The sequence below is a fragment of the Dipodomys spectabilis genome, unplaced genomic scaffold (genome assembly GCF_019054845.1).
Source record: "Dipodomys spectabilis isolate Male_0828 unplaced genomic scaffold, ASM1905484v1 ptg000023l, whole genome shotgun sequence".
Classification (NCBI taxonomy): domain Eukaryota; kingdom Metazoa; phylum Chordata; class Mammalia; order Rodentia; family Heteromyidae; genus Dipodomys; species Dipodomys spectabilis.
Window position 1 is genome coordinate 5464406 of NW_024870700.1, and position 69509 is coordinate 5533914.

The window sequence follows — 69509 nt, forward strand, 5'->3', positions numbered from 1 at the left end:
CTGGGTCGTAAGGGAGGTCAATCTTTAGCTTTCTAAGGACCCTCCAGACTGCTTTCCAAAGTGGTTGTATAAGTGTACATTCCCACCAGCAGTGTAATAGGGTTCCTCTTTCTCCACATCCCCTCCAGCATTTGTCGTTGGCTGATTTGTGGATGTGGGACATTCTGACTGGGGTAAGGTGGTATCTCAGGGTTGTCTTTATTTGCATTTCCTTCACCACCAGGGATGATGAACATTTCCTCATGTGTTTCTTTGCCATTTTTATTTCTTCATTTGAGAAGTCCCTCTTTAGTTCCCTTGCCCATTTAGTAATTGGTTTGTTAGGTTTGGGAGGGATTAGTTTCTTGAGTTCCCTGTATATACAGGATGTTAACCCCTTGTCTGATATATTGCTGGTAAATATTTTTTCCCAATTAGTTGGTTGTCTTTCTAGCTTAGTTGCGATAGATTTAGCTGTGCAGAAGCTTTTTATTTTAAGGTAGTCCCATTTGTCGAGTCTCTCTCCAACTTGTTGTGACCCTGGGACTCTGTTCAGGAAGTTCCTTCCTGTGCCTATTATTTCAAGTGTCTCTCCTACTCTGTCCTGCAGTAGTTTCAGAGATTCAGGTTTAATGTTAAGGTCTTTAATCCATTTTGAGTTGATGTTGGTGCATGGTGATAGGCTGGGGTCCACTTTTAGTTTTCTGCATGTGGCTGCCCAGTTTTCCCAGCACCAGCGGTTGAAGAGGCTGTGTTTCTTCCATTGTATGTCTTTGGCTCCTTTGTCGAATATCAGCTGGCTGTAGGCCTGTGGATTTATATCTGGATCTTCTATTCTGTTCCATTGGTCTTCGGGTCTGTTTTTGTGCCAGTACCATGCTGTCTTTGTGATTATAGCTCTGTAGTAGAGTTTGAAGTTCGGCATGGATAGCCCTCCCATATTGTCTTTATCCCCTAGAATTGTTTTGGCTATTCTAGGTCTTTTGTTGTTCCATATAAATTTTTGGACTGTTTTCTGTATTTCAGTGATATACGTCATTGGGATTTTAATAGGAATTGCATTGAATTTGTATATTAGTTTTGGAAGTATCACCATCTTTACTATATTAAGTCGGCCTATCCAGGAGCATGGGAGGTCTTTCCATTTCCTAGTGTCTTCTGCAATTTCTTTCTTTAACTTTTTATAGTTCTCATTAAATAGTTCTTTTACATCTTTGGTTAGGTTAATTCCTAAATATTTTATTTTTTGGGAGGTTATTGTGAATGGGGTTGCTCCCTTTATTTCCCTCTCTTCCTGTGCGTTATCAGTGTATAGGAAGGCAACTGATTTTTGTGGGTTTATTTTGTATCCTGCTATTTTGCCGAAGTGACTTATGATTTCTAAAAGTTTGGGGATGGAGTTTTTGGGATCGTGGAGGTATAGTATCATGTCGTCTGCAAAAAGGGATAGTTTCACTTCTTCTTTCCCTATGCGGATCCCTTTAATGTCTTTTTCTTGCCTTATTGCCCTGGCTAAGGGTTCTAGGACTATGTTGAAGAGGAGTGGAGACAGTGGACATCCTTGCCTTGTTCCTGTTTTTAGGAGGATTGGTTGTAGCTTTTCCCCATTAAGTATAATATTGGCTATTGGTCTGTCATAAATGGCTTTTATTGTTTTTAGAAATGTTCCTTCTATTCCTATTTTCTCCAGAGCTTTTAGCATGAATGAATGTTGAATTTTATCAAAGGCCTTTTCTGCATCTGTGGCGATAATCATGTGATTCTTGACCTTGGCTCTGTTGATATGCTGGATTACATTTATTGACTTACGTATGTTAAACCATCCCTGTGTCTCTGGGATGAAGCCTACCTGATCATAGTGTATTATTTTTTTTATGTGTTTCTGGATTCTGTTAGCTAGAATCTTGTTAAGGATCTTTGCATCTGTGTTCATCAAGGAGATTGGCCTGTAATTCTCCTTTTTGGTTGGGTCTTTGCCTGGTTTGGGGATGAGTGTGATATTGGCTTCGTAGAATGAGTTTGGGATAGCTCCCTCCTTCTCTGTTTCTCTGAAGAGCTTGAGGAGTATGGGTATTAGTTCTTCTTTAAAGGTCTTATAGAATTCTGCTGTGAATCCATCTGGTCCTGGGCTTTTTTTTGTTGGAAGACTTTTGATAGCTTCCTGTATCTCATTATAGGATATTGGCTTATTTAATTGGTTAACTTCCTCTTTGCTCAGTTTGGGTAACTTGTATTTCTCTAAAAATGCATCCATTTCCGCCAGATTTTCTTCCTTTAGAGAGTATAGCTTTTGAAAGTAGTCTGTTAGAATTGTTTGGATATCTTGGGTGCGTGTTGTGATGTTTCCCGTGGCATCCCTAATCCTATTAATATGGGTTTCCTCTCTTCTTTTTTTAATTAATCTTGCCAACGGGCCATCAATTTTGTTTATTTTTTCAAAGAACCAGCTTTTTGTTTGGTTTATTTTGGTTATGGTTTTCTGATTTTCTAATTGGTTAATCTCTGCTCTCAATTTGGTTATCTGGCTTCGTCTAGTAGCTTTGGGTCCCATTTTTTCTTGTTTTTCTAGCTGTTTTAGTTGCAACATGAGATTATTTACTTGGTCTGTCTCCATTCTCTTGATGTGGGCACTGAGGGCAATAAATTTGCCCCTCAGGACTGCTTTTGCTGTGTCCCACAAGTTTCTTTGTGAGGTGTTTTCATTTTCATTGAGTTCTAGGAAATGCTTTATTTCTTCTCTGATCTCTTCTGTTACCCAGGCCTTGTTAAGGAGTGTGCTGTTCAATTTCCATGTATTAGAGAAATTTCTGCGGTATGCTTTGTTATTGAGAGCTAGCTTGATTCCACTGTGGTCAGATAGGATACAGGGGATTATGTCGATCCCTTTGTATTTGCTTAAGTTCCTTGAATGAACTATGATATGGTCTATTTTGGAGAAAGTTCCATGAGCTGCTGAGAAGAATGTGTACTGTGTTGTTTTAGGGTGAAATACTCGGTAGATGTCAGTTAATTCCGCTTGAAGTATGGCCTCACTTAATTCGGTAGCTTCTTTACCAATCCTCTGGTTGGTAGACCTGTCCTTTGGTGAGAGTGGCGTGTTAAAGTCTCCTAGTATTATCGTATTGGGATCTATTTTATTCTGTAAGTTTGAGAGCATTTGTTTAACATATCTGGGTGCACCAATATTTGGGGCATATAAGTTGATGATGGTTATATCCTCCTCTTGGATTGTTCCCTTTATTAATATGTAGTGTCCGTCCTTGTCTTTCTGTACTGATTTTAATGAAAAGTTTATTTTGGGCTGACCCTTTTTATTGTAAAAAACCTAATATGTGTTTATAATTTAAAAATACACTGATTTGTTTATATTTATGATTAGCTTCAGTTTCAAGTCTGTTTTGAAAAACAAAAAACTCACTGAGGTTTTGTTAGCAAAGTGAGTCTCTTCCCATCGCTTAGTGCACTCCTTCCCTTCTCCACAGCTTAACGCGACTCTTTCCTAGGCAACACCAGGCCCATGTAGTAAAGGCAATCAATAGTCAACTTCAGCCCTCCTTTACCTTGGGATGGCACTTCTCTGGGGCAGCTACCACCACATAAGGCAGCAAGAGCCTCGTAAAGTGACCTTCAGGTCTGGGCAGTTGCAGGATCCTTATCTACCATTTGGATAGCAGCCATAAATCCTAGTCTGCCATAATGAAGCCCCTGACCCACACTCCACACTAGGGTCTCCCCCTCCTATCCCCTCCTAAACCCCCTAGGTTATATAGGTCACCCCAGACAATAGCTGGCGCTTCTTCTCATTCCTCCCTAGTGAGAAGGAGTCTTGCCGGCCCCCCTTTCCTAGCAATAAACGTTTCTTTGTTCTCTTTACCTGGATGTCTGCGTGGTTCTCTGGCAAAGTCCAATTAATCTTATTTAAGCTATCAGGCCTTAAAGTTAATGATCCAAGATAAAAAAGATTTCACATTTTTGAAGGAAAATGTAAATATTTTTACAGTTATGTTCTGGACTTGGTGTACAACCATTCTTTTAAGTTCCAGCACTTTAAGGAACACTATGGAGTGACTAAAATACTAATCTATTAAAAGAAGCCAAAGATCGGGCCATAACTGAGTCTTCTTTTCAATCTTACACTTGATAGTATAAACTAGCAATTCCCAACCCACTGAAGTTAGAGGATGGCATTGGAAAGTAACTTTTTTTTTTTTGGTGTCTGGTCGTGGGGCCTGAACTCTGGGTTTGGGCACTGTCCCTCAGCTCTTCAGCTCAAGGCTAGTGCTCTACCACTTGAGCCACAGCGCCACTTCAGGCTTTTTTCTTATGTGGTGCTGAGGAATCGAACCCAGGGCCTCAGGCATGCAAGGCAAGCGCTCTACCACTGAGCCACCTTCCCAGCCCCGGAAAGTAACTTTTCTGCTACACTCAGTCCGTATATGTTCAAGTTTCAAACTGTACATATGGGATAACGACATCGAATTGTTCTGCAACCAGTCATACCTACCCAGACTAACAGGAAAACAACAGCTCCTAAGCGGAATCAGGAGCTGGGGCGTGTGGCTGAGCGGCAGAACGCATGGCTGGCGCGGCTGAGGCCCTGGGGTCCACCCCCAGCACTGCAAGAAAACAAACTGGCAAAACCCAGAAGTCACTCTTCTCCATAAAGTGCGCTTAAGCTTCGTTGGAAAGCTCTTTCGTACGAAGGATACCTCAGTCCCTTTCTCGCTTAGTAGCACCTCTCTCCCTCCTCGGCCTTGGCGTCTACCACCCTGGGCCTGGGCCTCAGTTACCTGGGGGCCGGTTTCTGGGGAAGACAGGCAGAGGGAGGGCGAGAGAGGAGAGAGAGAAGACGGCCAATTTCTCCTCAACTCCGAGCCCCCTCTCGGGCCTCACCCCCTCCTCTCGGGGCCGAGACCGGAGAGGAAGTGGGAAGGCTCCCGCCGGCTCCTCACTCCAGCGCCCGCATGCCCCCGCCCTTCTCCCCAGCTCGGGCCTCCGGCGCGCCTCGTTCCCGCCCCTCGCCCCGCGAGAGGAGCGGGTGGCGCGGGAGAGCTCGTGGGGAAAGACCCGGCGCTGCAGAAGGCCTCAGCCCGGCCGCCGCATCCCCCGCAGCCGCGGTCCACCGCCGCCCAGCCGCCGGCGAACCAGGCCCTAAGGCACCGCCGGAGACCGCGGGGGCCGGAAGTGCGGGCGCGTCACTTCCGAGCGGTGTAGCGGCGGCCGCTTGGAAGATGGCTGCGCCCTGTGGCTCTGAGCTGCCCGCCAACTCGCCGCTAAAAATCCCTAAGATGGAGGTGCTCTCCCCGGCTTCCCCTGGCGGCTTGAGCGACGGGAATCCATCGCTGTCCGACCCTTCCACGCCTCGGGGCGCTTCCCCGCTCGGGCCAGGCAGTGCGGCAGGCTCGGGCGCAGCGGCGTCCGGGGGTCTCGGGCTGGGGCTGGGGGCCCGCAGCGCCGCCTCGGCCTCGGTCTCCTTCTCCCCTGGTGGCGGCAGCGGCGGAGGTGCGGCCGCGGCCGCCGCCGCCTGCCGGGGCATGTCGTGGACGCCGGCCGAGACGAACGCGCTCATCGCAGTGTGGGGCAACGAGCGGCTGGTGGAGGCGCGGTACCAGCAGCTGGAGGGAGCCGGCACGGTGTTCGGCAGCAAGGCCCCCGGGCCAGCCATGTACGAGCGCGTGTCCCGGGCCCTGGCCGAGCTGGGCTACGAACGGACCCCATCCCAGTGCCGGGAGCGCATCAAGGTAACCGGCCGCCCGGCCTGGGGCAGCGAACCGAGAGACAGAGAGAAGGCGGGGAAGCGGGCCTCGGGGGCGGGGGCCGGTCTGAGTGCAGGGCTCCCCTCCGGGGCCCGGTGGGCGATCTGCATCTCCTCTGCCTTATTTTTATTGCTTTCCTTTTCTCCCTGGGAAAGGGGCTTTTATTTTGTTTGTTTTTTTCTTTTTTCTTTTTCCTTCCCCCCCCCCCCCCCGAAGGCCGCCAGCCCGTAGGTTTCCTGAGTTTGAAGTTGGGCGTGCCTGCCGCCGCCCCCTTTTCTTGCCAATCGAGGTTGTTCCTGGCTCTGAAGTTGGTAGTTTCTCATTGTGCGTTGTGCGGCAGTCCCGGTGCCGCGGGCGCCTCTCTCCCTCACCTCCCTCCCGGGCGCTTCGCTTTGTTCCAGGACGGGGGGCGGGGGGGGGGAGCTCCCACCATGAAGCTAGTGGGGAAATTGAGGAAAGGCAGGAAGAAGGTCGGGGGCGGGGGTGGGGGTGGGGGTGATTGAGCCCCGCGTTTAGGCATTTTCAACAAATGGCGCGGTGGCGGAGCCATATGTCAAGCGCCTGGAGACCACTGGCCTTTATGTCAAGTCTCTTTTTGCTTCTGACTTGAGGATGTGAAGGGAGAGTAAGACTTGAGATGCTCTGGAGAATTAGAAAGGCTTGATTGTAACCAGATTGTGTAGTGTTTATCGTGGAGGTCGTGTGCACCTTTAAAGTTAGCCCGCCCCAGAGTTGTTCTGGAATTTGGATTGTCGATGCCTCCAGGCGTAGGTAGGTTTGAGAGGCTCTGCTGTTTCTGAGGAAGCCCCTTCTTGAGACCTAGTTTTCCCTGCTTCAGTTTACTGTGCCAGATGTGCTGACTAGTAAAACTCTTAACGTGCACCTGGCCATCCTTGTGTATCTGCATGTTTAAATGCAGAGGCTTAACGTGGGCTGGGCATTTTTATCACCAATCTGTTTATCCTTTGCTGTTTCTACTGACTTAGTCAATTCGTATTAGTATTTTGGGTGGATAAGGAGTTGTGTTTAGTTACGTTTTTTTCCCCTCATCCTAGTGTCTGCTAAAAGATTCTGGTAGGATTCTCCTAGTTTTCCCTGAAAATAGTTCTATTACTTAGTCATAGTGTGTGTGTATTTCTTTTCTGGTAGGGCTGGCACTTTTTCTGGGAACTCCTTGGTGGGGGAGGCCACTAAGAAAAGTCATAAGTAAGAATAATCACATTAAAGAACCACCATAAAACCCAGTAAGAACCATCATGAGTAAGGGCAATCACAATAAAGGAGGGACATTACACTAGAGCTCACAATGTCTTGGCTTCACTGGTGTTCACTTTGGAACTTTGTTTAAAATATTTGGTCCAGAAACCTATTAATTATTGCCCAAAGAATGTGCCATCCCTTACAAAATTAAATTAGCCATTTGCTATTATTATAACATTTAATGCTATTTGATGTCATACCTTTGAGGCTTACAGAGTCCCTCTTTTTTTTTTTTTTTAAACTAGACTGTTAATAAAGTATAGGAAAAGGCTGTCATTCTTTGACTCTTTTCTTTGTTCTAGTCAAGGTCATTAAGGCTGGATTTTAGGAAGAGTTTTTGCACTGACTTGGATAGCATCTGCCCATGAACTTGTCTTGAGTTTAGATGTGCGCCGTAGGTATTTGTAACTTTTCCAGTTTGCTGAATTTTTGTCCATAGAAATTTCCCAAAAGGGAAAGTGTGTTGTCAACATTTCACTAAATATAAATCTCTCCATAAAATTGTTTCTCAAACAACCAGGGAATATCTAGTTGGATTGCTTCATTGTCCAGTTATGAGAAGGAAACCTAAAGCAAAGAAAGGAGATTGAGCCTCTGAAGAATTTTAAAAAGAGGATCAGTTTACCTGTCTCCAGACAGGTAAGACCAAGTTGACATCAAACTCTTAGAATCTTTTTGCAGATGATGATGGGTTCTCTGATCCTTGGTAACAGTTAACTTAGAGGGTAGTTAACTGCTTTTTGTTGTTGTTGTTGTTGTTGTTGTTTTTGGTGTTTTTTTAATTAAATAAATGCTTTACTCTTTAACTTCAATCCAGGAATCCAAACTTCCTTGTTAATAATGTTGATCTCTCCTACTATAATTGTAAGTTGTTTAAGGACCGATTCTGGTCTCTTATTCATTGCTGTACTAGCATATAGTAGGCACTGAATAATTACTAAATTTATCAAGTAAAATCTAGAAAGGTAATTTTGGAAAGTTTTAATCTATAGCAGAGTTATCAAACTTTTACTAAGACACATACTTTGGAATCCAAAGTATTTGGTGAAATATTGCATAAATACTAAGCTGTTTCTCTTTAGGAGACTTGGTGTAAATGTGATCTTAAGGACAGAAGCAGATGTGATCACTGAAATCATAGCTTTACACAGTTATGTGGTGGATGTCCAAGTAATGCAGATTATGCTTAAGAAGAGAGAAATACAAACCTAAATTCTCAGAGGGTTTCAGATCCCTGAAAACGAATTCTTAGATACCAGTACCAGTTTCAGAATTGCCAATTTAGAATAATAATTCAGAACTCAATTTCACTTTATTGTATTGATAACTTCAGTAGTACATTTTGCTTAAGTTTTACAAAATAGGAGCAGATGAGTTCAGTAAGATGTAGCGATTACGTTTTATAGATCAGTGCAGCTCATTCACATGTGAACTGTGGGTTGGGGATGTAGCTCAATGGTTGAGCAAATGGTTTGCATGCCAGTGATCCTGAGTTCAGTCATCAGTTTGATAAAACAAAAACTTAACAAAATAACCTCAATTTCAGAGGCTCAATGACTCACTATCTGAGTCACTAACATTTCTGTTCCAATATATTTGGAATTCCAATGAAAAATTAATTTTCAAAAAGTCAGTAAATTTCTTCTTAGCTTGAAAAAAATAAGGTAAATAAAACCAGTTTTTTCATTTAGTTAGTTTCCAACATTTTGATGTAGCAACCTGCCTCTCATGTGAAGGCATCAGAGATTAAAGTCCTATCCTAGCCCCTACCTGATCACATTCCTAAATAATCTTAAAAAGCACATCCATACCTTCTTTGGTCTGCACCTGTTACCTCTAAAAAAAAAAAAAGATATTAGAATTGAAATAATAGCTCTAATTTTGTTACTTCAGTCCTTTTTGGGAGGGTCACTACTGGGCTTTGAACTCAGTGTCAGGTCCTGTGCTTACAAGGCAAGTTTTTTACTACTAAGCCACCCTCCAACTCTTTGGCTCTGGTTTTTTTTTTTTGTAGGACGTGGGGCTTGAATTCTGGGCCTGGGCACTGTCCCTCAGCTCTTCAGCTCAAGGCAAGCTCTCTACCACTTGAGCCACAGCGCCACTTCCGGTTTTCTGGTGGTTTATTGGAGATAGGAGTCTCACGGTCTCTCCTGCCCAGGCTGGCTTTGAACCGCGATCCTCAGAACTCAGCCTCCTGAGTAGCTAGGATTACAGGCGTGAGCCACCAGCGCCCAGCTGGCGCTGGTTATTTTTGAAATAAAGTTTTTCCCCAGTGTGAGCCCGGGTCATATTTGTCCTATTTTTCACTTCCTGCTACAGCCAGGATGACAGGTGTGTGCGTGTCCCTCCTCCCACTGCCTTCTGTTGAGGTGGATTTACAAATTTTTCTTCCTGAACTCTCCTGGAACTTCATTCCTCCCAATCTCAGCCTTTAGGATGACAATTCTGTGCCACCACACCCAGCTATTGGTTGGGAAGAGATTAAAAAATCCCTCCTGGCTGGCCTTGAACTAAAATCCTCTCAATTCCAGTCTTCCAAGGGAATTACAAGTATGAGACATTTGCCCCTGACTTTATAGTTCTTTTACTACTGTTCAGATGACTTTCTTTAAAAAAAAAATTTAATTGAAGTCAGATATGAAAATGTACTTATTGTTGTAAAGAATTTCATTTTGATGTGTGTCATGATATGGGTATTTGTTCTTTTAAAAGGGATGTGTTTGAGGCTGCCTTGCTACACAGATTGTTTATTCTGAAGTTTTGTTGCTTTTCTGTTTGCTGGAAGAAAATTTGCTGACAATTCTAGCTTAATTTGAGAGTGAGATAAAGCTGGAAAAATGTTTTTTCTTGTTCTTACATGATTTTTTTTTCTTTTCTATAGATTTTTTTTCATGTGCCCATTCTCCAAATACATATCTGAATGGTTACTACATGCAAGGCTGTCTCCTATATGTTAGAATGAATTTTAAAAACTATTAATATGAAGTTCCTCTACTTCAGATGATTACACTCCAGCCAAAGCTAGTATACATAAAGAGTTAAAAAGCTGATAAAACAACAGAGCAAACTATAGTGTGCAAGGAATACTTGATTAAGTGTCTTGTGACTAAAACAGACTATAAATATGGTGACTTCAAAGAGGGGAGCAATCTGATCACCATCCGTTCTGTAGTAATTGAAATATCTATCTGGACTTGCAATTCATGAAAATATTCACTTCTGAGCCAGATGTTACATTCACACTTCCGTCAGTTAATCTGATGCACTGCAAACTCATTCTCAAATCCCATACTTTTGGGTGTTCTCCAAAAATTCGCCTCATTAGATTTGGCTTTATGTCTGAAACAGATGTGTACGTATAGTTCTGTGTCAAGATTAAATCCAAGGTGATTGCCTTTGCTGGATCAGTACTCATTAGTTGTTTCTTAGATTTAAAAGTAATCAAGAAGTCTTCTACCTAGCAAACAAAATGGTTAATTTTGTGTGTGTATCCATGTGCTAATACGGAGACTTGAACTCAGGGCCTCAAGCTTTTGCCTAGCATAACACAGTTCATAGGGGCATTTGTTAGATTTATTCATTACCATTGGGATATGTTTTGTACTTCACAATAATAACGTATTTGATCTTTCATTTTAATTATCAGATTAGTTTTTGTTTGTGAGAACCTATAAAGCAGAGTTTATGTGGAACCAAAAGAAACTTTTGTATTTTAATAGAGTGCTCTATTTGCAGACAAGACTTTCCATCTGCATTATCATTGAAAGATTCTTAAGAAATGTAGTAAGCCATAGTTCAGAAGAAAGATTAGTCGGATTGTTTGGCTTTTTTTTTTCCCCACAAATTTTATCTTCTGTTGTTTCTGTCTCACTGTCAATTGAAGGCCTGGGTTTCATTTTGCTTGTCATCGGCCTAGGTGTGCTTGGTGGTAGAGCAATTGCCTAGCATGTGCTAGGCTATGGGTTCTATTTCCCAAAACAAAACAACTTTCTCGCGCATTAGGGAGGCTGAAGCAGGAGGATAAAAAGTTCAAGGCTAACTCATTATAGCTGTGTCTTTAAAAATCCAGCTTACTTGCCTACTTGTGAATTTGACAGAGGCTTCGTATGTGTCTTAAAGAATAGGCTGACTGGGCTGGGAAGTTGGCTCAGTGGTAGAGTGCTTGCCTTGCATGCCTGAGGCCCTGAGTTCAATTCCTCAGCACCACATAAGCAAAAAGAAAAAAAGCCAGAAATGGCGCTGTGGCTCAAGCGCTAGAGCGGTAGCCTTGAGCTGAAAAGCTGAGGGACAGCGCCCAGGCCCAGAGTTCAGGCCCCACAACCGGACCTAAAAAAAAAAAAAAAGAATAGGCTGACTGCCTTTGCCTACTATATTCTTGTATTTAGGCTTTCAGACTTAGAAGAGATTTAAGAAGCAGAAATTAAAATATGGATAGGTTTCTAAATTTGTTTATTGGTGTATTTTGAAATCTAATGATGAGTGGAGTTAAGTTTTCTGGACCGTTCATTAAGACATATGTAAAAGGAAAACAATTTGGAAGATGTGTTATCAGTGTTACTTAATCAATAAAGTTTGTAGCGATAGAAATAGTTCTCTCAGGGGCTGGGAAAGTGGCTCAATGGTAGAGTGCTTGCCTTGCATGCATGAGGCCCTGGGTTCAATTCCTCAGTACCACATAAGCAGAAAAAGCTGGAAGTGGCGCTGTGGCTCAAAGGTAGAGCGCTAAGCCTTGAGCTGAAGAGCTGAGGGACATCGCCTAGGCCCAGAGTTCAGGTCCCACGACCGGCAAAAAAAAAAAAAAGAAAGAAATAGTTCTCTCAGTTTATTATGATCACCAGCAGTCACATGTGACTATTGGGGCTCTTGAAATGTAGCTAGTGTGTCCAAAGAACTTAATTTTAAATTTTATTTAATTTTAATTAAAATGTTAAATACTGCATGTAGTTAGTGATTATCATATTGAACACTGTATGATAAAAGTAGTTAGTAATGAAGAAGTTTTGATATATATAAAAGGTTTCTCTTGGCCATGTACATAGACCTCTAGGGGGAGCTCAGAGTTCCTTTTTTCCTGTCACTTTATCCTTTGTAGGTGGAAGGTTGAGTCAAGAAAGATGATCCGCCATTTTAGGTGAAGATTTTAGTGTAAAAAGTAAAAAGATTATAGGTACAACTGTCTGGGATAAGCAGTGCATGTTCTTGGTTCTTTAGGATACCGAACAATAGAATGTTCTGTGACAGTGGAGGAATTCTTTATCTCTGCATTGTCCAATATGGTAGCCACAAGTTATTGAGCATTAGTGATGACATCAGAATGATTGAATCTGAATTTTTAATTTGTAATTTAAATTCAGATTGAAATAGCCACATACACTACTAGTTGTTAAGTTGGCTTTGGTATTCAAGCATGTTTCTGTGTATTCTCCAAAGAGTTTTGAATTTGATGCATCCTCTCAAACAGTTTTAGGCTGATAACCAAAATGTTTGAAAGTTTATAGAAAGTTAAAAGAATAAAGAAAATACTAACCCTAATTTTATATGAATAAGACAAAGACAGCTATAAAATGAATATTATACTTAGAATCTGAGTAATCCTTGTAAAATTTTTTCTGGCATATTTTATCAGATATTGAAAATATTCATGATTAAGATATATTCAGGTTACAGTTAAAAGAAATAGTGTCACTATCCTATTTTGCTCAGGTCATTTCTAAGTTTTAAAGGCCAAGCTTCACACCTTAAAAATGGGAATGATAGGAGCCCCAAAGATTTTAAAGTCCCTGATTAGTCAGTAAGGAGGAATGGGTCCTCCCCAGTTAAAGACTGCTGTTTTAAAATACTAGGCACCTTTTTGATACCTTTCCTAGCTAGTACAGAGGGGCTGGGCCCTTAGAAAATCTAGAGGGAAACAGGTGGGCTGTAGGGGAAAGGTGTAGGGCTTAGCTCTAAGTCCAGGTGTTAAGAGGTGGGATTTGAGCATCTTGTCAATTCCTTTTTTTTCTTTTTTTAAATCGGCCATGGGGCTTGAACTCTGGGCTTGGGCGCTGTCCCTGCCCAAGGGGAGCACTCTACCGCTTGAGCCACAGTGCCACTTCTGGTGTTTAGTGGTTTATTGGAGATAAGAGTCTCACGGACTTTCCTGCCCTCACGGACTTTCCTGCCCGGGCTGGCTTTGAACCATGATCCTCAGATCTCAGCCTCCTGAGTAGCTAGGATTACAGGCGTGAGCCACTGGCTGGCGCCCAGCTCCAATTCCCTTTTATTAGACTCAACTAACAGATTTATCGCAGGGTTCTTTAAATAAGGTCTGAAATTGTTCATCAGTTTTCAGTTCTTCATTGTTCACCAACAGATATTTAGGTGCCTGTTGTAGGAATGCTAGAAATATAGCAGTTACCTTCCCAGTGTCTGCCTTTCAGTAAAGGAGCTAGATCATTGGAGAACCAATGCCACCATTGTGATCAAAGTCTAATGTGTCATGTTAGTATTGATATAATGTTCCTGCTGAAGTTAAATTGTGGGACTTCAGGAGTACACATCATTCCCGTCTAGCAGGGTGATCCTAAAGCTGATTTTACTGGTTAGAAGGCAATTAGGTAGATGATGCAACTAATATGGAGTTTAGAGATAGCATAATTAGAATAGTGAAAACTGAAAATATAGTAAGATATGTTTAAATAAGAATCTCAACTAGACACAGCTACATAGTAGAATTGATCTAAAGAATTTTAATGATCAGCAGCTTATTTGAAAAACAAGTTGCTATGGTGCATAAACCTATGGTGAAGGTTTAATTTAGGAACTTTGAAGGATGGTTTGGTGTCATGATAAAGAACCTTTTAGGGCTTAGAGGTATGGTGCTTAGGTGGTAGAGATCTGCCTAGCAAGAGCAAGGCGCTGAGTCGAACTTCAGTACCTCCAGAAGGGGATGGGGTGAGGGGTGGGGGGAAGAACCATGTAAAAGGTTGAAGCTGATAGTTTTGGGATAACATCATAGTGGACATAATAATTCTGGAGACTACTTGGATGAATAAGTGTTTTTATAGTGTTGAACCATGGTTGTGCAAATATCAATGATATTTCACATTACTTAATTTGTATACTTGAATGAAAACCCAAAGTGCTGCATCTTTTTTTTTAACCACAACCTGCAAGTAGAGGAAATTCTATCCTTTCTTTTTCTCTTCTTTTTTTTCTTTCTTTGTTCGTGGTATTAAACTCAGGGCCTCACACCTGCTAGATTGGCATTCTACCACTTGAGCCACATTTCTATCCCTGCTTTTTGCTGAGTGTCTCGAAGATGGAATCTGGTGAACTTTTCTGCCTAGCCTGGCCTTGAACTATAATAATCCTCCAGATCCCAGTCTCCTGAGTAGCTAAGATTACAGGCAGCGGCCACTGGCACTCATCCTCCTCTTTTTTCTTAATATGACCTGAAGGTAAGAACTGAAATTCAGAACTAAGATTTCAGATGTTCATTATAGTCTTGATTTTAGGTTTTTCTACCACCCCCCCCCCCATGAAAAGTTACATTTCTTTCCCTCAATGAAAAGAAATGTTTAAAAAAAACTAAACGGGGAATTAAATTCGTGAGTTGAAGAAGCAACAGAAAAATACCATAAAGTGCTTCAGAGTTGCACTGATTGTTAGGAATGTAGTGATAATTAATCTTTATTTTATTTTTGTAATAGACTTTATGCACTGTGTTCAGTTCTGCCTGCTTTTTACTCTTGCAGAAATTTCAGTATTTGAAATGAATGTTTAATGAATCTGAACACCTGTGTTTTAAATTATTTGGAGTTTATAATCTGTCAGTTCTTTCTTCTAAATATTAATTGGATGATATCAGTATTTGGAAAAAGACATGTATTTAAATCAATATAATTGTCCCTATTTGTAGTTGAAACAGTCCTTTAGAGCCAATGGAAATAGTATAGTCCTCCCTCCCCCCACCCCGTGGCACTAATCAAGTAAGTATTACCTTTTCGCTTAATAGGATATCCTTAGTAAAATTCAAACCCATGTTTATCCTCAGGTATTTTAGAAACAGCAGCTATCATTGGCTGTATTAACATTATGTATTTTGAGTTACCAAATACTATTACATTCAATATAAATTAATACAAAAAAAAGAAGTTATTTACTTAGATGTGTTTTTAGTCACACTTGTGTCAGCCTATCTAAGACTGTTTTGTTATAGTGTCCTGGACTTTTGAAACAAAGTATTATTTTTCTATTATCTTCAGATTACTTTATCTGAATAAATCAATTGTTTGTAGTTGAAATAAACAAACCTAGAGTAAAAGTTTATATCTATGAAAACTGCTTTTAATGTTTAATTTTATAAATGTTTTTCTATAACTAGAAAGATCTGGCTTATGATTTAGGAAGAATAGTTAAGATTTTTAGGGGCTATTAGTTGTACACGGGGAGGTCTCATTGTGACATTTTCATTCGTATATACAATGTACCCTGATCAAACTCAGCCCCTTCATCTTTCTCTCGCCTTCTTAAAACAATTTCATCTCCACAACCACCACCAACAAGACATACACACACAAAACCAATTTCATCAGGTGTCCTTGCTCTGTCCTCATACATGTATGTAAGGTACTTTGACCATCTTTATCTTCATTTTGACTCTCTGTTGGCCCCTCTTCCCCCCTGTTACTAGTACCTGTACCCCCAGAGTAGTCTTATTTCACTTTCCTGTGACTCATTCTCCTTAAGGAATTTTCATTCACTCATGTATTCATAAAAAAATGAGCCCCTTCCATTGGTAGGTATTGATTTAGATATTGATTAGTGAACAAAGCTGATTGAAGTTCAAAGAGCTTATGATAGAAAACAGTATTTAAAATGCAAACTTTAAGGGTGCTGAGAAGGTGGCTCAATGGTAGAGTGCTTGCCTTGCATGCATGAGGCCCTGGATTCTATTCTTCAGCACCACATAAGCAGAAAAGGCCGGAAGTGGTCCTGTGGGTCAAGTGGTAGAGCACTAGCCTGCAGCTGAAGAGCTCAGGGACAGCACCCAGGCCCAGAGTTCAAGCCCCACGTCTGACCAAAAAAACAAGCTTTAAAATGCAAACTTTAGAACATTTAGCACAGAACAAGAACTCCAAATATAATATACTAAGTTAAAGCCTTAATTAGCCTTACAGAATTTGCACTCTGTACTTTTGATTTTGTATACAAAATAGAAGTTGATTTGTTTTAGCTTTATTAAGAATGATTTTCATGATTTCATATTACTAGTTCACATGATAAATATCCAGCTGTCATTGAGGTTTGCACAACTAAACAGCAAAGTGTTCCATTGTTTTGAAAATCAAGGAGTTACTTTGTACTGTAAACATCTTTAATTATTTGAAAGAGTTGCTCAGCCAGAATTGCAATTACTGGTATCTGTAGTAAGTAAAATCTGTAATGAACTGTTTTAAGTAGGATTTTTGTCTCATTTTTCTCACTGAAGATCTTTTAGAGCTCTGTTGATGCTTGTGCAAGATTTCAAATCCATGTTTGAGGCAGCTATAGTGATAGCATAAACAAAGGTAATTATGATTACCTAACTTGGGGTTCATAGCCACGTTACCTGCCCTATCATTTCTGCCCTCAGCAAGTGAGACCATGATGACCTGGTCAGCAGAGCACAAAGGTCAGTTGTAAAACCACAAGGTTTACAGTTAAGATTCCTTTGAATATGCTATTCCCACCATGCACCTTTTGATAAAACACTTTGTTCCTTGTGTTTTTCTTTTCTTTCTAACGTTTATTTAAAATAGAAGGCCTTTTGATCATCATACAATGTTACTTTATCATTATAACTTATTATAATGATAATTAACAGTTATTACATGCAAGCAATTAGGCAAACTTTTAAATGTTCTGCTTATATTTTCTCATTAAATGCGTACAACAAATTATAACGGAAGTATGAGGGGAGATTGTTTGGTTTAGTTCCGTTATTTGAGATGGAATCTCCTTATGTAGCCCAGACCAACCAGCCTGAAATTTGTGATTGTGTTGCCTCAGCCTCTCAAGTGGTGGGATTGTAGGTGCTTTACCACATGTCCGGCAGAAGTATTGTCACTAATTACTTCCTGGAGAGATAAATTAAGGTGCAGAGATTAATTTGTCTAATGTCACAGAGTCAGCAGGTGGTAGCACTAGACTAGTAGTCTCACTCCAGACTCCATGTAAATAACCACTTGACTGGTTATAATGCCTCCTTGTGAGTCATCAGCCTCCTGTTACTAATTTTGACAAATGGGAGTAATGTTTTTGGCAACAGTATGATGATAAACACGCATACTACCAAAATCATATAGAAACACCCAGATGGATCCCATTATGTGTTTGTATATGTGTGTGTGTGTATATATATACACACACATAGATCTTGTTGAAACAAAAATACAAATGTTTTAATTTCTTACTGAGAATAATGGTTTCCTAAGATTTTATAATTGCAAAGGGAAGTTAGAATTATAGGAGAAAATTTACAAAGTAGAATTACCTTTGTATAGTTAGTTTGTTTGCTGTTTGTTTTGAGACAGAGTTTTGCAATGTAATGTAGCCCAGGCAAGCATCGAACTCAATCCTGCTGCCTCTGCCTCCAGGATTACAGGCGTGCACCATCACACCTGGCTTTGGAATGACTTTTTGCCTGTTGAAGGAGGTAAGTATGAGACTTACCAAAGGAGGCTATAGAAATGTGTACATTCCTTTCTGCCTGCCATTGTTTGAGTACTTGTTTTAGAGATAAATGATGGAAATGAAATAGACTGTTTTGTAGTATATACAAAGCTTGGTCTACATAAGGATGTTTTGGTCCACAGTGGAAGCATATACAAAAGTGAGTCCCCCAAGATTATAATGGAACTAATGATTTCCTGTCCGCTAGTCACAGCATCATAACCATCCTAAGGTCCTTCAGCAAAGCATTGCTCAACATTTGTGGTGATACATGAACAAACGTGCTCTGCTGCCAGACACTGAAAATACAGCACATGTAAAAAATAGGAGAATGGATGAATGAGTTACTGGTTTAAGTATTTACCATACTTTTGATCATGTTAGATAGAGTATGTTAGTGTTTATTTAAAAATGTGTGCTGAAAAAAAAAATTAAAAAAAAAATAAAAATGTGTGCTGTAACACAGCAAGACGTGACACTGGCAGAGCTATTTTTTACATCTTGTGTTTTATTGTCTCTTGATTTCATCAAGAGGCCACTTGGAGTGGTTTATCCCATTACTAATTGGGTTTGTATAAGGATACTATGATTTTGGCCCAATAACAAAATTGCTTAACTAAGATTCTGTCCTAGCTGTTAGGTGATGGCACACCCTGTAATATAAACAAAAAATGTTATCTACATATTGAGAGAGCTAAAAATAGAATTAGAAAATAAATCAGAGTGTACAGGGTGTATAGTAGTAACTCAGGTAAATATCTTTAGTTACTTATTAAAATAACTGTGAACTTTAAAGCAGCTATGATAGGTAAATGCAATGTCTTCTGAAGAAAAGCATACTAGATCCTTGTTTTGAAATCTAAGATAAATTTACACTAAAATGAACTTACCATAAGTGAATTTAGTACTAAAGTGCTCTTGCCTTTCAGTCTTAGTTTCTGGTCTGTACGACAGTAGTGCATCATTTATCTCTCCACGTATATGTGATGTGCCACCCAGATCCCTCCTTGGGACAGACACTAGGACCCACAGCTGCCTGCAGCACTGACTGCTGATGGTTTCTGGTCAGATTCCTCCCAGGAGTTTTCCTTGTTCAATATGAGGTCCAGTTTCTGGTCTTGACTGTCAGTGATGAAATACAAAAGTCAAGCCTCAGTTTAGGAGGCTTGTCTCAGTTTTGGACAGCTTCTGAAGGGGCACTTAAGCCCTATTCCTCACTTTCGGATTAGGCCCCTGTTGACAAAAATGTCCTATATCAGTTCTTTCCTTTGTTCAGCCCTGTGTCTCAGTCTCAAATGTGGTTCCTAAGAGCCACCTGGGGGTAAAAAAAACCCTACACACACTGTCCAAGTTTGTTTCTTGTGATGTTTTACCATTGTAAGGAAAAGGAGTGATAAATGTAGACTGCATAACTCAGACCTCAGCACACTGAGAGTACTCAGGAAATAGTTTATTTTATTACGATTTAATGAACCACATAAGCAAAAGGTTTGATTTTTAGTTTGTTTTTATTTTTAAGTACTATGGGGCTTGAACTACAAAATTAAGATAATCATATGGTCAGTTTGTGAAGAAATAAAGCAGCCTACTGAGCAATTTCCTTTTTTTTTTTTTTTTTTTTTGGTGCCAAATTAGGGCATAGGCATTGTCCCTGGGCTTTTTTGCTCAAGGCTGGTCTATCACTTGCGGCACAGCTCTGCTTTGGGCTGTTTGGTGTTTAATTGGAGGTACGAGTCTCGGGGACTTTGCTACCCCAGCTGATTTCAAACCATGATTTTAAGATCTCAGCCTCTTTGAATAGCTGGGATTATAGGCTTGTTACTGGCACCTGGCTTCAGTTTCCTTTTTAAGCAGTAGTCTGTTGATAGAAAGTCACCTTGTATTTGGCAAGCAGTACAAAGCTGTGCTTGCATATACAGTGTACATATTAGGGGCAGTTCAACTTTCATTTTTATACTTGGTTATCTGTGGAACAATTAGTTCATGATGAAAGTTGTATGGAGACTTTTAGAAAGGATTAGTTTTCCTGTTAGGCTGGAAATCTTTTAGTCTGTTTAACTAATTATCTTGATTGTGTTTTTAGGTATCCGTGTACTAAAAAGTTAAAACTTTTTAATGTTATCTGACTAACATTTGGAGTTAGTGCCTCAAGGTGTGAAGTTTTGCTAACAGCAACTTTAGAGATTGATGAAATAGGTCAGGATGCATTGTACTCATAGTGATATGGTGAATTAAAGCCCTTTTGTACAACTACTTAAAGATAATTATAATAAATTTAAAAAAGAAATAAAATCACCTGTAAGGCAAGTCAGTTCTTTACCAAGCTGGTTTTGGCCCTGTTTCAGGTGAGGAGAAGGTTCTTGACAAATGTTATCTGCCTGTCTTTGGTACTATAATTACCTATTGCTGTTTTTCCCTAGAATAAGTGTTAAGTATGCACTAATTTTTTATTTAACCTATCTTGTTCTAAATAGGGAAGGCCCAGGTGCCTCGTTATACAGCAGGTAGCATGTGAGCCCTTAGGAGTCTATGTCTAGAAGGATTCTTGCATCCCAAAGAAGCTCCTCCACATAAACATGTGGCCTAGATGTGAGTCTTAGAGTGTTTTTACAACTTCAGGTAATTCTGTGAGTATCCATGTGCAGCATAAAAGTATAGAGCTAAAGGCTGTATGGTCACATGAATTTTGTTCATGAGCAGAGGGCAAAGTTTATTTCTGTCAGTATTGCCCTCCTTGGCGGCTTTTTTCTCTTTGTAATGTGAATGGGCAAGACCTTCAGCAGTTAGCATGAAGCAACCTAGGACTTGATATTCATTATTCGTTGAGAACAAAAATTTCCTGAATTACATATAATATGCAAGAATCTTAACTTATGAAGATAGTCCTGACTAGTTATAAACAGAGTGAATCTTTCATAGCTTGTTTATGAGTGAAGTGCAAGCTGATAGGAGTCAGTCCTGGAAAGTTTCCCACAAGACTGAACTTCCAGGCAGGTAGAGCTCTTTCTGATGGTCATTCTGTTTGTCCCTATTTAAGTCCAGAAAATAATTGAGTCTTTTCCTTTCTTGATTTTATTCTTGAACATTTTATTTATTTGTTTTGTTTGTAAGGCGTAAGAAATAAAATTGGGATAGGGCTGATTTCAGAGTTTCCTTTGGCATCTATTTGTCCCCTTTCTCCCTTGTTAAAAAACAATTTGCTTTGCTAGTTATACCTGTATTTACATTTTCTACCTTTTTTTTTAACTCTTGCAATTTTTAGAAGATACCAGAAGCCCTGTCTGTTTTGTACTTTTTTATAAAGCTAATCTGTTGTAGCTAAATAATGAATTTCTTTGATTCCTTTGCAAAGAAAAATTTGATTGCCTTGCTAGTGATATGCTACTTTGAAATTAGTTTTATTTATTTATTTAGTAAGAATATATTAAATCATTGTCATGTGCCGAATCTAGTAGAATAATTTTTAGGTAACATCGGTTCCTCGTTTGTTAAGCAAGGATTTTGGACTAGATGATCTTTAATGTTCGTTTCCATTGAAATCTTCTTTGGAGCCTGGTTTGCAGTTAGAGCCTCCACCTCCTGTAGAACCTTATACATCATTACAGGAAGTTTTCTGAAGAGACATTTGGCAAGAGTAGTGATATGGATAGGGGATGAAGGGCATCAGGAGCTACAGGGAAGTCATATGATTTAATGACAAATTTGAGACCCATTCTTAGTAATGAAGATATAGGTGACTATGATGGAAGTTGAGTGGAGTAATAGTTCAGTCTGTGACTTGGGTGAGTAGCCATTTCTATTCCTAAGACACTCGAGTCATCAAGTAGTGTTGAAATTGTAGGACGTGAGAATTTAGTCATGGGAACTTACAGAGTAGTTAGTCAGGAGTTATTTTCCTGTTCTTATTTTTGGGATATGTGGATTTTCTTGTTTTAAGTTGTTACCTTGAGTAACGTCTCTGACCTCTATATCGATAAATCAGACAATGGGTGATAACGTATTGTTACTTGGAAGAGGTAACCACCATAAGGTATGAATTTTAAAATATTGCTTAATTACCCTTTCACAAAAAAGATTTTTTTTGCCTAACACGTGGAAAAACTGCTATATTTTTGTGAAGAGTAAAGAGCATTCCTACCTTTACTGATAGAAATCATTTCCTCATCAAACGGGAAAGCTAGATGTGGTTGTTCACAACTGAAGTACTACCTGCTTGAGAGATTGACTTGGGAGAATATCTCCATCTCCAGAGTTTGGGGACATCCTGGACAACGTAGCAAGACCTGTCTCTTAAAAAAGAAAGAAAGAAGGAAGGAAGGAAGGGAGAGAAAGGAAATAAAGAGAGGACTTTGGCTAATTTATCCTTTAAGAAAAATATTGATGTGCTTTATCAAAATGAGTAGGATGCTGAGCAAACTAGTTAATTGTATGTAAACTGGTTGTGCCAATCTTTAGAATATCTTATAAAGCCTGTAGCAAATTAAGTGTATCTTATTTTAAGGTTTCTGACTCATAATGTTACGTTCATTCACGGAAGATGAATCTACATAATATAATGGCCTCCTCATTGAGTCGATGTACTCCTGAGTAGCTAGGATTGCAGGCATGAATAACTGGTGCCCAGCTTTGGTTTTGTTGGTTTAAAAGGATTTAGATAATTGGCAAGTCTGTTTCCAAATATCATTGTACAAGAAAACCTAATCAAATAGATAATAAGAGTTCTGCCAACCCCAGATGGTTATCTTTAGGTGACTTTTTAAGTTACAACTCCATATCAAAAGATATGACTAGAAATTTATACTTTTATTTTAACATCTCTCTTAGTGTGCATAGAATGTGTTAATTGTTAATTTCTGCTATTTAAGGTTTTTTTTCCTACTCATTGTACCAACATACAGCTAAGCAAAGACACTGTCTTTCTTAAAGATGTTAAAATACTCGATATTGTTGATGCTTCAATTAACTAACAGTGAATAGCAATAGCTACGATGGTAGTAACCTTAGTTTAAAGGAAAAAAATTCATAAAGATGTTTGTTGCTTCAAAATACCCATCTGCCTACTCTGAGCTATTGTTTTAAACATTTTTATAAAAAAAATCAGCCACTGGAAATTTATCCCCAGTGTAATCTCCCTCTGTAGAGAATAATATGTGATTTTTTTTTAAAAAAGGCTTTGTTTGTAAGTGTTATCTCTAATGATTAGGGTGAAAAGAATAACAGATTTAACATGATTAGTTGGCAGAGGGTTAAGGTAAATAATGCAATTTGCTTCTAGTATGGCCAATTTGACAACTACACTTAAATCTGTTTCACTGCTGGTTTTTCTTATAACATTGTCTCCTGCTATTATAACTAAGCTGTCCTCCTAAAAATCCACTTTTTCCTCTGACATCTCAGACTGATCAAGGCACTGTTTTCTAAATAGCACATTTATGTAGCTTTTCCTTATTATATGCTCTGTCCCACTGACAGTCATTTCTGTTAGAACGGTGGTTTTGTCATGTGGTTATTTTATGATTGTATAAATGGAAAAATTTAGAGAAAGTTTTAGAACCAGTAATATAATTGGTTGGCCTATGCTTTTTTTTTAAAAAAAAAAAGATTTGTTTAGTTCTTTTCTACATTCCCATCCAGGGAAGAACTTAATTCTTCCTATTTCCTGGAAGACACTGAAGCTAACGTAATCCTGATCTCACCTCAGAAGTAGCTTAGTAATGTCAGGAAGGGCTTTGATGAAACCACTGGCCCGCTTATCAACCTTATTTCCCAAGCCTTTCATGATTTTATTTGCCCTTTTCTGAACTCTGCAATTTCCCTCTCTTGTAGCTGGTTCGATGCCCAGAACTGAATGCTGTGCTCCAGCTGTGGCCTCACCGGTGCTGAATAGAGAGGAAGAGCCACCTCCATAGCTTACATGTGATTCCTCTGCTTATACAACCCAATACTGGATTTACTTACTTTGGCAAGATAGCTGCATTGTGCACTGTATTTAATGTTACGTGTACTGTAACCCTGGGTCTTTCTCTGCATTGCTGCCGTTAAACCCCCAATCCTGCCAATCTAAAACTCCTGCCTTTGTTTACCTACCCTCTCCCCCGTAGCTCCCCCCATACATTCATCCACAATGAATGTCATCCTTTTATTCTTTCATTTCCTTTTACTCTAATCTTAAACTTTGGCAAACTTTCACTGTTTTATAAATTGTTGGTTGTCAGCCATCTTATTTTTCTCCTTATTCTGGTAGTGGAACATCATCTCTTTCTTTTCTTTTTGAAGTCATTAAACGCTTGATAGGGTGGATTTAGTAAGGATTCACCTGGTGTTTCTTCCAACTCAAATACCCAGGAAATTCTCTGGTTTGACCCATTGATGCAGTTGTTACTTATTCTTGAGTTTCTATTGAGATTTTCTTGACTTCTTGTCGCTCTTCCTGTGGCTTCATTCAAGATGGATTTTCTTACAGCTCTTCCTCCAGGGAAGAGACAAGAAGACAGTATCAGTTTATTGGAGGAAATTTCTACCAATACCTTTTAATTTCAAAAGTATAGTCTTTAATAATTTTAAGCAAATCCTTTCCCCTTGAGATCTTAACTTTGAGAAAACAAGTAGAGTTTAAGTTCCTATAATTTCTGAGATAAATGAGGGTAAAGGGAGAGGGAACAGAGTTGAACAGGACCTGTTTCTCCAAGAAAGCTAATTTGAGGCTCTTGTTGGAATTGGTAGCTCTCTGGAATAGAAGATGTGACCTTGTTTTCCCTAGATTCTGGAGCATTTTTATTGTAATTTCAGCTTTAGAGTAGAGTTTTAAGTTAGTTTATTTATGACTGTTGACACAGACACCCACTCTTAAAATTACATGCTTTGGTTAATCATTTAAAATGTGGAATGTGTAACCTTTTCTGATTTACTATGGGTGGTAAGAGTTGGAAAGTCTCCATATGCCCTGTTTATTCATTTTGAAGTTCTCAAGTTTAACTGAATCCCAGTGTTTCTTATGGTGGCAGACAAGTGATGTTTGAGGGGTTGTTTGGTTGTTGTTTTATTCTCTCTTAGTTGATATGTTCCATTTAAACATCTTCTCTTTGCATTTGCAGTCTTTATACAAATATTGGATTTGCAGTCTTTTACATATATTCATTTGTATCTTGAGACAGTAAAATCAATTTGGAAATCATTTTAACGTAGCAGTGGACCAGATTACTCTCAAATTTACAAGTTACTGAAAACATCTTTCCTTCAGGCATCTGGTAGATATTTTACATGTCAGCATATTGCACTATAAAAGTGTATTACAAAAGTACATTATAAGTAAGAAGTGGCAAGATCTGTTAGCCATTTCTAGTGAAATATAAGATATATCACCTGATTCTTACCTAACTATAATCATTAGATATGGCTAATTGTATTATTTACAGATAAATGCTCTGTTCGACTTATAGTCAGTAAGTTTGTTTAAGTCAATTATATAAGCCAAGTGAAATTTTGGGCTCAATTTGGTGGTATTAAGTAGAGTGAGTTTTCTTTCCTGTTGTTTCCTAGTGTGTATATTATCAAAAATTGATGGCTTTTCTTGTGCCTCTGCTACTTGCTAATAAAAGTGATACCTTTCTTCCAAAGACCATTAGTTTACTCCTTGACCTCTGAAATAACCCTCAGTGACAGCTGAATGGGTTCTTTTGTGTACTGATTGCTTTTCTCCAGGCAGCCACTAAGTAATGAGCAGAGCATGGTTTCCCTCTCCATTTATAGCTTTGGAAGGGTGAAAGGGACAGGGTTGGGACTCTCCATATATGGTCCTTGGAGAGTTGGAAAGAGTGGTTGGGGTGCTCTTGGAGGCAGAAAACTAGACATGATGAGATAAAAATAAATTGGCAGGGGATGTTTGCAATTGAAATTCCAAACCCTCTGAGGAGGGCAGAGGGTGCTGGGAAAGGGGCATATGTAGAAAGTCAGATCTGCTGCATTATTTGTCTCCTTCCATTTGAAGATTTGGCTATGACACATACTTCCAAAGTTCGTGTTTCTAGTTTGTTTTCTATAGCTTTGTCTTGCATGGTTGTGACTGTCCTTTATGCAAAGAAAGAAATGTTTTTAAGAAAAAGAGAGTGTATTTTTGGAAACCTCAGTTCTCTAAGACATCATTTGAGGCACCAGAAAAGACGTCAAGAAAGGGAAAATGGGACAGGTGCTTATGCAGGGGTAGGCTGGCTGGCTAAGGGCGGGTGGCTCTAATTATGTCTGAAGATGCTCTTTATGTATATTATCCTTTTATTATTCTTTTGCTTGTCTGGATTTCTGGCCTCAAGGAACATATTTTTAAAGTATCTTGTCAGTTGTCCACTGTATTTAAAGATACTATATTTGCACAGAAGTTCTATAAAAATTATCAGGAGTTATTTTAGTTTGGTGAGCGTAGGTACAATATCGGTTTTGGAATGTAATCTCACTTTTAGGAGAATTTTATAGTCTTAGTAATGCCTATGAATTAAGTCAGAGGTGACCTGGTTTTGTACTGTTGAGTTAGAAAGTATTTGGGAGCCCACCAAGGAAAAGGGCTGTTGTCTTTGAAAAGAGTGAAAAAGCAGAGTGAAATCCAGTAAAGAGATGGGAAGGAGCAGAAAAGGCAGAGTCAGAGAAGGAATAGAGGCTGAATGTGGCTTAATTTTGAAGCTGGAGCTAAGTCCTTGTTTTGTTTTTTGAAATACATACAATAGCATAAGATGTACTGTTAAACTCAGGAAACTGAGCTAATAATCAGAAATATCCATTAAAAATAATGACAAAATGGAAGGGTTGGACAAGATAATGAAGTGTTCCAGGTTTTGTCTATGGGCTTATATAATGACATTCATTTGTTGTGTGTTATGTGGCAGAAAAAAGTCAAATAATTCCCCATCTTCTCCTCCCCCCCCGAAAAGAAACTGTTCTACTGGCTTTGATGCTTTTAGCTATCATTTTGAGTTGGGAGACTAGTGAATTGTCTGCAGGTATTAGTGTGTTGCTTCTTAACAGTGTCTGAGACTGGGACACCAATATGGCTTTGACTTCAGTTTTAAATTTTAGTAGAGTTAGTAAGGAATACAGACTATATAAGTAATATGTTTTACTAGCTAATTTATGTAGGAAATTGTTTTTGCCCTGTATTTCTTCTTGGAATCAAGGGTATGGAAGGTATTCTTTACTTTGGGAAATTCTTCTTTCTGTCCTCCTTGCCTCGCTTTTTCCAAATTCTGGGCACATAGCAGCTCTCTCTTTTCTGTGGCAGGTGTGCATCCTATTGGCTGGCTGGTATTTCTTGTTTTTTCCCCCCTCTTTATTCTTTTTAAGTGGGGGAGGGAGTATAAAATATATGTATGGGTACATGCAATAATGTTGTAATGTTTCTTGTTGTTTAATTGATAATTAATTGCAAAGTAATTGTTTGATTGATAACATGTTTGAGTAAATGCTAAATTAGTTTTTTTTTTTCTAATGTAATAATGAATTTGAAATCTAGCATTCTTGTAACAATGTGTCTATGTTTGTCTGTCTGTGTCTGTCTAATAGTAATTAATATCTGTGGTCCTTACCTGGAAGAGGAAGTACAGCTTTAAAGAATAACAAAAGACTTTGTGTCTTAGACCCTTCGCAGGTGTTACAGTCGGGTGAAAGAACATGGTGTTGGGAAAAGAAAGAGCAGTTACACATTTGAACAGTTGGAACAGGTGTTTGGTCAGGGAGGATGGGATGCTCAGCCCTGCCAGCCTGTACTTATTAACAGTAGTGGCTTGTACCAGGAGCTGGAGTCAGATGGCAGCACTATGGAGGACTATTCACAGGAGGACTGGGGAAACCACAGTCAGGATCTCCATGGCTATCCAACAGATCAGGATTTGGGTAAGAACATCAGTAGATACGACATTGTGTGTGTGTTTGCTTGCTTGGTATGTGTCCTGGCATGTTCTATCGGATGATGTCTTCTGGTACTCTTTCCCCTGTCCACACAAGAATCACCAGTCTGTTTAGGACAGTATGAGTATCTTTGGTATAGCCTCAGACTGCCAGCTAGTACTTGAAGGTTTGGAGACCATCTTCTTAAAAGCAGAATTGCCAGGTGCCAGTGGCTCCTGGCTGTAATCCTAGCTACTTAGGAGGTTGAGGTCTGAGGATCACAGTGCGAAGCCACCCATGCAGAAAAATCTGTAGGACTCTTATCTCCAATAAACTACTCAGAAAAAGGTAGAAGTGGCATTGTGGCTCAAGTGGTAGAATGCTAGCTTTGAGCACAGAGAGGCTCAGGGACAGTGCCCCAGCCTTGAGTTTAAGCCCCAGGAGGACTGGGGGTGTGTGTGATAAAGCAGAAGAATTAATTCTTAGTCAAGAAGGTTCAATGACAGGTAGAATCCTACACAGTTCTAAATACCCTGAAAGTAATATTGACTCTTGGCCCAACTACCGTAAGTGAATCTTTCCATTCATTCCATCTGTGATTTGGAAAAGAGCCCCTCCCAGACTTTAATCTGAACAGGAAATGAGATGAAGTCTTGGTTTATAATGAGAAGAGTTGATATGTAGTCGGTGTCAGTGATCACACTCTACCATACTTCTAAGGGTTTCCACATGACTGAATACTGTGATGATTTACATACAGTGAATATGCTCAAAACGGAAAATGAAATTCCCTGTCATCAGGTCTCAGTTTGTGTGACACGATTAAGGTGTTCTTGTTTGCTAGTTTCTTTTTGCATTAAGTACTCCAATTCTGATTTTGATTATTTGGAAGTACTGATCCAGTTTCTGCTGCAACATTATATACTAAATAGCCAGGTGTATAATGAGTGTTTACTTTAAATATTCTTCCTCTTCAGTGAGGTACTCAGACAACCCCTAAGGAAGTATATGTAGATTGGTCATATATAGAGTTGTTTCCCTTCCATAAGGTGCAAGTCTACAGGCTCTGTTTTTACAGACTTCCTGATGGTAGATAAATGCTAATTAAAAGGATAAAGGATCAACTGATAATAAGTCTCTTACAAATATGGTTTTTAAATAGTCTCAAATATTGGAAGAAAGAGGCTATAAAACTGCAAGACTGGTAAGAGTTAAGAATTAGAAAAATATGAAGGACTTACCAAAATGATCACTACTTTTTAATTTCACAATAGCAATAAGGTCTATATTACGCTGTTATTCTACAACCTTGATTTTACCCTACAGAGTTAAGTCACCCAAACCTTTGGCAGCATGGAGGGGGAGGCAAAATATGCTGATCCTGATATGTGGGGTATAATTGTTCTGTAAAACCTACACAAAAAATCTAAGTAGAACAGAATTATTTCATTTTTGTTCCTTTAAAATCATGTCTGCAGTGAAATTAAGCTTTAAGCTCCCAGCCAGAAATCCCCTGGTGACCTTGAAGAATTTTATACTTGTGGAGCTGGTTTCTGATCTTGCATATAAATGTATGCATCTCATTATATAAGAGTTATATTTATAAAACTAGCATTAAACAATGTTGGACATCAGAATTCAGGCCTAGTATTGCAAAGTATGGAATGCACAGTAAATAGAGCTGCTTATCTACATAAATGTTTGCCATCACTTAGGAAAATATAATCTGTTTCAATTGTTTGCTTTTCAGATGAAATACCTGTCACAAAAAGAACACTAAAAATAAAACAAGAGTCTTCTGAAGAAGCACAGTAAGTAAATGCTTCACCTTTGCATGAAGTGGGTCTGCCTAAGTTTATTGGCATTGGGAGAATTGGTGGGTAGTTAGACATTAAAGTTCAGCTGTACCTCCTTCCATTAGTTTAAAATTTCCAGCAGGAACCTGAAATGGTGAGAATTTTACAAAGTGCAAAAAAGAAATAATAGGGGCTAGGATGTAGCTCAGTGGCAAAGTGCTTGCCTAGCAAGTGCAACGTCCTGGGTTCTATCCCCAGTACCAAAAAAGAAAAGAAAAAAAAAAAAGAAAGAAATAATAGATGAAAATAGTGTAGATGGTGTTTACCTATATTTTAATAGTTAAATTTGATCTTTAAATAAGATAAAAAGATGAGTCACAGAGACTTAAGCATATTTGGGAGTAGATGAAATGATAAGAAAGCCACATAAATATATAAATTCCTTACAGTCTTAAAACTTGGAAATCAAAAAGTAAGAACTTATGTAATAATGAGATGTACAAGACACTATGTTGAAAATGAACTTACAACCTGGGGGAGGGGGGCCAGGAGGGAGGAGTTGGGGAGGTAGGGAGGGAAGAGATGGTAGGAGAAAAACAAAGGAGGGGGTAACAATGCTCGATAGGAGGGCTGGGAAGGTGGCTCAGTGGTAAAGCGTTTGCCTTGCATGCATGAGGCCCTGGGTTCGATTCCTCAGCACCACATAAGCAAAAAGAAAAAAGCCGGAAGTGGCGCTGTGGCTCAAATGGTAGAGCGCTAGCCTTGAGCTGAAGAGCTGAGGGACAGCACCCAGGCCCAGAGTTCAGGCCCCACAACCTGACCCAAAAAAACAAAACAAAACAAAAAAATGCTCGATAGGAAATGTACTCATTACCTTACTCATGTAACTGTAATCCCTCTGTACAGTAGCTTTGCAATGATACATACATTTTTAAAAAGTAAGAACTTAGATGACCTATTTCCTCATTTGGAAAAGAAAGTAGCTCCTGGAGGAAGGAGTGAAAAGTCCAGATATGGGACAAAATTGTTTTGTTCCCTCTAAGATTTAAACATTTTTTGTTAGGCTTACGGTTGTTCTCAATAGGCAAGTTAGTTTCTGTTGAAATTTATTAATGAGAATACATTACACTTTAGTTAGACGCAAGTGGGGATCGCTGTTTTCCAACTGGTAATCTTGCAGCATCCTTAGCACCCACTTGTTCTTGTGTGTTTCATTCCATGCATGTAATCTTGATTTCTGAGAGAGAGGAGGGAAAAAAAAGGAGGCAAGTTGAAAAAGACTGTGCTAGATAACAAGCAGTACCTCAGGGGCACAGAAGTAGGGTTTTTTTGTTTTTGTTTTTGTTTTTTTGCCAGTCCTGGGGCTTGAACTCAGGGCCTGGGCTCTGTCCCTGAGTTTTTTTTGCTCAAGGCTAGCATTCTACCACTTGAGCCACAGCGCCATGCCCAGCTTTTTCTGTTTATGTGGAAGTGAGGATTGAACCCAGGGCTTCATGCATGCTAAGTAAGCACTCTACCACTGAGCCACATTCCCAGCTCCAGAAGTTTTAATTCCACAAATTACTACTACTATCACCCTTTTACCGGCAACTGTTTTCCTTTTCAAAATATCTCTTTGGAATTAAAGAATTCCCTATGTTACTTGATCCCATGTTTGGGAAGACGTAAGTATTCAAAGATTAGAAATTATTTCCCAAAGTTGTAGTCATTTCTCCAACCCTCAAAAAAGAAAGCTTATGACAAAAATCAGTTATGTTTCAGGCCATTACTTGTGGAATTTAGTTAACTTTAAGACTATGACATCAAAGCTTACCAAAGGAAAGGAAACATTACTATTTTTAAAAAGGAATTATTAGGCTGGGAGCTGGTGGCTCACACCTGTCCTAGCTACTTAGGAGGCTGAGATCTGAGTATCGTGGTTCAAAGCCAGCCTGGGCAGGAAAGTCTGTGAGACTCTTACCTCCAATTTACCACCAGAAAACTGGAAGTGGTGCTGTGGCTCAAGTGGTAGAGTGCTAGCCTTGAGTTGAAGAACTTAGGGACAGCACCCAAGCAAGCCCCAGAGTTCAAGACCCGCAACCAACCAAAAAAACAAAAAACAAAACAAAACAAAAAACCCCAAGGAATTATTAGACCTGGGAGCAGTGTCTCACCACTGTAATCCTAACTGCTCAGGAAGCAAAGACTTGGGAGGATTGCAGTTCAAGGTCAGCCTGGGTAAGAAGTTTGTAAGACTCCTATTTCAACAGAAAAAGCTAGGTGTGATGATGTGCACACCAGTCACCCAAGTATAAAAAGGAAGCATTTAGGAAAATCAGTCTAGGCCAGCCCAGGGAAAGAGCTAGACCTGTCTAAAAATTAAAGCAAGTGGTAGAGCTTCTGCGTAGCAAGTGTAAGGTCCTGAGCTCAACCCCCACCCCCACCCCCACACACAAGAGCTACTGGCTTTCTCTTTCTCCTCTCTATCGCTTGAGACCTATAGAGGAGCTCAGCTGATCCAAGTGGACACACACTTTAACTTCACAGGGCTGGCGCGCACAATTTCAGACCACTTGAGTTTTAAAAATTTATTGTGAGAATACTGTACAGAGGGGCTGCAATTACATGGGCAAGGTAATGATACATTTCTTATCAAGCGTTCTTGCCTCCTCCTTTATTTCCCCTTCCCAACCCTTCCTATCTCCCCCCAATTTAAAAAAAAAAAAAAAAATTTTTAATTTTTTTTTTTTTTGGTGGCTGGAGCTGCAGAAACCAGGAAGTATAGTAGATAGTCTTTGTGCTCCCTTACTTTGGGACTCTAAGTCCCTTGAGCTCAGATTGGCTTCCAGCTAGCTTAGCAGGGCAGGAAACAGGCTCTAGAGAACTATCTAGTTTGTGCTGCCCCTTTTCCAGGTTTCATCTCAGGAACAAGATTTTCTAAATAGCTTCCTGAGAGGTCATTTATTCCCCAGTGCAGTAGTTTCTTCAGAACTGTCACTATTGGTATCTGATTATTGCATTCCTGCTGTAGGGCTATGACTTCAGAAGAGGACAAGGAAATGTGGCTATGAAAGTTTTCCTTTAAGGCATTGACCAACATAAGTGACTGAGTGCTTTCATGGCTCCCGAGGAGAGGACTAGTTTCCTTGGAACACAGTGATTTCATCTAGATGGCCACTCTTGGACACTTGAGGAGCTTGCAAGACAAACTAATAGGTAGAGGGTAAATCCAGGGCAGGCTTAGGCCCCAAGAAGCAGCTGATGACAAAATGTTAGCTCTTTGTCTTCTTACAGAGCAAGTCTGGGAGAATAACAGGGCAGACTAGATAGTACAGACAGTAAGAGTAAAGCTTCCCCCCCAAATTCCGGAAGCTGTTTCCCTAAAGTTACAAGAATTTATTACAAAAGTCTGAAACCTCCTTGAAAGAATCTATTAGCAAATTTTTCTTGCCTGTTGATTGTGAGTGCACTTGTTGAGTGCTTTTGAATCTAAGGCCTGTAATTGAGAGAATATATTTGTTTATCTAGCAAACCAATCTTACAGTGTTAAAATTTTGCCATACTCGAGAAACTTATAAATGCTAATATATTTATATAAATTGCACAAATGTCAGTTTACAAATCATGAGTGACCTGTGAAACGAGAATCTCATGCTTTTTTTTTTTTTTTTTTTTTTTTTGTCGGTTGTGGGGCTTGAACTCTGGGCCTGGGCGCTGTCCCTCAGCTCTTCAGCTCAAGGCGAGCGCTCTACCACTTGAGCTACAGCGCCACTTCCAGTTTTCTGGTGGTTTATTGGAGATAGGAGTCTCACGGTCTTTCCTGCCCGGGCTGGCTTTGAACCGGGATCCTCAGATCCCAGCCTCCTGAGTAGCTAGGATTACAGGCGTGAGCCACCAGCGCCCGGCATCTCATGCATTTTTTTATCTTATCAAAATCAAAATAAACTTATAGTGCCTTGACAGAAAGTTTTCTAGAATAATATCAATTCATTGTGTTGAACGTGTGTGTGTGTGGGGGGGGGTGGTGCCAGTACTGGGGCTTGAACCCTTGGTTTTAGGGGAAAAAATATGTAAGTAATGGAAAATAAATTCCTAGGAACTCTGTAGGGGGTGTTCTTGGATTTAGGGTAAAATGTCTATTATATCAGACAGCCAGGTAAAAAACATTTTTATCATCACAGAAAGTTCTGTTGGACAGCACTGTTCTAGACACCGGAGGAATTTGACTGTTACTTTTCTTTTTAGGAAGCGAGACATTATGCAGAATATTGTACAAATTTTGGAATCAGTACAGTTGAAATGGGAACTGTTTCAGAGCTGGACAGACTTTTCAAGACTTCATCTTTCTAATAAACTGGCCATTTTTGGAATTGGTTATAATACCCGTTGGAAAGAGGATATCCGGTACCATTATGCTGAGATCAGCTCCCAGGTGCCCCTTGGCAAGCGCCTTCGGGAGTACTTCAACTCCGAGAAGCCTGAGGGACGGATCATTATGACTCGAGTACAAAAAATGAATTGGAAAAACGTGTACTACAAATTTTTAGAGATCACTATTAGTGAAGCTAGGTGCTTGGAGCTGCACATGGAGATTGACTGGATACCCATTGCCCACTCCAAACCAACTGGTGGGAATGTTGTTCAATATTTATTGCCAGGAGGGATTCCAAAAAGCCCAGGCCTTTATGCCATCGGCTACGAAGAATGTATTGAAAGGCCACTCACACCTCACTTGGAGCGACGCTCTTTAGACCCAGGAAAAGAAGGCCGGGTTGACCTGGAAAGCCTTTCAGCACAAGCCTCATTACAGGTGGAAATCGAGCCCACCCGAATTATCTATTGCTACCTCGGGATTGCTGAGGTCAGGACTCTTCAGCAATGTTTGTTTTTACATTTCCAAGCAAATACCAAAACCTTCAGCAAAGATTGGGTTGGTATTAATGGGTTTTTGTCTCAGAACTGTATTGTGGATCCTGGAGTTTCTCCCAAGTCCATCTATATCAAATTTGTGGAAGTAGAGAGGGATTTTCTTTCCGCTGGCTCTTTAGTTGAGTGCCTGGAAAAAGCCATTGGATACCCCTTGAAATTTAACAATTGAATGTCATCCTTCATAAGGATGTGGGCTCATCCTTCCCTCTTCTACTTATTTCCCAGTATCCTGCCCACCCTCATCCAGATGCTGCCATCAGACTCTTCATGGACACTTTCTCCACGACTGGGCCAGTACAGCCTCTTAAGGAATCATAGTAGACTTGGGCAAAAAAACAGACCTCACCTAACAAACGCTCATTTTGAGCAAGCAAGATATCCAGTGGACTTGCATGGTGGGTCAGTCATTTCTTTTTTAAAGATCAACAATTTTTAAATGGATTTTAGAGCCCTAATATAAACAAGTGTAGGTACATTCCATATTGGACAAAACTTATACTTTGAGTTTCATATAAAATTGAAAAATTGTATTTTTTTCACAATGTTTCATTTTTACACATCTCTATGTCTCTATATAAGTATTATTTACAACCCTGAATAAATAAGCAATAGATAATGGCAAGTTAAAACTTGAGTCACAGTAAATAAGACTTTTTCAGTATCACCTTTAGCTACAATTGTATATAATTTAGTTTCATTTTTTTCACCAACCAAGTGTTTTTGCTATTTCCAATCAGTGTTGCCTGCGAAGACCTTTGTTTCTGTGATGTACCAACTTTATGGTTGTGTTGCCATTTAAAATTTTTATATATTAAAAGTATTAAAGTAATTCCTGATCTGTTGGCATAGTTGAGCTTTCTGTAGCGGTGTGGCCACCCACCCCCACACCACCACACTGGTGAAGGCGACAGCGCTCTGCCTCTGCTGCTATGAGTGAACAAAGCAAGATCACTCTGCACTCGCTCTATGTATGTCCCAATGACCACGATCACTGTTTCTTGTCTGAGTGCCAAAGATCTCCGAATATATCTCATTGGTGTTCTTTTTTTTTTTTTTTTTTGAGAAAAAGGATATTCCTTCTGATCTTGGGAACATAAATTTGTAAGAGACTTTCATTTCTCCCTAGTTCGTATACTCAGTACTCAGACAAATCACATGACAGGTACAGATAGAAACTTGATATCATCTTGCTGTGTTTAAAACAGGAATAAGGATCCAGTGGAAACATTAAGCACACACACACTTCCATTTGGAAGATAACTTGTGTTCAATTTTTGTTTTTAGACATTTCCAGCGGATTAGCCACCACTTTACTTGGAGGTTAGTGTTCTTGGCTAAGAATAGCTTACTATTATTACTGCTTAGAGCAGTGGCAAGATCACTTTGGTCTCATGACAGGAACTTCTTAGGTTAATTAATTTAATGCATCCCCAACACCTCTTAGGTGCTTTGTTTTAATTTACTCCAAGTCCAGGTAAAAGCTGTAATTCTCCCAGCTTCAATATAGTATTAAAAATAGTGTTTACATTGTTAAAAATGTTCTTTCCCCACAACCTGACTGATCTCAAATCAGTGATTTCAGATTCTGGTACCTTTTGGCTCTTTAATGCTTAGTTGAGTCTGGGCTTATGGAGCTGGCTTTTTTCTGGTGTGAGTTACTAAAAATAGGTGCTAGTTCTGGAAGAGTATAAATGCCCTATTTGTGGCTTGTAAGGCAGAGCCTTAGGAACTTATAAGTCTCTTTGGGATTTGAAATTGTGGGTCCCAATGCAGTAGATTTTCTTGTTGAAATAATCTCATAGTAGTTAGTGTTAAGTGAAAAAAAGTATTATTACCAAGATTATTACATGGCATTTCCAAAACTGACACTGACCAATCCCAGAACTGATATTAGTACTTCAGGCATTTTTTCCCCCTCCATCCTATTTGCTGTTTTATGGCTAGGGAAGGACATTTTGGGAACACTGAGGATGTTCTGCACCTACCTACTGCTCCTGAGAATGGAGCATCACTGGACAACTGACGAGTCAGCATGGAGAAGATGACAGTGTGAGAGCAGTGTTTTTACCATTTGGTTTGAAACTGGTTGGGTTAGGGAAAGAGGACAAAACCAAGCATTGGAAAAAGGCATGCCAAAAAAAAGTAGCTTAATGATACAGAAAATCCTGTTTCTGGACAGAACAGAGATTGCTGAATAACAGCATTGCTAAAAACAAGGAATAGACTATTGAGGCCTTATTTAATTAATTTCTGATTCAGGAGGGACAGACACTATATTCATACAACTGAGGAAACTTTGAGGAAGATCTAAGATACGTGATTAGAAGAAGTCTTACTATACTATGAACTTAGCAGTCACACATGGTCATGTTAATAATCAACTTAAAAAAATAATTTTAAGATACAGAGAGGCTACCATTTCATAAGTCTGGTAATGAATGCATTTTTCCCCCACAATGTCACCCCTTTTATTGTCACCCTTTCATCCCTGCCCACAAGTTACATTTTCCACATAGTGTCTACCGAATAGCATGATTACATTTGTTCACCCCTCCTCATGTTAACAACTCTCTTTCCCATGTGTCAAGTTATTAGCGATCTGAATTCTGAAGGAAAAAGCTACAATAAGTGACCGTTAAGGCTCTAATTTACACAGAGCACACTTGTATGATTAAATGAATCATAACTAAGACTACTGCCTTTCTAGAATGGGATTATTTGAGGTGACAACTCTGGTCTGGAACAAAAGTACAGGAGACGCTTTGTAATGTACACTAAAATCAAAAAAATTTTGAGGGTGGTAGAATAGGAGAAACCAACAGTCTCCCACCCTACTCTTTGGCCATCCTCATTCCAGCAGATGTGACCTATTCGTGCAGTCAACTGAGCTGCCAAGTGTCAGATTCCAGGGATGACGAGAGCAGCCCAGTGTTTGCATAGGTGTTTCTCATAGCCACTGCATAACAGGTATTTGAGGAGCCAGGCATGCCACACTTGCTCCACTGTGCACAGCACATCCACACTGTGTCTGATGGGGCCACAGGGATCATACTCAAAGGATGAATTGTGTGGAGTACGTACAATCTGCTAGGCCTGGCTGCTTTTATTCCTACACATTTGTGCCTCCTTCGAAGTGGGCAGCACCGGGAATTCGTGGTTATGCCTTCTGCTCCCCGTGATCTTTGCCTCTGTCTTGGAAGTTTTGTTGTTTCTCTTAGGAACAGGTGCGCGCACTTCCGAGAGGGAGCCGCCGCCGGCAGGGGGCGCGCGTGCGCCTTGGCCTCCGGGCGAGGGCGGGGGGGGGGGGGGTGCGCCCGGCGGTTCAATTAAATTCACTGCGAACAAGATGTAGTCCCGGGAATTAAAAGATCAGAGCGGGCTTAAGCCGTTCGCTGCAGTGATGGGAGTTAGCGAAGATACCGGGGATGAGGAAGAATGGGGAAACCGTCCTGTCCGCCTCTGCGCAAGCCTCCTCCTCCTCGGCTCCAGTCGGCAGAAGGCCTGGAGGCTGTTCATTCCCCTGGAAAGGAGCTGGGAAGGAACGCAGTGCCTTGGTTTCCAGCTCAGCTCCACCTTGCGCCACTCTTCCCAGTTCAGGATGTGAGTCAAAAGGCCCCGGCGATCCTCAGGCCAGATCTTTGCTGGGTCTGTGGGAATCGCCCCGAGCCGGGGCTCGGAGGGGCGGCGCGCGCGCCCTCGGGCCGCCAGGTGGCTGGGGAGTTGGGGTGGGGTGCGGCCAGAGCCCTTCCGGCCGCGCACCCGCCCCTCCCGGCGCAGGGAAGTGGTGGATGGCAGCTGCGGACGGAGGCGCTTCCCGCCGCGCAGCGCTCTGCCCGGCCTTCCCAAGGCTGACCCGGTCAGAGCCCCGTGCTCGGAGCAGGTTATTCGGGCTCTTCACAGTGTCAGGGGTGTGAGCGGCTGCTGGACTTCAGACTCTCCAGATTCCCTCCAGTCACCCCCTTCCTCCTTCCCGGGGGCAGTGTATGACGCACAAGTGTCCCTTCTTGTTCCCTGGGTCAGTTCGTGAGATGTCACGACTTATCCGACCCCTGCCCGAGGTCTGACAGCTGAGGCCACCGATCTCAGGGTCCAAGCGCTGGGAGCACTCCCCTCCTCTCCCCCCCCCCTCCTGCCACGGGTCCTGCCATCCCGCCCCGCCCCCCGGGCGGCGACCTCTCCACCCTCCCCATGCCCCGCCCCTGTCGCCGGCGGCCACCACCCCACCACCAGCACACAGCACACTTGAGCCAGAGCTGCCCTGGTCAGTGGCCTGGCTCCCGCGCACGGTCCAGTGGCCGTGCAGCTTGGCCCTTGTTGGGCAGTGTGCTCCAGGACTGTCGTCCCTGACCAGGTTGGAGCCAGGAAGACCATGATTGCTCTGGCTGGCCCCCCTACAACCAACTTGTGGCGGGTTTTGTTCCTGGGATTGAGTACTGTCGGTGAGTCAAACCCGGGGCCAGGAAGGACTGGGGATGGAGGAGGGGGTGAACCTGACCCTGTAGGAGGACTTTGCACATGGATGAGGAACTTAATTGGGTGGGTGGGCCTACCGCTTGAGACTGGCTCTCTCCCATCGTTCCTCAGCCTAGGGTAGCGTTGGCTGGTGGGGATTGCCGCATCCTATGGCAGCAACAGCCCGTAGTTTGGGTGTGGGGTAGGGGTTGCGAGGGGATAAGGCCATCTTCATCTCCAGGCCAGACTGGGATACTTGTGATATGTGGTACCAGAACCATTTCCCTCTCCAACCCCCACTCAGCAGAGCTGGATGAGCTGATGCCTCCCTGAGACACCGACTAAAGAGCTTAAGGATTTAACTCCAGACCTCCCTCTTCCACCTCCCCTTCCCCCCAACTCAAGCCAATGTGAAACATTGGTCCCCAGCCTCGACATGGACGCCACCTACTTCACTGTCGATTTCCCAGCCCGGTTCCTGCGCTTGTCCCCTCCTGCTTCCTGCCCTGGAAATCCAGGGAGGTGCCCCCAAAGAATGACCATGAGGTCATGGACACAGGAAATGGAGGAAGGATTGGGATCCTAGAGGAGCCGAGTGGTCACATCATACCCCCAGACTCATTGTACCCAGCCGGAACAGGGGAAGAGGAAGGAGTGAGGAAGGGAAAACCCTAGAGCAAGTGCTTAAGCAGTCTGGAAGCATTGGGGCCATCTAACTTCAAGAGTAGCTGCGGGTGAGCCCATGTTATATCTTAGGGAGCAAGGACCTAGTAGGAGCAAGCCATTCCATTTGCTGCCTTCCGGACTGCTGCTGCTGCTGCTGCTTCTGCTTCTGCTCCTTGGGTCTCCATCAGGGTTTGGGGGCATCTGCTTTGACTCATTTCTTAGTTGGAGGATGCCAGAGCAGAGTTGGAAGGATGAAGAGTGAAAATCATGGGCTGGCAAGTTGGCTCAGTGGTAGAGTGCTTGCCTGGCATGCATGAGGCCCTGGGTTCGATTCCTCAGCAGAAAAAAAAAAGCCGGAAGTGGCGCTGTGGCTCAAGTGGTAGAGCGACTAGCCTTGAGCTGAAGAGCTGAGGGACAGCGCCCAGGCCCAGAGTTCAGGCCCCACGACCGGACCCCCCCCCCCCCAAAAAAAAAGTGAAAATCAGCTACCATGATGGGGACCTCTTAGCTCCTTTACCTAGAGTAAGTAGTCTACGTACCAGTCTATTCAGGGTATGAAGTGTTCATATCCCCAGACAAAGGAGTCTTATGAGTATCTCCCAATCTCCCCAAAGTATACAGCTTCCTGCCCTCTAGACTTGGTGTACCTGATCCAGAACCCCTTGGCTTCCAGCTCTGCCTTTGCACCTGAAGCCTCAGTGCCTTTTTCCCTCCTACATTTCCCCTAACTTTCCAATCCCCCTTCCTGCTGGGATACGGGGTCTCCAACAAGGGAGGAGAATCTGCATTTGCTGCCCGGCACCCTCGGTATCATCTGCAGGTTGACTGCAACCCTTTTTCTAAACCAGTTTCGAACCTCATTTTGGCACACTGAAGGTCAAGTTCCCACAGGCACCATGAGGGCTGCCCAGCTCCCACTGGCCTTGCATGGGTTAAAATGGGCTCTGGTCTGCTGGTGTGTGACCAGCACCCTGCAACTGCCTCTCTTGGTCCATGGGTTCCTCCACAGCTCAGTACTGCTGCCCCTAGGGCGTGAGAAGCCTGCTGGGGGAGTTTCTCAGAGAAAGAGGGGGACTAAAAATAGTAGCCCTGGGGAACACAGCGGGCCCATTTCCCTATCCTTTGGCCCTGTCCTGTTCCCTCACTCTGGTCCCTTGCTTCTGCTGCCCTGGGGTGTCCTTCCCTCAAACCCAACAACTCCCTGGAGAACCCAGACCAGTTTGAAAGACACTTAAACACAGGGGAGAGAGACTACAGGCCCCCCACTTCTGCTCTGGTTTCCTACTGAGGGTGTAAGACAGGCTGACTTGGTGTGTCCATTAGTATGTATGTATTTGAAATGCAGTTATAAACACAGGACCTGGGAGAGAGGATGGAAGTGGTCCCCTCCCTGGTGACAGTTTTCCGGGAGGAAACAGATACTGGCCTGCCCAAAGGCTCCAGGTGTGACCAGCGTCCGTCTTGTGAGCCAGGTCTCCAGGGGGCTTTGAGCTCCTTGAGGCCCAGGGTTGTTTTCGCCATAGAGCCTCCGGTCCAGCGGCCCCCATTGTCTTCTTCCTTATCTTAGGGCACAAGTTTCCTGCCCTGCCCACAGGGACCGGCCAGGAAATGGGAAGGGGGGGGGGGTTGCTGGGGAAGGATAAGGAATAGGAATGGGGGGTTTCTGAAGCAGTGGCCGTGGTGTGCATCCTGGATCCCTGACCCTTAGAATAAATCTCAGCCCGGCTGTACAGGGGCTCAGAGCTGAGTGGCTCCGTGGCCTCGGCCCCGCGTCTGGGTCATTTCTCCCCTGCAGGAGGTGGCATCTCAAATATGCGGTTACCTGGCCACCAGGGTCCTCAGGCTTGGTCAGGTACTAGCCCAAAGGATTTAGTACTGCTCCTTTGCCCCTTCGAAGGATAAAAAAGACAGCAAATTGAACTCATTGAAACTAACACCCCAGACCTCCCCTGCTCTAGAACAACCTGGCACCTGTCAGACTCTCAATGCTGCCTGTAATTCTGTGCAACCTAACAGATCCCAAGCGCCCTGGCCCCAAAAGGGCTCTCTACAGCTTTCTGTTTCTTAGCATGGCGGTCAACAGGTGGAGAGAGGGTAGCTGGGCTGCTAGGATCTCTCCTGCTACCAGTGGTTCAGAAGGAGCCAAGGGGCCGAATGGGTATCTGGGCTGCTTCCTAAGCCGCCTCTGTCACCAGATGGAGTCCTGGTGGCCGGGTGAGGTTGGCCACTCTTCCTTGCCTCTAGCCCAAGAAAGGAGATTAGGGGAACAAGTGTACTACATAGATCAAGAGTAGTAGACCTTGAGGTGACTCATGCTGGTAATCCCAGCTCCTCAGAAAGAAGGCTAAGCTCTGAAGAGCATTGTTTGTAGCTAGTCCCGGGCAGGGGGAGACTGTATCTCCAATTAACCACCAAAAAGTTGGAAGTGCAGCTGTGGCTCAAGTGGTAGAGTTGGTAGCCTTGAGGAAATAAAAAAAAAAAGCCTCAGGGACAGCAACCAGGCTCTGAGTTCAAGTCCTAGGACAGGCACGCGTGCGTGCGTGTGCGCTCATGCGCGCACGCACGCACACATACGCACACACAATAGATCTGCCCTTGCTCCCAAGATCTTCCTCTCCTCATTGGAAATCTGCTCCCTACCCTATCTTGGTGCAAAGGATCGATGCCGTGGGATGTGAATAAACATGTAGGAATGTGTCTCCATGGCTACTGTCCTCTCTCACTGCAGAACCTTCGTGGGTCTCATGAGGTAGGTTCTCAGCTGAACAGGAAGCCCGCCTTCTGCCCTTCGTACTCACTTTCCTCCCTTTGTCTCCAGTGTCCCCATCTCAGGCCCAGTTTGAGCTGCATGTGCCCACCGGCCTCACCAAGTTGCAGGCGGTAGAAGGGGCAGAAGTGGTGTTCCCAGTCTGGTACACTATGCCCGGGGAGATGCCTGATATCCAGCCATGGGAGGTGCCCTTCGTGATCTGGTTCCAGGAACAAAAAGGGAAAAATTCAGACCAGGTGAGGGAGAAAGCTTCCAGCCAGTGAGTGGCAAGCAGAGGTCCTCAGCTGGGGATGGAGGGAAGGGCTGTGGACCGGAGGAGGGGTGATCAAGAGCTGGGGATTTGGGAAGGAGTTTCAGGGAACACCAAGTGTCCACGGTGTATTTGTTCTTATCTTGCAGACTTCCCCAGAGATTTCTTTCCCCACCCTAGTTTCCCCTAGAAATCTAACAATCAAAGCACCACAAAAGCAGACATTTGCTTGCTATGGTGGAAGTGGATGCTGGGGCCATCCGTGGTGAAAAAGGAAAGGCTTAAGGCAAAAAAAGAAAATAAAAGCTGAGCTGTTTCTGTGTTAACATTCTCCATACTCCTCCCACCCACCCAACACTGGAGCTCTCCCAATGGGAGCCATACCTCCACTTCTGGCTTCTTACTGGTTCATTAGAGACAAGAATCTCACAGACTTTGCTGCACCAGCTGACTTTGAACGTTGATTCTCAGATACTCAGCCTCCTGAGTAGCTAGGATTTACAAGCATGAACCACCAGCACCTGGCCATTCTCTGTGCTTTGGGTAGTACCAAGTACAGGCCACTTCGATTCCTAAAGGCACCTCTATACCCAGAGGCAAAGGGAGGCTCCAATAACCTCCTGCCTTTCCATGACACAAGAGGTCATCACTTGCAGAAATTCCTCCCAAAGGTCCTGGAAAACAAGTTCAAGGAAGTCATTTGATGTTGAACTTCATGTTTATTTGCTAGCTTTTTAAAGGTATTTTACCTTCATTAACTTAAAGGTACAACACAACCACCCTCCACCCCCCACCTTCCATTTATATGTTTCCAGGTTTACAGAGCCTGGATCTCCTCTGCAGTCTTAAGTTTCTTTCATATATATTCCCTGTTACATTATCTTCCCTTCTCCTATTATGGCACCCTCCTAAACACACTGTGCAGCTTTTGAGAGGAAACCACAGCTGCTCTGCCTATGGGACCTGGTACAATGAGCGTGTGGCTGGGGCTGAACGGGAGCTAGTTCAGGTCAGAAGGGTGGGGGCAGATGAGGAGCCAAGTGAAGGCCAGTTTGGGGAAGGTAACTGGCTAAGCCAGCAGGCACAGGGCATCACAGAATAATAACAGGAGGTGTCCTGTGTGCCTCCTGTGTGTACCCTTCCCCTCAGCTGTTGTCATATATCAATGGGATTTTGTCAACCACAACATGGCGGGCATCTCTGGTTTACAACATGCCCTCCCGGAATGTGTCCCTGCTCCTGCAAGCCCTCCAAGAGAAAGACTCCGGCTCCTACCGCTGTTCTGTGAATGTACAAGACAGTCATGGCACCAACTGGGGCAACAGCGTCAAAACCATAGAGCTCAATGTGCTGGGTGAGTGAGAAGCAACCCCCCCCCCTCCCCACACAACCACAGCAGGTCAGAAGGTCCCCATGCTTCTCTCCCAAGGGAGCTGAGTATAATTCTTGCTGGTGGGACACGGAGCAGCAGAAGGGTTCTGAGGGGAGGAGAGAGAACCCGGGACCCCACTGGGTGTGGGTTTTAACTTCTCAACCATTTCTTAGTTCCTCCAGCTCCTCCATCTTGCCATCTTCTGGGGGTACCCCGGGTGGGGTCCAATGTGACCCTGAGCTGCCATTCCCCAAGGAGTAAACCTCTAGCAGAATACCAGTGGGAGCGGCTACCCCCATCCTCCAAGATTTTCTACCCACCAGTTTTAGGTGAGAGAATGTCTGCCGGTGGCTGTGTGGGGAAGGGGAAAGGGAAGAGGTACTGGAGGGACTGGGTGACAAGGGAGGGCATCCATGGGAAAGACTCAGGAGGAGGAGGATGTGGGGAGCAGGGTGAAAATTAGGCTCCAGTAGATTACAATGGGATAACTTCGTTGAACAGCTAACTTACAGTTTAACAAGATGAATTATCAGGACATTGAAACATGCTTCCTCCTAGCTGGAGGTGAATTGGGGGGAGGGGCAGATGAATAGAGAGAGGAAGGATGGGAGAATACAGTCTTACCACTCAGAGTGAAAATGGAGCCAGGTAGCTTGAAGGATGAGTAGGGTTGGGTGGAGGAAGAGGAGGACAATGCTGGGAGGAGAATGCTTTAATCAAGATGCATTATATTCATAAACTGATCTCTTTAATTGAAACTCTTTTATACAACTACTTAAGATATTTTGGGGAGAGGCGGGGAAGGGGGAGGAGAGGGGAGTCCTGGGCTTGAACTCAGGGCCTGGGCTCTGTCCCTGAGCTTTTTGTTGTTGTTGTTGTTCAAAGCTAGCGCTCTACCACTTTGAGCCACAGCTCCACTTCCAGTTTTGTTGTGGTTAATTGGAGATTAGAGTCTCACAAACACCTACCTGAGCTGTTTTCTAACCATAATTTTCAGATCTCAGCCTCCTGAGTAGTTAGGATTACAGATGTGAGCCACCAGTGCCAGGTGAAAAAAAATTTTTAATGGGAAAAAAAAGGTGGCTCATGCCTATAATCCTAGCTACTCAGGAGGCTGACATCTGAAGATTGCAGTTCAAAGCCAGCCTGGGCAGGAAAATCCATGAGTCTCTCATCTCCCATAAACTACTCAGAAAAAGCTGTAAGTGACACTGTGGCTCAAGTGGTAAAGTTCTACCCTTAAGCACAGAGAGTCTCAAAGACAGAGCCCAGGCCCTGAGTTCAAGCCCCAGGACCAACAAAAAAAAGAAAGAAAGGAAGGAAGAAGGAAGGAAGGAAGAAAAAATTATGCTCAGTTTTCTGCATATAGGTTCCTTACTTATAAGGATTGGACAGGTATACAGGTTTATGTTAAGGTATCAGTTGGGAGCAGTAAGGAGTGGAAATGGAGGTAATGGGCTAACAGGTTGCAGTTGGGAACAGAGCCCTGCATGCTAGCTGTAATGCATTTTTCCCTGCATCAGAAGACAGCTAGGTGGCAACTCCGAGTCAAAGAGGATATTGCAGAGTCAGGACAGGGTTGTTTTTCTCACCTGGGGAAGAAGGTCTCTGAGGTGATAACTAAATTTGTGTCCACAGATCCTGTGCGTGGGTCTTTAACCCTCACCAACCTTTCTAGTGCCATGTCTGGAGTCTATGTCTGCAAAGTCCAGAATATAGTGGGAAGTGCCCAGTGCAATGTAACTCTGGAAGTGAGCACAGGTCAGTGAGGGGTAAGTGTGGTTAAGGAGAAGTGTGGTCAATGGTGAGGGTGGTTTGCAGACGGAGGGTTGGAAGCCTGTCTGTTGACATCTCTCTTTATATCAAGGGAGGGAGCTTGCCTTGGTCAAAGGTTTGTAACGTTTGGTCAGTGGCCTCTTTCTGCTTGACCACGTTCCATCTCCCTTCTTTTTTAAAATTAAAAAAAATTATGCCAGTCCTAGGGCTTGAACTCAGGGCCTGAGTGCTATCTCTTAGCACTCTACCACTTGAGCCACAGTTTCACTTCTGGCTTTTTTTGGTGGATAATTGAAGGTAAAAGTCTCATGGATGTTCTTGGCTTCAAACCATGTTCCTCAGATCTCAGCCTCCTGAGGTAACTAGGATTATAGACATGAACCATCAGTGTCTGGTCCATCTCTCTTCTTTTCTTTCTTTTTTGTCAGTCATGGGGCTTGAGTTTAGGGCCTGGTCACTGTCCCAGAGCTCTTTTGCTCAAGGCTAACATTCTACCACTTTGAGCCATAGCACCACTTCCAGTTTTCTGGTGGTTCATTGGAGATAAGAGTTTCATGGACTTTCCTGCCCAGACTGGCTTTGAACTATGGTCCTCAGATCTCGGCCTTCAGATTAGCTAGGATTATAGACATGAGACATAGGATTATAGACATTGTCTGGCCCATCTCCCTTCTTAACAGTGTTAAAAAGAGACTATTATGTGGTCATGGGGTACTGAAACTGAAAAGGGTAGGGTCCATCTGGGGATTCCTGTCTGACGTGAAGCTATTTCCAGAGTCTAGGGCCGCAGTAATTGCTGGAGCAGTTGTGGGTACTCTGGTTGGATTGGTGCTGCTGGTTGGGCTAGTCCTCTTGTACCAACGCCGGGACAAGGCCCCAGAGGAACTGGCCAATGATATCAAGTAAGTGTTCCTGGTCTCTCCTAACTTCCTGACAGAATCTGGGAATTCAGCTCCCACCTAATGGAAGGGTGGGTAGTTAGTAAAACATCATTTCTCTAGGGAGTTATAAAGGAAGGGGAGAGGGCTTGGAAGAGGGGAGGGAGTGAGAAAGAGAGAGAGAGCGAGCCATTAAAAGAGAAATTCTGTGTGTGTGTGGGGGAGAGAGAGAGAGAGAGAGACATAGATCATGTAGAAAACCCTCTTCTTCCTTCTGCTTCTGACCTCTTATTATTTCCTTGATAACCAGGGAGGACGCCACTGCTCCCCGAACCCTGCCCTGGACCAAGGGCTCAGACACACTCTCCAAGAATGGAACTCTTTCCTCTGTCACCTCAGCACGCGCCTTCCAGCCACCCCAGGGCCCTCCTAGGCCCAGTGTATTGACCCCCACGCCCAGTCTCTCTAGCCAGGCCCTGTCCTCACCAAAACATCCCAGAACAAAAGAGGCCCCCCCTCAGCCAGTATCCCTGACCCCTGGGGGAGTTTCCTCCTCTTCCCTGAGCCATATGGGTGCCGTACCTGTGATGGTGCCTGCCCAGAATCAGGCTGGGTCTCTAGTGTGACAACTCAGGCAATCATTGGGCAAATGATCTGGTGTCTCTCCTTGTATCCTGTAGCACAGAAGCCTGGGTTGGGGAGGATAGCCACATTCCAGGCCTCCAGTCCTCTGCCCTCACCATGCTTGACTGTGAGAGAAGTAAGCCCAAATGCCCAGGAGGTCAGAGGAAAAGAAGAGGAGAACCTGGGGATCAGAGAGAACCTCCCCCCCCCATCCCTCTGTTTGTCTCTATGAAGCCAGCTGAATGCTGAGGAGACTGGCTACCCTCTAAGGGCTGTGGAGATTTCCAGTCAGTGAGTCCACAGGCCACCAGCATCTGTACCATGTTCTTACCTAATGCTGTCCTTTGTTGCCACTCCAGCTCTTAAACTGACCTGTTGACCTGAAACCTCTTTGTACAACTATTTAAAGATCATTTTTTTTAATTGGAAAAAAAAAAAAAAGATAAACATCTCCTGCTTGCTTGGTTGAGTGTTGTTGGGGCACAGGTTAGGGAAGACATTGTAAAAACGAACTTGAATTGTGATTTTTGTTTTGCAGATTTCAATAAAGATACAATGCATTTGTATAAAATAAGTATGAAGTTTGCCTTTTCTAACTGAAAATTCTGAGAAATCGAGCTTCAGGCATTTGGAAAATAGATCCTACCAGGCTGTATACCCGAGAGTCTTTGTACAGAGCCTTCCACCTTTCTGGCTTAGCAGAGCCCTTTCTTTAGTCATCTTTTTATTTTGTTGTTTTTTTGGGGGGTGGGGAAGTACTGGAATTTGAGCTCAGAGTCTCATGCTAGACAGCTGCTCTACCACTTGAGTCATGCCCTGAGCCCTAGAAAGGTCATCCGCTGTCCTGTGAAAGGAGAAACACCAAGACCCAGACATTAATGAGTTCTTTATCCAGTCTGAGAAGCAAAGATGGATGAACTAGCTGGAGCCTTGCTGCTGGAGCCTTGAGGTTTCCTGTTAGGGTGCTCATGTACCCCCATGGCTTCCTGATCTCTAAGGGAACCTCACTTAGGCTTTGTCTAACACCAAATCCTTAACAAACACACCCTCTTGTTGACTGAGGGAGAGCTGGGCATAGGAGGTCTGAATTCCCTCATGCCCTTTCCTGCCAAGAGTGCAGTTTTCCTGGCCATAGAATAGAGTGACTCTGAGAGCAAGGAGATGGATGGAGACTCTTACCTTCACCAAGTGGTGAATCAGAGGGGCTTGGAAGGAAGACAAATCTCTGGAGGAACCAGAACTGGGGCTGTCTTGAGCCTCCCAAAGAGCTGAAGTCATTTGGCAACTGTCTAATCATCAGAAGCCTCCTCTTCGTCCGCAGACACTTGCACTGCGAGCGGCTGTTCTGAGCCCTCGCCTTCACTGTGCCACTCAATGCCTGGAGCCCTTTCCACAGCCTGACTGCTTCAGAAATTGGGGGGAAGAGGGAAGAAGGAGGAAGCAGGGTTCGAGTGATCCCAGAATGGGGCCTGGCGGAGGGAGGAGCTGGCCTGTGGTTGCTGGCCTCTCCCCTTATTTGCTCTCAGATAGCCAGTTTCTTTCCTACCCAGCACTGCCAGCCCCTGCCCTTCCCTTACCCACACAACCAGACACCCCGACAGACACCAGGACCAACACAGCAAGAGCAGCTATGGCCTGGTTCCCTGGGGGACCTTCCCTTGGCTGGACCCTGCTGGCCTTCTCGTGCCTAAGTGGTGAGGAGGGGCTGGGCGGGGCCAGAGCCAAGGGACAGGGGCACTGGGCTCCTCTGGGCCTGCTCAGCCCTTGTGGGTTGGGCTGGGGCTGCCTAGGAGTCCAGGAGGCTCTGGGAGGGAGGGAGGGGGTAGGGTGGCTGAAGGCCTGGAGGGCAGAGGTGGGAAGCCAGAGCAGGCTAAGAGTTTGGACTCTCCGGCTACCCACCAGGGTGTGTTTTTTTGTTTTTCCTTGTCCTGCCAACAAACCCTCATACCTGCTCCAGTCTCAGCCCTTTTACCCACAAAAACCTGACTGGGCTGTAAGTCCCTCCCTCCCGGAAACAACAGGTTTCTGGAAGACAGGGATCGCTGGGAGGGATTTGTGCTGAGCCCAGGGAGTCCCCGTAGATATCCCAGCATGGATATCCCAGTTTGGACTGGACCCTCAAGATCAGCGGGATGGGGGTCCCGCCTTGCCTTTGCATCCACAGCCCCAGGGCTAGCTGTGGAGGTGACCGTACCAGCCGAACAGCTGAGTGTCCCCGTGGGCGAGACTGCAGAGCTGCGCTGCAGCTATAGCACGTCAGTGGGAGACAACTTCGCTCTGGAGTGGAGCTTCGTGCAGCCTGGGAAGCCCGTCTCTGCATCTCAACCCGTGAGCTGAGGGCCACTGTGCCCAGTGGGCTTGGGCTAGGGACAGGGAACTCACCCAGGATGGGGTGTGGTTGTCTCTTGCTGGACCTTCTCAGGGCTGCCATCTTTGTGGATCCTGGATCTTTCTTCTCCCATTGTTTCCAGATCCAGCAATCCCTAGTGTCTACACAATTACTGTGGCAGTGACTAAACTCACTGCCCCTGGGGGTGGTATACTGATTGGGTACTACTTTGTCCCCATTAGGCTACAGAATGTCATCTCCCTGACTGGCAGCAAGGGGCCTTCTACCCACTTCTGTGTGGAAGGACCATGGTTGAAAAGGGGACGCATGTGTTTGTCTTCTTCCCCTTCTCAGATCCTCTACTTCACCAATGGCAATCTGTATCCCACTGGTTCTAAGGCGAAGAGGGCTAGCTTGCTCCAGAATCCCCCCACAGGAGGAGTGGCCACCCTGAAACTGACTGATGTCCATCCCTCTGATACTGGAACTTACCTCTGCCATGTTAACAACCCCCCAGATTTCTACACCAATGGGTTGGGGTTAATCAACCTTACTGTGTTAGGTAAGACAAACTGGAGGCTCCCCCTGCCCACCACACCACCACTTATGTACCCTGAAAATGTGCACCAGCCCCAGAAAAGTCTCCTTGTATTTGGATTTGCAGCCCAAGCACACAACTGTGGTTCAAGGGGGAAAAATAATACCTACTTCCCAAGAATTCTAACTTAGATGGTCAGACTCCATCCTTCACAATGTCTGCTCAGATCTGACAAAAGATCTGAGAGGAGAGAGAGAGCTCTTCTCATATATGGGGATCTGAGTCATAGCCCCACCAGTACAGAGCCTCCTGTTGGTATCTTGAATTTGGATTCCAGCCCTCACAATGTAAGTTGGCAGAGAAAGAAAGTCATAAAAGGAACAAAAGTTTCTGTGTATGTGTGTCAGTACTAGAGCTTGAACTCAGGGTGCTGTCCCTTAGTTTTTTCACTCTAATATAGTTCTCTATCCTCAAGCCACAGCTCCACTTCTTTTTGGTGATTCTTGCCTGGACTGGCCTTCAAAGCTCGATCCTCAGATCTCAGCCTCCTGGGTAGCTAGGATTACAGATGCAAGCCATAGATACCTAGCTTTTCCACAGGACCGTTTAGTGTCCAGAGCTTCCATCTCACCTTACACCAGAGCCTACTCAGGAGTAAGCAGCTGGAAGAAACTATTAAAGCAACAAGGAATGTGATTTTGGAAACGAGAAAGACCTAGGATGGGATGTCTGCTATGTTCAAATATCTGAAGGGCAGTCATGTGGAAGAGAAAGTTCATTTCTCTTTGTGGGCTCAGAGGATGGAACCAATGGGTGGATATTATATTATCACAGATTTTGGCTCAGCATGAGGAAGATTTTTTTTTTTCTAACCATCAGAATTTCCAATGGTGGAAATCACTTCCTGGCAATGCAGTTGTGAGTGAAGAGAGGACCACTATTTGGCAGGCTTAATGAAGCAGGAAACAGAGCACTTCACTATAATTTTTTTTTTTTGCAGTGCCTCCCAATCGCCCCTTATGTAGTCAGAGTGGAACAACTTCAGTGGGAGGCTCTGCCGCTCTGCGATGTAGTTCTTCTGAAGGAGCTCCCAGGCCAGTGTACAACTGGGTGCGTCTAGGATCTTCTCCTACCCCTTCTCCTGGCAGTATGGTTCAAGGTAAGGGGCCAGGGCATCAGGAAGAGGATAGACTGGAGACCTGAGCAGATCTGTTCTCTGAACACCATACACTCACATTCTCATGGCTAGGGATGGGAGACCAACTACCATACCCTTCCCTGGCCTCTTCCTTGTATTGTTCCCTTCCTGTCTGTCTTCCTGTGGCTGGGTTCTTGGGAGAATTACTCAAGCTAAATATCCTCTTGGTTTTCTGGTAGGAAATAGTCTTATGTGTCTAGAGATTTCTTAAATGAATCACTGCCAAACTGCCTAGAGAGGAAACTGAGGCAGAGTTTCCTGGGACCAACTTGAATCCAAAAAAACCCTATCAGTCCAGGCCCCTCCTCCCAGGTTATTTCTTGCTGAGTGTTTTGCCTTCTAAAGCAAAACAAAGAATTTATAGAGGCTCAGATAGGCCTAGAGCCAGTGGTATGTGGGGGGTGGGGTGGGGGGGGGCGCGTGCATGCGCACATGCACCAGGATTGGACTTGACTCCGAGCCTCACGTTGTTTGGCTTTCTCACCCAAGGTTGGAGCTCTACCACTTGAACCACATTTCTACTTCCAGATTTTTGCTGATTAACTGAAAATAAGGGTCTTACTGACTTTTCTGCCAGGTTGGTTTGGATCTGCAGGCCTCAGATCTCTGCCTCCTAAGTAGTGAGGATCAGGGGCGTGAGCCATCATCAGTGCTTGGCTTTTCAGAGAAGAATGTCGCATTCTGATCTTTTATCCCCTAACCGGAAACCTGCCCTCGGCCAGAAAGCATCCTCCTCCATCACTTTCACACGTGTGCACTTCCCTCTCCCTCGACAAGGCAGCAACGTGGGGTAGAAAGAGCATAGAAATGGCCATAGCTTTGGAATCCCACTCCAGCTCATCTCCCACAAATGACTTACTTTTTGAGTCAGCTTCTCCATCAGTTAATGGGGTTAGTCCCTCTCTGGCGGAATTGGTGTAAGGATAAAATGGAGTGTGCCATCCCCACAGTAAGTGTTCACTGTGAGTTGCATGCATGAATGCACCACACCCCTTCTCTCCATCTTGCAGATGAGGTATCTGGTCAGCTCATCCTCACCAATCTTTCACTGACTTCCTCTGGCATCTACCGCTGTGTGGCTACGAACCAGATGGGCAGTGCATCCTGTGAGCTGACGCTCTCTGTGACTGGTAAAGAGTGCTGGGCAAAGGCTTGGCTTGGGGAGGCTTTTCAAAATGCTCAGGATGAGCCAACAGAGTTCTGCAGCTCTGAGGGGTTCCTATGTCTCCTTAGGCTCCTCCGAAGGCCGAGTGGCTGGGACTCTGATTGGGGTGCTCCTGGGTGTGCTTCTGCTATCAGTTGCTGCATTCTGCCTGATCAGGATCCAGAAAGAGAGGAAGACCAAGGCCAAGGAGACATATGGGGGTAGTGACCTGAGGTGAGTAGGGTTAGGGGTGATGGAAAGAGGGATGAAAAGGCTTGTACTGAACATGGGCTCCTCCTGCCCTCAAAACCTGACATGGTTAAAGGTATTTAGGAGCAGGGAGTGGTGCCCAGCACTGGCATTTGGTGGCAGCAGCAATGGCAATATAACCTTTTTAATTTCATGGATGGAAGAGTGATCTCACAGCTGAGGTGCAGATGGCTGAGTTTGCTGGATCTCCTTGACTTTCCTCATGCTTAAAAAACATTGTTTTCCCATGCTCACATACATACATACATACATACATGCCACTTGGAAGTAGTTGTGGGAGGTGAATACCCAGAATTGGGTTTGTCCTGATCATTTGGCTAAGCTTAGTTTTTCTGTGTGGGGCAATCAGGGAAGGAGGCCAAAGCCACCTCTGTCATCTGCTTAAGTTGCAAGTTGTACAGTCCAAGAATAGGGACCAGAGCAACATTTTCGTGTGACTTACATTTAGATGTAAGTCACCAAGAATTTGCAAAACATTGAGATTCTGGCTACTTTCTGTTTCTTCTGGAGCAAAATTGTGTGTGTGTGTGTGTGTGTTGGGGGCAGATAAAGTCTGGAATCTTCCTCAAAGTTCTACAGATGATTCTTATGGCAATAAAATTCAAGTCACTGGGCTAGACTGCCCTCTGAAGGGTGCGTCTAGCCTAAGAACATGCTTGTTTCCTTCAGAGAAGATGCTGTGGCTCCTGGGATGTCTGAGCAAGCTTCTGTGAAGGCGGATTCTAGCAAAGGCCTCCTGGAAAGGTCCCCATCTGCTAGCACTGCGACAACCACCAAGTCCAAGCTCTCTATGGTTGTATGACCCCTCCTCGTGATCGCTGAGGGCAATGAGGGAATCTCAATAATGAAAGCCTTTGGGTACCATATCGCCTCCTTCTTACTGCCGGTATAGCCAGGTCCTCTAGGCTGTCCAAAGAGCATTACCAGTAAGGAACAGGCTTACAGTTCCCCAAGACGATGCTGTAAGCAGGAAGGCTGATTGGATCAAAAGGGTAAGGGGCTCAACCTAAATCCCTTTCCCCTGTTCCCACCCCTCCACCCGCCACATTTTGGTCAGATTTACTCTAGCCCCAAGTGGTGGCCTTGTGCACCCAGCTCCTCCCCGCTCCAGCACCCTCGGAACACTTGGACATTCCTCTTTATTGTTCACATTCCATCCCAGCACGGTCACATGCACACGCGGAGATTAAAAACCTTCCGGCCACAGCCCCGGGAGCCCGGCAGGGAGGCGGGGCCGGCAGGGACAGGGGCGGGGCCGCGGAAGATCCCTCCTACCGAGCCTCCGGGCGCGCTCGGCGTTTGCATAAACAGGAGAGTTGGATAGGCTGCTCTCGGGGTGCTCCGGTGAGAAAGAAGGGCGGGGGGGGGGGGGGGGATGACAGGCAAAGGTGTGTGACGGGGCTGTCCTTTCCGGTCAGGACCAGGACGGGGGCATCTGATCCCACGACACCCCTCGCTTCCCTCTTTCCTAGCCCCAGATCTAGCCTAGGAGGGGGCGCCCCCTAGGGCTGCGCACAGAAGGAAAGGACTGGTCGGTTTTCAAAGTGAGTGTACTTGGGCGGCGCGAAGGGCGCCCTCCGCAGGGCGCGCGGGGAAGCGCACCGGGGCTGCGGAGGCTGAGCTGCATGCTGGCTGCGGCGAGTGGCGGGAAGGGGGGGGAGGAGAGGTGGGCGAGAAGCAAAAAAGGACAGTGGGGGGGGGGGCGTGGGGTTTAAGGGCTGGGGGTGGGCGGGGAGGGAGGGCGAATGAGGACCAACGCGAGACTGGAGATCGAACTCAAAGGGCACAGACGTAGCGACTCCATGACGAAGCCCGCCTGGGGAGGGGAGTCTCGGGGCGCCGAGTTGGGGAGGGGGTGTGAGGGGGGGCTCCTGAAGCTGGCAGGTGGGTGGGGAGGGGTGGGAGGGGGATCACAAACACGGTAGGAAAGTCTCGTCACTGCGAAGGGGTCGCGGCATCCATCTCTCCTGGGGAACTACGGAGAGAGAAGGTCTGAGAACGTCACCTCCCCAACCTCGCTTCTTTCCCCCGGCCAGGGAGTCACGGGGGGGGGGGGTGTCACGGGGAAGGTGTGGGGGGGCTGGTCACCCAGAAACCCGCTCCCCCCCCCCGCCCCGATCCCAAGTCACTGAGCTGAAATGAGCCCCGCGGCCAGTTGGTGAGTCACCGCGGCGTGAGCGGGGCGCAGCCGGGCCCGGGTGAGCGCGCGTCGGGCTCGGTCCCGGTGTGGACGGGGCGGGGAACGCGCAGGTGCGGGGGGGGGCGAGGGGAGGCGTGGGGATCCCGCCTCTTCTCCCACCCAGTGCTCACTCATTAACAACCCCCTCCACCCCCGCCGCCCAGTGTATTAGTTACCTTGGGAAATGTTCAGTTCTTCGGTCCGAGGTGGCGGCGCAGAGGGAGGTGGAGAAACAGGTGAGCTCTCCGAGGGCGCCGCCCCCCCACCGCCCTGCCCGGAGCCCGCTCCCTCCCTCCCTCCCTCCCTCTCTCCCTCCCTCCACTCCCGGCCCAAACCCAGGCTTCCTCCGGACCCCGCGCCCGCCTTACCTGGCCTAGTCTCCGCTGGGGCCGCCGCCCGTGCCTCCCCGGGCGCCCCCAGCTCCGCCTGGGCCCCCCGGGCCTGGTCCCTTCCGGCCACACTCTCCGCTCTTTATCTTCTTCCGCGCCATGTGGCCCCGGAAACTCGCCTGGATTTTGGCTGCAGCCGCGTTGGCACCGGGGTCGTCCAGGGGGATGTCTAGAATGTCGTCATCCGGCTTGGAGCAGGCGCTCTCCTGCGGATGGGGAAGGAGGGTTTTGGGTAGGGGACCCCAAAGAGGTGGTAGTAAGGTAAGGACTGGAGTTGTGCGGGATGAGAGGAGGCCAACGGTGGTGGAAGGCACAGTGGGTGAGAGATGTAGTGTGTGTGTGTGTGTGTGTGTGTGGTCAATCAAGAAAGAATTTGCCAACAGCCAAGTTAGGGGAGGACAGCAGAGTTGAGTGGAGTGGGGTTACAGCCAGCAGGCACCCCTGGATGGGCCACCAGCGAAGAAGGGACCCTACCATGGTGAAGGCGCACACCACTCATCGGGACTGCGGTTCCTGAGTAGAACTTCTGCTTCTGAGCTCACACCTGTCACTATGGAGACAGGAGACCACTGCCCAGCGCCCTTCTCCGTCCCCAGGATCCAGGCCCTGAGACTGGCTTCCCATTGACTCCACTCTCCATTTCCCACTCTTCAAGTTGCATTCAAACAAACCCAGAAGAGAGGCGGTAGTGGGGGAAACAGAGAAAAGGGTCACTTCAGAAAGACAAGGAAAAGATGAGCAGGGGCAAGGAGGCTTTTAGGGTCTCATGCTCTTGCTTAGATCTTAAAAAATTATTTTTATTTTATTGTCACTCTGAGGCTTGAACTCAGCTTCTGGGGGCCATCCCTGAGCTTTTCTGCTCGACTAAGGCTGTCCACTTTGAGCCACAACTCCACTTCCGGTTTGCTGGTGGTTAATTGGAGATAATAAGAATCTCACTTCCTGACCAGGATGCTTTTGAACTGTGATCCTCCGATCTTAGCCCCTGAATAGCTAGGATTACAGGCATGAACCACCAGCACCTGGCTTATTTATTTATTTATTTTTTGCTCAAGGCTGGCACCATTTGAATCACAGCACCATGTATGTCCCCAGCCTTTTTGCTGGTAAATTGGAAATGAGAGTCTTACAGACTTTTCTGCCTTGGCTACTCAGGTTCATCAGTAGCTTGGATTACAGACAAGGGCCATTGACCCAGGGCTTTTCTTTATCTGTTCACAGAAAGGAAGTAGGGCAACAGTTACCATTAATCATTTAACCATGTTCCAGGTAATAATAGTGTTTTGCAGGTGTTTAGTCCATAACCTTAAAGCTATGACTTATCTTCTAGTCCTTTTAATCTGAGTTTACAATGATAAAACCAATAATTAGAATAGCCTCATTCCAATAGTGATCTGTGGATAGAGGAGTCCAACCTTTGCTTATCAGAGTCCAGAGTCTATTTTTAGCTCCCACTCAACAGGATACACAAATGAAGCCTTGGCAGGGAACCAAGGCTCTGCCACTTGCAATAGTGGTGAGATCCTTTGCCAGATATCCATTCTTTTCCTATCTTAGCTCCTTCATCTGAAAAATGAGGATAACATCCACCTCAGTGTGTTATGGGATGAATATACACCATGGCGTGCATAAAGTGTCTGGCATCTAGCAGATCAATAAATAGTAGCCATATTGTGATGGTTTTATATCATAATACTAAATTGATCCAAAACAGTCATATAGTAACTGTTTTACACAGTTCAACCTAATAATGCAATCATGTGTCACATAATGGCATTTTGGTCACGGATTGTCTGATGGCATTCCTGTATGGTTATGTCATGACAGTGACATCATAGCCATGTTAGTTGGCTATGCATGTAAGCACATGATTTTTTTTTCTTTTTGTGCTGGTACTAGGGCTTAAACTCAGAGCCTTGTGCTCTTGCTTAGCTTTTCTTGATCAAGGTTGGTGCTCTTCTCCTTGAGAAGAGCTTCTGGCTTTTTGCTAGTTAATTGTTGATGGGAATCTCTTGAATTTTTCTCCCTGGGCTAGCTTCCAATCTTGATCCTCAGATCTCAGCCTCCTGCCTAGCTGGGATTACAGGCATGTGCTTCCGGTGCCCAGCTATAAGTATACTTTGAAGATCTCACAACTATGAAATTGCCTAACAATACATTTGTCAGGACATATCTCCATCATTAAAGGAATATATGACTGTAGTCAGACAATAATCAGACTCATTTCTTTGCTCCAAAGTAGCATAGTTTCCTCACTCTCTCTCCCTTCCTCCCTTCCTTCCTCTTTTTCTTTTCTGCCTTCCTCTCCTTCTCCCCTTCTCTTTTGTGCTATGTATGAACCCAGGTCTTGCACATGCTAGACAAGCACTCTACCACTGTAGTTCTACAGCAGTGGTTTTTTGAGACCTGATCCTACTACATAGCCCAGACTAACCTAAAGCTCACTTTGTAGCCTTGGCTGGCCTTAAACTCAAGGTCCTCCAATCTCTGCCTCTGAGTGCTGGAATTAGAGGTATGTAGATCTATGTCTGGCTCCCAAGTAGAGTTCTTTACTGAGAATTAGATCTAGCTAAGAGTAGAAAGGATTAGAGAATTGATGCTATGGATTTTAAAGGATAGGCTTTGAAATAGAGAATCAGCCGCTGAGCCCTTTGTGGTTTAGCATTCAATACAGTACCAGTGTGGAATGGGATGGAGCTGATTACTATGAAATTAGAAGCCAGATCTCCTTTGGTCTGGCATTCTAGCGTCTATGAACTCGCCCTGTTTTCTTGCCTGACGATGGCCATTGTTTTCACCATCTTCTATTTCTCAGCCATGAGCTGTCCAAAGTCTCACAGTGATCACAACTCAGTTCTACTTCTGCCCTCTTCTGGCCATCAGCTCTCCAGTTCTCAAATGTAGCAGGGTAGGAGTGAGGTATCCTATTCCTGTTAGGTTTGCCCTAGGAGCACAGGTTGGTTCCAGATGCCTAAGCTCATGTGTACCAATGGCTTCCACTCAGCCAACAGACTTCACTTCCTGGGCTGTGGCATTTTTCAGTTTGTGCTTACAATGGTTGGGCAGGCCAGGAAGCTTCAGTACCAGCACACACACACACACACACACACAAACATACACACACACACACACACACACACACACACACACTGCCCACAATGGATTTTTTTTTCCTGTGCCGATACTAGGGCTTGAACTCAGGGCTTCTTGCTATTGTTCGGCTTACTTGCTCACCACTGGTACTTCACACTGTACCACACTTCCAGTCTGGCTTTTTGCTGATGAATTAGAGATGGAGTCTAGTGGACTTTTCTGCTCAGGCTAGCTTTGAACCTTGATATTCTAGGTCATAGCCTCCTAGATTATAGGACTGAGCCACCAGCACCCTGCTCAACAATTCATTTAAATATAGCTATAAAGCCTCTCTTCTACACCTTTATTTTACACACACACACACACACACACACACACACACAGAGAGAAGCTGGCATGGTCTGGAGAAGTAAGTCTAAAACGCTTTTTCTCTCCTGGCCCTAGAGCTCTCCCTAACATCTTATTCTTCACATAAACTCGGAAACAACTCCTCTGGGGTTCCAGCTTCTCAGAGTTCAAGTCTGTCTTGGGATGTTTCCAGGGAACAGTGAGCCCTCTTCTCAGAAGAGGGCAACAACTATTAAACAAAGCAATTCACCATCCACCTCGCCTCACCATCCACCTTGGTAGCTGTGGAGGCACGGGGCGGTGGTGGAGAGGAAGGGGACATCTTTCTCCATCCACGCGAAGAGCTGACCTGCTGTTGCCACCCACCCCAGCTGCAACTGGAATCCAAACATGGAACAGACAAAGCTATATCCCCACCCCACCCCACGATAGGCTGCTTCTCCCGGGTGAGTTCTCAGGACAAGGCTGGCCTGGTGGCCTGCTCACAGGCAGAACTGGAGGGAGAGTTAAAGGGAACTGGGAAGGGGCTCACTGCTCCTCCTGCCTTCCAAAGCCAATCCTGATGGTGAGTGTTAAGAGATCTCTGTGTGAACTGGAGGCATCTAGGAGAAGCAGGAGGGGAGGCGGAGGCAAGGGCACTGGTGAGCAAAGCTGGACAGGAGGCTTCTAGTCAGATGAGCACTTCACTTTGCTTTTCAAAGACTCACTTGCGCCACAATTGGAGCTTGGCTGAGAGGAATCCAGTCTCCTTCAGCTCCCAAACTGTAATAGCTTTAAGAATCATCCCTGGGAAACTGGGGGAAAGTGAAGGAAGGGGTGACGTTGTCCATAAAGAAATGTAATCGGGCTGGGAAGGTGGCTCAGTGGTAGAGCACTTGTCTTGCATGCCTGAGGCCCTGGGTTCGATTCCTCAGCACCACATAAGCAAAAAGAAAAAAGCCAGAAGTGGCGCTGTGGCTCAAGTGGTAGAGCGCTAGCCTTGAGCTGAAGAGCTGAGGGACAGCGCCCAGGCCCAGAGTTCAGGCCCCGGCCCAGAGTTCAGGCCCTACGACCGGACCCAAAAAAAAAAAAAGAAAAAAGAAATGAAATCATTACCTGACTTATGAAATGGTAACTCCTTGATACAATGGTAATAACAATAACATTCATTAATTAATAATAACAAAACAAGTTAATAATCACAACAAAAAAGAATTCTCCCTGCCTGCTGGGCCCTGTGCTAAGAAATGTGCACATTTTGCCTAATTGAATCCCTATTGTAGAAGTCAAGAAACAGCCTCAGAGATGTTTTGTAGCTGTCTCATGGATGCACAGCTGACATGCAGGTGATCTTCCTTAGCTATGCCATTAATCATACCCACAGAGCAGGCAATTTTTCTTTGTGGTCAGTGGGACCAAGTCAACTAGACTAAGCAAATGAAGTAGAATTTTTTTTTAAAAAAGCTTCATCTTAAATGAACACACAAATGGCATCTATGTGTCTATGTAAATCAGCAACTGGAACATTTCGGAGCAATCTCTCTCTAAAAAAACCAACTTGCTTAAAAAAAATCTGTTTTCTTCTTACATGCTTCTAAAATTCCCTTTGCAAAGGGAAATAAAGGACTAAGGCAGGACTACATTCTTCCCAACCACCAGGTGAGGCTGGTATGGAGAAGAATCCCAGAATGAAAGAGGCATGCTGTTCTTGCCACATGTCCCAGATCTGTCCTCATGCTAAGCGGAGCCTAGTCCTCTACAGAATGGTGCAGCGCTGGCCCTCCCCAGCCCTTCTCCATTTTCCTTTTTCTGGCCCCTGGTATAGTCTGAGAATGGTGCTCTCCTTTGGCCCTGCAAACCTAGGACATGAAAAACTAAGTCTCTGGTTCTAGGTCCCTTAGTGGTGGAGCCACAGGATCCTGGATCACTGAGATATTATGGCTTTTGTTTGGTGGTTGGTCTAGTTTTTGTGCCAATACTGGGGCTTGAACTTAGGGTCTGGATGCTGTCTTTTAGCTTTTTCATTCAAGGCTGGTGCTCTACTACTTGAGCTCTAGCTCTACCTCTGCCTTCTTTGTGGCTGATTGAAGATAAGAGTCTCCAGGGCTTTCCTGCCTTGGCTGGCATTGAACCATGATCCTCAGATTTCAGCCTTCTAAGTAGCTCTGACTATAGGAATGAGCCATCAACTCATGGCTTATTGCCTGTTTGCCTCCTCTGTACTTTTTGGGTGAGCAGCCTCCTTTTTGAGATGTCTACCGGTGCCACTGTTATCAACCCACATCACCTGTTATCTATCTATCTATCTATCTATCTATCTATCTATCTATCTATCTACCTATCTATCTATCTATCTTTCTATCTCTCTAGTACCAACGGATTCCTAGTTACTCACACATACCCCACATTCTACCCTCATTACTGCAAACACCAGAGGAGACAAGTTCTATTCCTTTACTGATTTCTTGGGTTCCTTGCTCATTCCCTTCTTCTCACCGACCACACCTGCTTCCCCTTCCTCAGCCTACCTTATCTTAGTCCTTCCTGCTCAGCAACCTCTCCATCCCTCAGAATGAGCCATCCACCCATTTGTTTTCTTTATTTGATAAACTATATTGAGTGAAAGGGATGCTTTTTCAATAGGGTCTGGAAATTCCCATTTGTTCTTTAACAATCAACACTTATTTCCTGGGTTGGGGGTTTAGCTCAGTGGTAGAGGGTGTATTTGGCAGGGTAAAGCCTGGGGTTCTCTTCCCAGCATTAAAAACTAATTATATACAAAATAAATGCAGAATCCTGGAGAATAACAAGCGATCTTCAGCAAAGCAACTGCATTGACTGGCATGTTTCTTTTTTATACCTTCTGTAGTCTTTATGTTTACTATTATGAGCATATTACTTTTACAATGATGAAGAACGGTATATTTAGAGCTATACATACAGCTTTTTGAACCAGACAAGGCTGTGCTTTGAATCCTACCTCCGCACCTGGGAGTTCTGCCTCCTTGGGAAAACCACTGCATGTCAGTTTGCTTGTCTGTGAAATGATATGAACCTTACAGTTGTTGTGATGATTCAATACTAAGTGCTAGGTTCACAGCCAACATTTGCAGATTGGCAGTTATTGCTGATGCCGACATGGTTAAAATGGCAGCACCTCTGACTCGCCCCTCCATTCTGTTTCTGGACATCAGGAAGTCTCATGTCTTCCAGAATAGTACTCTCCTCTTTTTTTTTTTTCTTCTGGTTGTGAGGCTTGAACTCTGGGCCTGGGCGCTGTCCCCCAGCTCTTCAGCTCAAGGCTAACACTCTATGATTGGAGCCACAGCGGCACTTCTGGCTTTTATCTGCTTATGTGGTGCTGAGGAATCGAACCCAGGGCCTTGTGCACACAAGGTAAGCATTCTACCGCTGAGCCACCTTCCCAGCATTTAAACTTTTTTTTTGGGGGGGGTAATATCAGACGGTGATTGTTGTGGGTATGGAGACATCAGTCAGTACCCTCTTGTATCTTTTTTTTTTTTTTTTTGGTGTTTTAGGGCTTGAACTCAGGGCTTGGACACTGTCCTTTAGCTTTTTCCACTCAAGGTTTGGTGCTCTACCACTTGAGTCACAGCTCCACTTTTGGCCTTTTGGTGGTTAATTGGAGATAAGAGTCTCACAGACTTTCCTGCCTAGGTTGGCTCAGAACTACAATCCTCCGATCTCAACCTTCTGAATAGCTAGGATTATAGGCGTGAGCTACCACCACCTAGTGACCTCTTGTATCTTTCGGTGAGTGACTTAACATGAGTCTTTCTTCATATGTAGAGGTTAAAAATGAACACATTTTGTGTATGAACACATTTTGATCATGCTCGCGCGAGTGCGTGCGTGTGTGTGATCACTGTCATTCCTCTAAGTGAGCCAGAGGCCAGGTTCTTGGCCAAGCACTCTCATTTCGAATCCTCTCCCCCCTCTCCACCACCCCCTCCCCCAGCCATCTACTTCGTTAGGAGTTAGACCCTTGCAGTATTCAGCTTTCCGTGTGGGCGCTGACAAATCGCACACACTTCCTTCTCTCGCCAGCAGGGCTTCTCTATAGGTCACTTCACCCAGCCCTCCAATAAGAGCCCGAAGGCGTGGAGGGCAGAACCAACTCCTCCCCAAGCTGTCCCACATCCCCCCGCTCCCCCCAATAAACCCAACATAAATCCTTGATCTCCGCCAACGTTGCCCATGAGCTTAGATTAGACGATCCATCATCCCAGGGCCATCCTGTCCGCCCACCGACGGCGGGCGGCCGCAGTGCAAGAGGCAATGGTGGTGGGGAACAAAATCCAAGGTCTGGTCCCCCAGGCCACGTACTGGCTGCGTCTCCCTGCGTGGGGGGAAGTTCCTCCGGTGGTCTAACCTGCAGCTTCCCGGCAGCCAAGCCCTGCCCAGCCACCGGTCCAACCTCGCTTGCCTGGCCGGATGGGCGCTCGCACGCCCCCGCCAGCCGGGGAGCGTTTTCAAGTCAGGCGGGCGCCTTTCCACCAGCCTCACCCACGTCCCAAGCTCTCCCTTCCTGCCCTGCGTGAGGTCTTCCGCACCCACTTCCACTCCCCCACCCACCCAGGACTTCGCTGAGTGCCGGTCCCCGAGTCTGTCTGTCTGCCTGCCTCTCCTCCTTTGGGGGTGATGGCGATCGAAAAGCAGGGTCTGACGCATCCCTATAAACCCTCGAACTTCCAATCCTCCTGCTTGGGCTTCCCGAGTGCTGGTATTACAGGCGTGCGTCACCCCTCCCGGCTAAGCAACTTGATTCTCTCCACATCCCCCCTCCATCTTCTCCTACGGTGTTGGGGATGCAACCCAGGGGCTCACGCACCCTAGGGCCGGGGCTCTCCATCGAGTGAGCTCTACCTCCGGCATCCCCATCCCCAGGCTTGCTAACTTACGGTGCAGCAGTCCATGCTGGTGTAGCGGGTCCTGGGCTGGGGTGGAGCCTGGCGCAGGGCGGGGGTGGGTCTGTGCGATGCTGGGTGGCCGCCCAGGGGCTGTCGGGCGCCCACCGACCCGCGCAGAACCAGCGCGGAACCAGCCGCTCTTCCCTCGCGTCCTGTCTCCCGCGCTCCGCTCTCCTCCAGAATGTAACCTGAGCCCCGCGGCCGGGCAGCCAATCAGGAGACAGCTTCCGCAGGGTGGGTGGGGAGAGCTGGCTGGAGGACCACGCCCTCCCTCTCCTGCTCCCTCCGCCTCCCCCCCCCCCCCCCCCCCCCCGCCCCAACCCCTCCGCCTACCAGCTTCCATCCATTCCTCCTACACACCCCGTCCTCCCAAATTCAATCCTCTTGTTTGCGAAGAGGCAGGCTGCCAGGCAGATGCATACCAGAGTAGGCAGAAGGAGCCCCCCACTGCCCCGCATCCAGGGCACAAACATACTCACATCTGGGTACAGTAGATAGAAAGCCAGACATCCTCAGCCCCCCCCCCCCATACTTCCACAACCTAGCTAGAGTCCAAGTATGGCTCCTTCTAACTTCCCTCCCTCAGTCTGCAATGAAAATCTCTGGAAGACGTGTGGCAAAGAAGAAATTCCCCCCCCCCCCCCCCCAGTCACTCCAGCTAAGGATGCAGAAGGCTGTTGGTAGGCATCCTGGCATCCTGGTGATGGCTACATGATCCACACAAATGCTCCCAAGCCCCACAAATCCACCTAAGAGAATCCTCAGGTGAAGCCGTGCCTTTCTTCTAACATACAGAGACTGCAGACACAACCTGTAAAAATAGCTACAAAGACCTGTACACACGCTCTGTGTTAGCCACAAGTAAAGGCAGACATTGTATGTTTGGGGAGTAGGCACACACACACACACACACACACCTATCTGCAGTCACCCTTCTTATAGTTATCTGTTACCTGTTTATACGTAGTCTGTTATCTATGTATCTTCTGTGTGTATGTATGAATCAATCAATCAATCTATCTATCTATCTTTCACCAAAATGAAATCATCTACACATCATCAACATCCCCCTTGTATGTTTTTATATATGGATCCAAACTTAGAAGAAACATCTTTCCTGCCTTCTCATTCCTTACAATCAGACGATCTCACTTTTTGATCCACTGCCTCAGAATAAGAGAATAATAATGCACACTCACCCTTGCTTCTTGGGGGGGGGGGGAGGGGAGAAGAGGAGAGTAGTGTGGAAATGATCATTAGTAACCAGGCCTTTGGGTTCCTGATGGGGAAGGTTGTGTGGGCTTTGGGAGAGGTTGGGGCAGGTGATATGCAAAGAGCTTCTGGGAACGATAGCTTGTTGCTATGTAATCATTGACCTCTCCAGCTTGCCAAGGTACCAGTGCTGGCAGTGTGGTATGTTATGTGGTAGGTGAAGCACCTTTGAGAAAAATACAGTGTGCTTCTCAGCTAAGTCCCAGACAAGGGAGAGCTGCTGCTTAGAGCCTGGGGATGGGGGGAGGGTGCTGTGTGCTTTGAGAGGAACAGAGGACCCAAAACAGTGCTAGGATAGACCAACAGCCATGGAGCCAGTCACAGAATGGCTACAGCCTGCCTCTTTTTCAATGAGTGTTTGTGCCACAGGGAGGTGAGTGGGAGGGAAACGCCACTGTCCACTCAGAATGGGGACAGAGTTAGTCAACTTGGGCCCCCAAGCTGAACTGGAAGCTGGCTGAGATTCCAGAGCTTGGGGTGTAGGGGTGTCTCTCCTAGCATGGTTGGGACCCACCCACCTCTGTAACTGAAAATCTGTTCCCCAATCTGTCTCTGGCACATCTTCCATCCCCCCCACAGCCCTCTACCAAATGGCAAGATGTCCTGGGAGCTCAGGCCCTTGCCTAAATGATGGGCACATCTGGAGCCTTATTGAGCCGTTTTCCCCTGGGCTCCAACTCCAGAATCCAGAATGGTAGGGAAGAAGAAGTTGAGGGGCAGAAAGGGTATCTGGTCTGGACTCTACGTTTTTCTCTTCCGAAATTAGAGCCGAGGAATTCAGGGATTTGGTGAATTTGCAGTAAAGTCTCCCAAGTTGCTAGGCAACGTCCCTCTGCAGGCTGTACTGCCTCTGGGCCTTTCTTCCTGCTGGTCAGAACTGAAAGAGGGGGGGAGTGTATATCTTTACACCATCTCCCCCAAACCCCCACCAGCAGCAGAGCCCTTCCCTCTTCCCGCAAGCTACCTTATTGTGGAGTGAGGATTCTCTGAATACTGGGGGGCCCATGAGAGGCCACATATAGCAACTGTCAGCTCCATCCTCAAAACAACCATTTCCGCAACAAGCCACTTGAGTCACCCACGCAGAACTGGCCGCAGTGCTTGTCCTGGGGGATGGGGAGACTCAGAGGTGAGGACCAAGGCAGAGGCTAGAATACAACAAACTCAGATACACGGAGGCAAATGACACCTACACATAGATCTGGAGGCACAGGCGCACACTGTCTGCAACACACCTGAGCAGGCTGTCTGACTGACATCCAACAACTCACATTGGATGCCCTCATTGTCTCCAACCTAGAGTCCCATGGTAAGCCTGGTGAGAAAGTCCGTTCTGGATGAGGTGATTGGATCTTGTCAGCAAGGGGAGATGGTGGGCTTTTGAGCCCGTGACTCTCAAATAGAAGACCTAAGTAAAGACACAGGCATCATATGGGATCCCCATTCTATGGCAGAGCTCTGGTTTTCAGCCGAGTGATGCAGGGCAATGCTTGGTAGCTTGCCAAATCAACTTTACCTTATCTATTTGCTAAGCTGGGCCTGGACCCTATCATCTTCTTTGACTCTTTCAATTTCAAAAACTTTTCTGCACATTTTCCAGCCTCCACAGTGATGGAAGGAGAAAGGCTGGGGGCCTGGAAAGGAGAAGAGTTCTCTGCAAGAGCTAGGGTAGGAAGGAAGGGAGCTGGGGCATGTCAGGGCCGTGGGCTGGAGTCAGCAGGGAGTATAGAGGTAAAAGCCAAGGCAGGTAGAAGAAACAAGAGAAGGTTAGAAAATGAGAGGATAAAAGACGGATTAGTGTGAAGCTTCTGCAGTCTCATTCCTATCTTGCTTGGGACAGATGGAGGGGGATTTGGTCCTAGTATGCAGAAAGAAAAGCCAAGGCATGTGACAGCGTATTTGCCAATACCGTGGCTTCTTCTCTTCAGAGTGGGCACTCTCTGAACATAACATCCCACAGAGGGACTCCAGAATAAAAAGGGGGTGGGAAAAGTGGGAGGTTTGTGCTTTTGGTGAAGCTGATCTGGGGGCTTCTTAGGTCAGGTTTTTACCCATTTGAGTGGAGGGAGTGGGGGGTAGCAGGAAATTCAGTTTTCTCTGCAAATATTTCAGCTTTTGCTGTAGTTGTATTTTTAGCAACCTGGTTGGCAGCGGAGGAGCCTGGGTACATGTTTTTTTAAAGGGGCCTATGCCAGGCTGAAGGGCTCTTTCTACCCTTACTTCACATGTTAGAAAGGAGAGGGAGAGAAAGCACATGGCTTAAGGGATACATTCATACTTTAAAAAAAAATTAGGTTTTCTGGACAGAAAGTGACCAGGAAGTGATCATCACCAATCGGCCTCATCAGTGTCATGACTTTTGGCAGTGTTGGCAAGAAGGGTAAAGATTTCTTGAATGTCTTCTGTGTGCAGATTCCTGCTGGGACATGCTATAAAGGGTTGTAACAGGCAGTTGACCCTCCATATCTATGGTCTGTATCTGCGGCTTCAGCCAACCGCAGGTTGCAAATATGCAGAGAAAAAGTTGTATCTGGAATTAACGTGTACAGGTTTTCTTTCTTGCCATATTCCATAGTACAATATAATTACTATTGACATAGCATTTCTATTGAATTGTCTTATTTTATTTTTGTAAATTAATTATTATTATTGCTATTATTATCCTTTTGTACTAGTACTGGGGCTTAAACTCAGGGCCCAGCACTGTTCCACAGCTTTTTGAGTTGCATCATTTGATTTTTTTTTGGGGGGGGGGGGGAGGTCCGGACGTGGGGCCTGAACTCTGGGCCTGGGCGCTGTCCCTCAGCTCTTCAGCTCAAGGCTAGCACTCTACCACTTGAGCCACAGCGCCACTTCTGGCTTTTTTCCTTTTGCTTATGTGGTGCTGAGGAATCAAACCCAGGGCCTTAGGCATGCAAGGCAAGCACTCTACCACTAAGCCACCTTCCCAGCCCCATGCATCATTTGAATCTTACCTCCACTTCCAGTTTTTAGTGGTTAATTGGAGATAAGATTCTCACAGACTTTTCTACCAGGGCTGGCTTTGAACTGTGATCCTCAGATCTCAGCCTCCTGAGTAGCTAGGATGGCAAGCATTGAGTGCTTAGCTTCAAATTAAGTATTTTAAATAAGCTACTTCAAGACAGTGATTATGATCAAGATGCTTCATATACATAAATAGACATGTTAAAATAACCCTCCCTATCATACAACTAGTTGTTGCTGATAAAATAAAAAGCTAGGCATGGTTTAAGGAAGTGTAGTTGATATTCAAATATGATGTCATTTTATATAAAATACTTGCACAGCCTACAGGGAACATGCCTGTGGCTTTCTTCTTATTAATGTATTGCCCCAAACTTTGACATTTCCTTTCCCTTGGTTTGCTTTTCCCTTTTCCTCAGCTTCTGATGTCTGTGTATATACTTATGCACCTTCCTGAAACTTTGGACCAATGCAAACTTTTTTTTTTTTTGTCAGTCGTGGGGCTTGAACTCTGGGCCTGGGCGCTGTCCCTCAGCTCTTCAGCTCAAGGCGAGCGCTCTACCACTTGAGCTACAGCGCCACTTCCGGTTTTCTGGTGGTTTATTGGAGAGAGGAGTCTCACGGTCTCTCCTGCCGGGGCTGGCTTTGAACCGCGATCCTCAGATCTCAGCCTCCTGAGTAGCTAGGATTACAGGCGTGAGCCACCAGCGCCCGGCCAATGCAAACATTTTAATAGCATGGTAATCAACATTTTAATAGCATCTGAGTAACAAACTCTAGAACCAACCTAATAGTAACTACTTCAGTCCATGTGTAGACAAATGCCTGTTTTAATTAGTTTTTACAAAAAAAGACTTACCTGAGCCAGGTGAGCACTGATGGCTTATATCTGCTGTTCAGGAGACTAAGATCTGAGGATCGCAGTTCAAAGCCAGCCCATGCAGAAAAGTCCATGTGACTCTTATCTCTAACCAGCAAAAAAGCAGGAAGTAGAGGTATGGCTCAAGTGGTAGAAATCGAGCCTTGAACAAAAAGCTAAGTAAGGTCAAGAGGCCTGAGCTCAAGCCGCAGGCCTGGTGTGCATGTACACAACACACACACACACACACAAACACACACACAAACACACATACACATAAACACAACTCAAAATACAAAAGGCATATGATCATTAGACTATGAGTAAACTGAGACTATAAGTTCTGTAGAGAAAGAGATGAGACTCGGGGATCCACTTGTGCTTGTAAATGTACTCACCACACATAAACTCAAATGGTAACAGCTGAGTGTAGTGTAATCCTAGCTACTTGGGAGGTGGAGATTGGAAAAAGCTGGGAATGGTGGTATGTGCCTGGCATCCCAGTTATGTGGGAAGCATCAATAGGAATATAATGGTCCAGATCAGAACTGCCTGGGCAAAACTGAGACCCTATTTCAATAAAGCTAGAATGAACATAAAATGACAAAGGAATAAAGGAAGAGTTTTGAGCTGTTTTCTTTATCACTGTAGCTGTAGTATCCTGTCTGGATCCAAGTGTATAGTCAATAGATATGTTTGGAATGATTGATAGTATATATCAAGAGGAAGGAAGAGTAAAGAAAAGTACACATGGCAGCAGTCAGTCATGACCTTATTGTTAGAGACCCGGTGTATCTTCAGCAAGAACTTAGAAGCTAGGCCTCAGAGAGGGAGGCAGCTCTCTGCCCGAGATCTGTCTCAGTGCTTCCTTCTGAGGAACTCACACATAGGAGCGTGTTCCTCAGATGTCCATGTTGAACTGGACCCTTCATGGGAGCATCAT

At 44.9% G+C, this 69509-nt stretch overlaps 4 protein-coding genes across 10 annotated transcripts; 3 read left to right on the forward strand and 1 right to left on the reverse strand.

The window, feature by feature from the left end:
• Window positions 1–5203: 5203 nt before the first annotated feature.
• On the forward strand, window positions 5204–35100 carry Msantd2 (Myb/SANT DNA binding domain containing 2). 6 transcript variants are annotated; one of them, XM_042674838.1, is made up of 5 exons: window positions 17464–17673; window positions 23517–23606; window positions 27467–27566; window positions 29311–29371; window positions 33581–35100. In XM_042674838.1, exons 3-5 carry the CDS (start codon window positions 27491–27493, stop codon window positions 34431–34433), a joined length of 990 nt encoding a protein of 329 aa, XP_042530772.1. In that variant the 5' UTR covers window positions 17464–17673; window positions 23517–23606; window positions 27467–27490; the 3' UTR covers window positions 34434–35100. The 6 variants fall into 6 exon arrangements, 4 of the variants coding, with proteins under 4 accessions (XP_042530769.1, XP_042530770.1, XP_042530772.1 ...); XR_006146888.1 differs by lacking the exons at window positions 27467–27566; window positions 29311–29371; window positions 33581–35100 and adding exons at window positions 5204–5720; window positions 7516–7634 and having other exon boundaries at window positions 17552–17673; window positions 23517–23598; XM_042674835.1 differs by lacking the exons at window positions 17464–17673; window positions 23517–23606 and adding an exon at window positions 5204–5720 and having other exon boundaries at window positions 27311–27566.
• Window positions 35101–38507: 3407 nt separating this feature from the next.
• Esam (endothelial cell adhesion molecule) lies at window positions 38508–47623 on the forward strand. Its single transcript, XM_042674839.1, has 7 exons — window positions 38508–38703; window positions 42201–42388; window positions 43552–43756; window positions 43948–44103; window positions 45413–45535; window positions 46326–46452; window positions 46739–47623. The coding sequence occupies exons 1-7, from the start codon at window positions 38634–38636 to the stop codon at window positions 47052–47054; spliced, it is 1185 nt and encodes a 394-aa protein (XP_042530773.1). The 5' UTR covers window positions 38508–38633; the 3' UTR covers window positions 47055–47623.
• Window positions 47624–48640: 1017 nt separating this feature from the next.
• Vsig2 (V-set and immunoglobulin domain containing 2) lies at window positions 48641–53392 on the forward strand. The gene is made up of 7 exons (XM_042674840.1): window positions 48641–48746; window positions 49217–49380; window positions 49736–49943; window positions 50920–51078; window positions 52128–52247; window positions 52351–52495; window positions 53201–53392. Exons 1-7 carry the CDS (start codon window positions 48683–48685, stop codon window positions 53331–53333), a joined length of 993 nt encoding a protein of 330 aa, XP_042530774.1. The 5' UTR covers window positions 48641–48682; the 3' UTR covers window positions 53334–53392.
• Window positions 53393–54229: 837 nt separating this feature from the next.
• Nrgn (neurogranin) lies at window positions 54230–63614 on the reverse strand. Of its 2 annotated transcripts, XM_042674904.1 has the most exons (4): window positions 63442–63614; window positions 55079–55305; window positions 54887–54904; window positions 54230–54506 (listed from the first exon to the last, which is right to left on the reverse strand). In XM_042674904.1, exons 1-2 carry the CDS (start codon window positions 63454–63456, stop codon window positions 55084–55086), a joined length of 237 nt encoding a protein of 78 aa, XP_042530838.1. In that variant the 5' UTR covers window positions 63457–63614; the 3' UTR covers window positions 54230–54506; window positions 54887–54904; window positions 55079–55083. The 2 variants fall into 2 exon arrangements, with proteins under 2 accessions (XP_042530838.1, XP_042530839.1); XM_042674905.1 differs by lacking the exon at window positions 54887–54904.
• Window positions 63615–69509: the final 5895 nt, after the last annotated feature.

Coding starts and splice junctions, on each gene's coding strand:
- Msantd2 (XM_042674835.1), top strand. CDS start 5,211: ATGGCTGCGCCCTGTGGCTCTGAGCTGCCCGCCAACTCGCCGCTAAAA. Junction 27,567..29,310: donor TCCAACAGATCAGGATTTGG/GTAAGAACATCA, acceptor TTTGCTTTTCAG/ATGAAATACCTGTCACAAAA. Junction 29,372..33,580: donor GAGTCTTCTGAAGAAGCACA/GTAAGTAAATGC, acceptor TTTTCTTTTTAG/GAAGCGAGACATTATGCAGA.
- Esam (XM_042674839.1), top strand. CDS start 38,634: ATGATTGCTCTGGCTGGCCCCCCTACAACCAACTTGTGGCGGGTTTTG. Junction 45,536..46,325: donor AACTCTGGAAGTGAGCACAG/GTCAGTGAGGGG, acceptor AGCTATTTCCAG/AGTCTAGGGCCGCAGTAATT. Junction 46,453..46,738: donor GAACTGGCCAATGATATCAA/GTAAGTGTTCCT, acceptor CTTGATAACCAG/GGAGGACGCCACTGCTCCCC.
- Vsig2 (XM_042674840.1), top strand. CDS start 48,683: ATGGCCTGGTTCCCTGGGGGACCTTCCCTTGGCTGGACCCTGCTGGCC. Junction 48,747..49,216: donor GGCCTTCTCGTGCCTAAGTG/GTGAGGAGGGGC, acceptor TTGCATCCACAG/CCCCAGGGCTAGCTGTGGAG. Junction 51,079..52,127: donor TCCTGGCAGTATGGTTCAAG/GTAAGGGGCCAG, acceptor TCCATCTTGCAG/ATGAGGTATCTGGTCAGCTC.